This window comes from Mya arenaria, chromosome 15 (genome assembly GCF_026914265.1).
Source record: "Mya arenaria isolate MELC-2E11 chromosome 15, ASM2691426v1".
Classification (NCBI taxonomy): domain Eukaryota; kingdom Metazoa; phylum Mollusca; class Bivalvia; order Myida; family Myidae; genus Mya; species Mya arenaria.
Window position 1 is genome coordinate 33559933 of NC_069136.1, and position 72089 is coordinate 33632021.

Sequence of the window (72089 nt, forward strand, 5' to 3'; positions counted from 1 at the left end):
TCAACCAATATTTTATACCTAAAATACAGGAGTTCAAAAAATGTCTTAAACAGTGGCAACACAGAAAATTAACTTTGATATGAAAGGTCTCTGTATTTAAAACGATTGCATTCCCAAAATTAGTGTTTCCATTTACTGTGCTACCAAATCCTCCAGGTCAACGAAGAGACGAAATAATAAAATGAGTTTGTGATAACAAACTGATTAAAAAATAGCGAGAACATTTTTATCATACCCGAGAGAAAATGGTTGATTGAACCTTCCAAATTTAAAAAAAATATTTCTACATGCCATATAAGTAAGCTGGATAAAACGATTTATCGATGAAAATACAAATGGTAAATGGAAAACATTCTTTTCTTATATATTAGATAAGAAAGGAGGGAACATTATATTTTAATGTAGTCTGGATGAAAACGATATAAAGCGTATATATGGTCATAACGTTTTTAGTCATGATATCCTTAAATCTTGGAACATACTTAAACCAAAACAAAAACAAGTAGATATTAGAAAATTCATCGTATGGAACAAGTCAGAAATTAAATGCAATAATGAGACTATATACTATAAAGAATGGCATGAGAAGGGATTATTATAACTAGAACACCTATTTGACTTCAGGGAAAAGAAATTCTACTCATTTGATAAAATGCATTTTTTTTACCAAATTACTAATGAAGATTATTTACAATATCAGCAACCAATCCACAATATAACACACTATATGAAATCAAATCTTCAGTCTTCAGATATCGCGATTCCGGCTGAATATACATCAATCCATGAAAAAATAAATTCAAAAAGAAAATATCTAAATTTCTCTATTATACACATACCAAAAAATTACTTGTTGGAACTTAAGCACAAAGAGAAGTGGGAAAGTTCTGCAAATAAGGTTTTAGTCTGGAAAGAAATTAACACAATGCAATATATTGCAACAATTTATACATGTTTACGAGCTTTTCAATTTAAGCATTTAAGCTTGTAAACATAATAATTATAACCTACAATCGAATATTTACTCAAATGCAAATTATCTAACACTAGCTTATGTGATGTGTTCTAGCAATATAGAAACTATAAATCACTAATTCTGGGAGTGCCATATCATATAAGACCTATGGAATTACCTTAAAGGGGCTGTACGTACGATAAAATAGCGAGAAAAAAAGAAAATTGTCGAAATCTGACATAAACATGGCATCGATGTGTACAATGCATTGAAACTTACTAACTTAAGTACCACATAGTTTACAATTTGTATAAGTTTAGCAGTTATTTCGTATTTTTCCATTAAAAAAGATTACTGGGTATGTCTACCAGGAGAATTCATTCCTTATGCGTGATTGGCTAGTCGGTGTTATCACGTGATATTACCGAGGTAGGTGTATAGCTTAATTATGTCAGCCATTTAGATTAAGCCGTCGTAGCTCAGTTGATACGACGCTAGACTGCAATTTTGGCGACACGGGTTCGAAACCGGTCTCCGACACATTTATTTTTTACATTTTGGTACTTTTTTTACAATTATGATATCAAAGCGTAACAGTTTCTATTAGATAATTGTCCTGAGATTCGTTACAGAAAAAAAAAATTTTTTTTGGTGCCAATCTGGTGTACAGTCCTTTAAGATCTATCTCTAAACAAGAGGAATATCATTGAACTAGGAAATAGCTATTATGAAAAATAAACTTCATGTCCATATACAAAAAATGGGCATTTTTTACTGTAAAACATCTAACTTAGAATACCAGTTTGTCTCTCAAAAACCTTCATTTTCAGTCTTTTTTTTTTCGCAAACCCTAATTTTTTAACAAAAAATGCATTGGAATACAATATTGAACATAACTTTGTTTTTCATATTATAAACTCTACAACATGTTTTTAAACTATCTAGTATATGTTTACTATAGCACTGTACTGTATTGATATTGTTTTGTTGATAAGTGAATAAAAAAGACTGATATTCTCACTTGGGCCAACACCCATGGCTTTACATGTGCCGTTGAATGAATCACGTCGATTTGACTTTGTTGAAATTGGTTTCATCTGCATTCCATTATGAACAAACACCAACCAGCAAATGACAGATACTCATTTAAATTTTGTAAACCTTATTAGAATACAAACTACGCCAATTCAATAGCAGAACGGCAACCATTAAGTAGTAGGCTTAATTATTTAGAATGTCAACTAAGTATACGCTCGTGTTTAAAAGTCCGCCTTTTCTGCCAATCATCCGAAACACGCTCCCTGCGTCAGATTAGGCGTTGACAATGTATCAGCCAATGGGGTTGTATTCAAAGTCGGTTAGATGATATGAAGATGACGTGAAGTGAATTCTTAATAATCAAGGATTCGTTCGCTACGCCCACTCCGCCCATTCTTGATAATTAAGAATTCACTTCATGAAGTCTAACTATTACATAAAAACCCTTTTTTTCAAATAGCATTATTACTTACATTTCTTAGCCAAATGACACATTTTCTGTCGCTTGTCTAAATATCTATTAACCCACAAGCTTTAATTTTAATTTTGGATAATGTTTAATAATCGAAACAAGCATTCTGCTCACATTTCACACCTTAATTGTATGCCATATCCTATAAAACGTTAACACATTTATTTGATGAGTGTTTGTTTGGGTATATAAACATTTTGTAAAGACAATCACTACCTTTAAGATGAGAATAGAAATAGAATTTTCTATGTGCCGACTGATGAGCACTGAATATCGACCGTCTTTCTCAGATAACTTAGATTGCTTTGCAACTCTTTGTCCGAGCTGAAAAGTGTGAATATGCTTTCAAGTTAACTTTCTTGGAAATGTCTTACTTGTACTTCATACATATTTTGTAAAATTATAAAATATAATGAATAGTTTAATATTGAATATTTAAACAAGAAGAAAACAAAATGTCGTGCTACCCAACTCACTGAAGGGTCCGTAGGGAACATACGGTCTAGATCGTTAAAGCTGCTTTCAAATTTCGTCACCAAATTCTTGATTGCTTTATTATTGAAGGACTTAGAGTTCTGCTCGCTGATTTCAAAAGCATTTTCCTTGAACTTTTGATCTACTTTTCCAGAAAATGCGCGAAGACTACTCACTGAAATATCAAAGTCGACCATATTCTGTAAAAAGCAATCGTAAAACACGTATATTTTAAGTTCAATTTGTCTATGCAACATTTTAAATTACCAGTCATTTTAGCAATTTTATTACCTAATTTTCTAACATTGGCTTAAAGCGGTCCTTTTTAGCAATCGTACGTTACACGTCAAATATACTGATGTTATTTAATTGTTAACACAATAATTTCTCGATACAATACTTAGCATTAGAAGAGAAAGAGGTAGTATAATTTCCAAATTTGCATGTGTCACTTGTAGTTTTTTCAATTAGTTAAAATACTTGGTATAAAATTTAAAAGCAATATTAAACTTTTACACAATTTTAGCGTATTATGAAACATACATACATTGAGAAATATTTAAACTGTACTTACAAAGGATTTTCCACAACCTGACTGTTCGTTATCCACAATTGAATATTTAATAACTGCCGTACCACGTGAAAAGGGACGTTCCAAATTTAGTACGATTTATGGTATTGACCATTCGTCTAATATAGACTGATACACATGACGTTATTTATTTCTACGCATTTTATGTCTCAACGGTTACCTAAACCCTACAAGGAGGCAGCCGTCGCTTATCTTTCATAAGCATTCGCTCTCACAATCGCCGATCAAAATAGAAGTTCAACTATTATTGAAATATTAAATTCAAATTTTGCAACGACCCTCTTTCATTGTTTTGTTTTAAAATGATATCAACAATTAGATCATAGTTTTAATTGGGGAGTAACCTTCATTGTTGGCACGGAAAAATGGGAAACGAATAATACATACATCGCTTAAAACAAAATGTTTCTGAATAATTAACTCATTTTGTTGTTATATGAGCGCGCTGATATCTGGTAAAACCAAAACATAAATTAATAGTATTACTTAAAATAAAAAAAGTAGTGACTAACAAGAAATGTTTATAAATTGAAATGTGAGAATAAGTTAACTAAAGTCAGAAATTTAATTGTGTTCAGTGCAGCGACTCATCTGGCAAACATGGTGTAGCCTTGTGTATCTAATCCCAACGTTTGCTTGATTCTAAGACAACTGGGCTTGTCCGTGTAGCATCCTTGTAGTATGACAGAAAACATTCACTTAATTTGTTTATTATCATCATTCAAAACCACAAGCATCCGATAACTTTGGTTTAATTGTTGTTTCAGTGACATACATGCATATAATCCACAACATAGCATTGACAATAAATTGCGTTCAAAGTCAAATGCTTGAGTATTGACATATTCACGTCGAATATATAAATATCTATATTAAACTTTAGAAAATTCAACGTAAATTTAATTGATTTTCAATCAAGCCAATAGCAAAGATACCTATGTTCAATTTACAATTTAACATCGACTTAATATGATTCAACCTATTGTCAAATGAAAATGAGTACGACTGAAAGATTTGTTATTCAATCGACATTTCCTCCTACAAGACTTATTTTTCATTACAATGAAGTGTTGATAATTCAGGTAAATAATATCGACTCATTCACATGAATTGTTTTGATATTTCATTCGAAAGCATTGAATAACAGAAACTTTATCTCAATGATATGATATGTAAGCAATTGCGACATCGGCGCACATCAACAACTACTACAGAACATTGATAATGACATTGATAATTACATACTAGATGTAGTACAAAAATATGAGTTACATATTTTGTACTCGAGAACGGCTCAAGTGCCCGAGCTGAGCACTCATCATGTTTCAACTCATTTAATCACCCTTGGGAATCATGCTTGTCTGATGATTGAGGTCAACATGTTTGCGATAGCGTATCATATCGAATGAGATGACTCTGGTTACATGCAATTATCTTACGACAATTTCTGTAGTTTCTTCTTTCAAAGATCTGAAAACTACCTCTAACAAAACTGATTCTGAATATTTGTGTTCAAACATTTTAATTCATATCTTCAGTGTACACTTTTTTCATTATACAAGAATGCACATACGATACAGCATCTATTTTAACACCATACGTGCTCGATGAAGATTTCCTTTAAAAATACAAATTAATTATAAACATTCATCAATCTATATTCGATTGAATCATTAAAATCCAAAAGGAGACTTGTCTTAAACGAGTATAAAACAATGCATACAGCTCAATGCATTTCAATGTAAACGTTCAATCATTTGTATTAAAAATAAATGCAATCAAACAAACTGCTTGAAATAAAAAAAACTACGACTGTCTGCAACTATTCTTAAGCATGTCCTATTAATTAAGATATAATAGAATTACATTTTGCTATTCGAGTTAACGTATTACCGTATGACGTCATGGAAATGACACACCGCACCAAACTTTTACGTAACGTCCATACAACTTGCTAAACCCAATCGGAGCACATTGGCAAGTGTCCGTCAAGAATCGCTCTCGGAAATAATACGGGTAAATAGAAAATAGGCCATCATGGCCGATGAAGGAGATGTTCAAACAACCAAGCGATTTATCAGACCAAAAACAGAATGAGGGGCGAACTTTTACCACTTATTTGTGCTTAAGTGTTTTTTCATACTTGATACATATTACTAACTTGGTTTAAAAGGGCCCATTTGAGGAACTAAATGGAAATGTCATTTATTTTTAGTGGGTGAGGTAAGTCTGCTTCTATTTGACGGATGCTGGAATAGTAAAAATAATTTGGGAGCTCCAGAGATCAGTGGCAAGTATTAAGAACACAAATACTTTATTTGATTTCTTTGCAATACGAATAAGTCTGAATTTGACTTTACTTAGATTGATAATATGTTCCTTAACTCAGTGTATTTAAAAACAGTTTTATAATTAGAAGTTGGATGTCTTTAACCAGGGACGTATGGTTTATATGTCCGTGCTAAAACATACCTCTTTTCCAAATATAATCTTTGACTGTCAGTGACATAGTTAAAATATTTATTCATCAATATTATAGAGTGAGTGTAACAAACAGCTTAATGTTATGGCACAATTGGATGCTTGTTCACTAATATATATCTCTAAAGAATCGATCATCATGCTAGTGGTCTAAAAATATATTGAACACGTAACCCAGCACACATTTCTTTCAAGGTAAAATCTATAATATCAACTGGTGGTGGACAAATGCTGACATTTTTGCTGTGCCCATGAATTGCTGACCACTAAATTTTGATCGTATTGATATTTTCAGAGGGCAGTATGATACCAGTATGGTGCGACCGGCTCTGAATTCCTGGCCTGTTCTAATGAGAAATGGCAGATGAGGTAATTGTTGCGCAATTTTCTGCGGACAATAATGCAGCAAGCAAGTACCATACTGATTTTAGCCAAAAAGTACCCACCTGTTCCTACCAGCTATCAATAAAGAAGGAAACTATTAACATATCAACATTGTAGTGGAAATTCAGCATGATAACAATTTCATTTTACATCAATTCTTAAAATTGGTTCAGGTGGAGATTTAAAACTTGAAAAATAATTGTCTTTCAGAATTTTAAAAAAAAGCATTGAAACTGCTCTCTGATTGATTAACAGTTCTTCTTGGTCATTTCTCAAAAACCTTTCAATTGATATCAAAGCAGTAAGGGAGGTGATTCTTTAAATTAAATCTATACAAAAAAATGTCTTAAAGCGATACTGAAGAATTATTTTTTATGCAGTTTTAAAAACAATTGAGATCAGTTCTATTATGCGTAACCTTATATGACTACATTTAAGGATTCTGAGACATTATTATTTAAAAATTGTTACACTTTGAGTGTCAGTAAAATATATTTTTTCTTAAACGGTAGTATCACTTTCTAGCAAATATCTAACTCGAATATGAAATCAGTGTTCTGATCTTTTGTCAGCAGTTTAATATCACTGGTTTTTAGAAATATGTACATGATTGGCTCATTAAAAGACAAAAAAGTGTAAGAACAAAAAACCTTTGAGGATGAAGCTTTAAATTGGTGTGGCACTAAAGATTTTGTGAAAACTTTTCAATGTTACTGTACGGGTTTAAGAAATGATTGATCTAAAAAATCTCATTCCTGTTATTTATGTTGTATTTTATGTTTTCTGTTTCAGGCACATGAATGGGATAAAAAATGTCATTGTATTGAGGATTGACGTGCATTACATGGAAACGTGTAACACAACTGCAATGCCAACCTGGAAGGGAAAATAAGTGCAAGATGGCAATAAAGGAGAAATAATTTTGTACAGTCCAATTTTAAAGACTACAGAAAATGCTTTAATAGGGCACATCCTTGAAAATGCAATAATGTGAATTGGGCTCTTTAAAATGTGAAAAGGTGAAACTGTCATAGAGAATAAGCCTAGGTGTCCTCCGCAAATCCAAGGTTGTGGGTTCAAGCCCTACCAAGATACTTTCTCATTGTCTCGAAAAAAGGACATCCATACTAGTTTCTACCAAGTAAACAGACTTGAGAGTGATTTTGTAAACTTTCAGCTTGCGTCGCAATCTAGCCGAAACGATTAGGCATAAAATAGGATGTTAGCTGACCTGCAGTTTTACCATTTGTGTTGATTTGTTTTTCAGTCTGTCAGAATGTTATTAGAAGTGTTGAGCATTGCTAAATGCAACCAATATTTATTTTCTACGTTGAATTTAACAAACATATAACATGACATGTAATTTTACAGATACTTTTTAGTTCAAGACTCTAAAATATATATTAAAAGTTATTCTGAATTTCCTTGTTTTTGTTTAAAGAAAATGTGTTGAGGTTAAGACATAGCATTGGTGTATCATCATCATTGTTGTGTGCAAAAAACATTCAACAATTTAATAAAATCCATAAGGTCAGGCCAAGTACTCAACGAAGCTTAAGGTTATTACCATAGACATTGAACTAGAGGCTAAAAAGCAAAACAACAAACAAAACCGGTAGCAAAAAACCCATAAATATTAAGTTTTTGGTTAACCATCTTGAAATGGTTGGCCTTAACATATCACTTGGTATTTAAACTACTAGTAGTTGATAAGCATACATCCTCTAAGTTTATTATTAGCTTCAAAACAAAAATACAAGTTTCTCCTATTACGAATTTAAGGTTTAGACTAGGACATTCAGTTTTTTATAATGAAGATTTAATTTTGTATTGGCAGTTCAAAGCCATAAATGGGGGTTAAACATCAGAAAGATTGTGAAGTTTCCCAAGCGACTCAATCCACTTAGAAGGGCTTGGCACGGAAATGAAATATAAAAATGGAAGCAAAACTTAAATTATACTCCATATTACATTGGATTGCATACAGATAGCTCCGTTATTGCTTGACTTATATTTAAGATAAATGAAGGAACATGTTTATCAAAACTGAATGTTACTGGAATTATACATGTTTGCATTTTATGGAGTTGAACATTAAAAAGAGTCAGTAAGTGTGAACAGTGATCAAACGACTTATTTTTTAAAATAGGTATCTTGTTAAGTATTATTGAAAAATGTCTGGTAGACAATGCTAAAAGCTTAGTTACCTGGCTTAATATTTTGTTTTTGGCTTTTACTTACAAATATAAATGTTCAATTGAGTATCTTATCAGTGACTGTTTTGTTTTGTTTTAATAAAATGACGATTTACTCAAAAATATTAATACTAAAAGTTATTGATTAAGACAAATTTATTGTGTATTGAAATTTTTAATGAGTGGTTTATCCACAGCCTACGTGGAAAAGTGAGCTCTTTGTGAATCATGATCGGCCGTGAACAAATACTATTTGAAAACAAGTGGAGTTCTTAACGTTTTAGCCGCAATCCCATGCACGTTACCTGTACTCTAACCATTGACCTAAAATGGTGTCTAGACGCCACCTTATCCCAACCCGACAGAACTCTTTACACAAACAAATCAGTTTACAACTGATAGAGCTGACTGGGTGCCATGCTCACACCTACCCTTCTACAACCCAAAAAGTTCTCAATACATTCAATGTTTTTTTACATCATAGTAATGTTGTTTTATGGCAAGGAAAGCTGAACAAACAACAACAAGCAAACTATGATTTAGAACTTTCATTTCATAGGGTAATCCTACGCTGGTTGAGCAAATGCTGACATAATCTCCAATCAAGCATTTAATCCGATGTAATGTTTCATGCATGCATACATCATTTTGTTTACTGTAAAGTAAATTTTTCAGTGTGCTCACGAGTTTTCAAGAGGAAACAGAGTGCTTCAGGTATAAGAAAACATCTAAATGTTCAAATGCGATCATTCTTTGATGTTTTAATAAAATCTTCTCTTAAACAATCAAATTTAATTTAACACAACCCACTTCATTGTTGTTTCAATGGGCCTTCTTTGCGAGGATTGAAAAAATGTTAATCGCCAGAGCCCTGTTCGCACATTCGTATATACTTACTTCTATTAACGAGGTTTATCTCGAAGTTTGCCGGAAATGGCCGAGTTGTTACAATTGTATTTAACCTTGACAATCCATGAATATGCATCGTACGTAAAACGAACTTTTCATTGATTGAATTAGTTGCAGGCCAACCTTCGCTCATAAAGCTATTCAAATATCACAAATAAAGCTGTCCTACTTATTTTAACTTAAATAGAGCTTCCATGCATTTGAGATAAATTGCAAAAACGAAATTGAAGAATATGTAACAAACAGAAAATCAAAGAAAACATATCACATAATAATAATAATAATAATAATAATAATAATATTATTAATAATAATAATAATAATAATAATAATAATAATAATAATAATAATAATAATGATAATTGCAAAGAAGATTATTACAATCAGGAGTAATTGTATTGTAAATTTATTGGGCGACTTAATTCAGATATGATGAATATGATGATAAATCTTGGACACACATTTACATTACTCCCCACCCCCCCCACCCCCCCAATAATAATAGCAAAATGTTTTATATGAAAACAAGTTGTTGTTTAGATTTTAAAGGCAATTACAATACCGCTTATATTAAGACAAAATTCAACAGAATAATTTTAACAAAGATTTCTAAAAACTTTTAAATACCTTTAAGTGTTTTAAATGATAAATGAATTTGTCAAACGACAAAAAAGTTAAATAAATTAAAATAAACTAAATTTCAATTCAGTTTTATTTTAAAAGACATGATTTCTTTACAAATTAATATCATCCACAGTGACCCCCATTTTACATCCAATAAATAAGTTTAATTTTGTCGTCACATTAACAATTCTTTCAACTACTGATGATCAAATATAACATTTTTAGCAGCTTATTATCCCGACCTAACATAATAAATTGATACTAAACGGTTTTAACTAACAGTATCAAACATCAAAATTTAATGCTCAATATACTGAGTTATACAGTGTATTGTAAAAGGAAAGTTTGTGAATATAAAGTTAAAATACCAATCTTTGCACTGCGTCAGAGCGTGTGGGAAAACGGATGACGGAGGCTTCGTACAACTATTATATCTTACTACTCTTGATAATTCTTTCCAGCCGACTCATCGTCAAATGTTATGAGTGGTCTTGGAACATTATGGTAGTTATTACTGGTATGAAGTCTGCGTAAATCGGGGTATCCCGTACCTTTCTATAAGAATCTTGGTTGGAATGCAAAGATCGATAAAGCATGAAGTGTCTTGTGAAAAGCATTCGAATATGTCTTATTCAGTAAAAAAAATTAAAATTATGAATCTCAGTTAAATTCACCTTTACCAAAATTAAAACAGACGTTTTTGCTATGCTTCCAAACTGGAAGCATGATTTATTATTGGTCAAAGTATCCCGTAACTTTTGTTCTACATAATCCAACTGTACTGACAGTATCGTAATGTCAAATAAAAACAGCTTTAATACTAGGTTTATTGTAAATTTATATTGCAAAACATAAACAAAGTAAGAGTTGTTTTCTTGGTCTCAATTAATTACATATCTTCTAAATAAAATGCAGAAAAAAGTATTAGTTGAAGAACATGATAAAATAATCAAATTATTAACAAGTAGTGTATACACGTTCCTATTGTTCATCCATTGAAAATGTAATTACCCTTTAACAGTTTTAGCAAATTAGATAATAGTGAGTTCCAAAGTGTATGTCAACACTGTTGCTGCCTTAATCGAGTATATTTTCCGGATACATTCCTCTGGTCAGTGACCATAGCTAGTCCAACACAAAATACTTTTTACAGCACACCGCCAATGTCGAAATACCAATTAATCAATATTTTAAATTTACTCGTAAATAGCTTAAATACATCTTGCAAGAAACTTAAACTTAAAACAACAAAGCGTGTCTTGCTCTTTAAGGAAAAATCCATATATGGTGCATATAACTCAAATTAACTCTGTCAAATGCAATCATAATGTGCTCAATACTGTTGAAAATAAAATGTGAACCTTCAATCTCTCTACAATTATAGTCTGTTTACATCATCACAACAATTCATTTTATCATGAACAGGATCTGCCCCAATAAATTAAGGAGAAATAACACAAAGAATATTAAAATGAATTAATACAGCAACTAAAGTTGATAAGGAAAATAAAACTCACCAAGCATCTGAAAATGTGGAACTCCTTGAAAGTTCTAAGACACTGCAATGAAACTCAGGGTCAAAGCACAAACATTTCAAATAAAGTATACAGGCTTCCCTCTTATAGTCACAAGAAAGTTCCTGGTTACCATGGAATGAAATTGGAATGATCCGCTGGTGAAGACTGCATGGTTGGTGTTCAGAACCACTGCTCGTTAACATCCGCGATATTCTTTTTCGGCGTTTCCAAGTTTATCTCAGAATAAACAGGACAAATTGATTAATATCATGGAAAGTCATGACGAATAACCATATTTACCATAAGCCTACATTCTCTATAGTCCTTCTTTGCAGGTCTAAGTTTAGCTCAGCCCAAGCAAAACAAATAAATAAGATAATGAAACTTTATATAATGATAATTACCATAATAACTTAAGCGTAGAATAAATATTATAGCATTTGAAATTGATAAACTTTTCAAATAATCTGTCTGGTATGTTAATTTTCATTTGTAAACTGTATCATTTATGTTGATGTATAAATTATTTACACTGTTTATTTCGAAATGTACATGTATTATAATATTGTGGATATCTTGATATGTACTCGTACTCATATTTATAATCATGGAAAATCAATATGTGTATATGTCTGTAAATTTACTTAAACAACATTAAACAACCTATTTATAATTGTTATTATATTTGCGTTACAATGTCATGCATTAGTGTCCGTTCTTTAATGTAAAAAGCTTTTGTTTTTGTTTTAACAATTCCTCTTCACCATATCTATATAATTGCATTAAATTGAATGTTGTTTTATATTGTTGAATGTATATTGTATGTATATCCAGACAAACAATTTGAGCATATTATACTAGTATTAAAATACAAACACCTTAGTTGTACAATAAAAATCTCTTAAGTATTGGTAAATGTATTATAATTATATTCCTGGCATCTAAATACGTAATTAACAGATATATAATAATTAATTATTGATAAGACTTGGTTGATTCACATAGTCAATTCTAATAACTTTTATTTGACAGTTCTAACATTATTTATTTATTTTTGAACCATGTTTATTATCAACTATTATTTGCTTGCATGTAATATTTGTGTAAAGCTGTATCTTAGAAGTTTGAATATTAACATTGTCATAACCCTTTTCCACTCATTGTGTACATATATGTATCTGTATAATATGTTGTCTTGGGCCGGAGGCCTTTATCAATTAAATAAATTGAATTGAATTGAATTGAATTGAATTGAATTGATATAAACTCATTCGCAATCATAATTCAATTTGTATTAAATTGTTAACATATCTAGAAGGTCAGCAAAAAAAAACAAATGTCACAAATATGTATTTTCAGAACCCGATACTGTCACTTAAACTGAAACGGTAAAAAAAGGCTTTTGAATGGCGTAAAATAACAGTCTCGTTCACACAGGTAGGGGAAAAGTAAACTTCTTGATCTGTTTTCTTTCTAACAGCTCTGTAATATCTTATTTTCCGAGATCATATTCTTCCCAATTTTCGAAAAATAGGATCTTATTCTTCACAGCAGGGAAAAATAAGATCTCATTTGTCACACATTTCGAACATATATGTCACCGCTCCTGGGAAATTTGCGAGATCGAAGCCGGTTTTTTTATGACCAATGAAGTCACACTGTTCACAGGTAAATAATTGCATAGTAATTTTTACAATTGAGTCACATTTGTCACGGATTGCTTATTCCATTAGTGCAGACATATTTGGTTGATATTCATGCATGCGTATATATTCCAGTCATAAATAATCGTTGATTATGTTGTTGGTCTTTTATGTTGTTGTTGTTGCTGTTAGTTTGCTGCAGTTGTAGACGCAGTGGCGGTTGTTAAAAAGAGATAGTTGTTTTATTATTATTATTTTTATGTTGTTGCTGTACGGGTATCAGTGGTATAAGTATGAAAAGTATTCAATTTGGTTCTTATTGGCACCGTAATATTTGGTGTATGCATAGATGGAATTGTGTTTGTTGTCGTGAGTTGTGTTGGCATAAACATATGTACTGGAAAAAGTATTTCCAACGCTCTTTGGTTTAAAGATAGTTAAAGATAGACTGTTCCGAGCTAGCCTGATATGGCCGAGCATTTACGATAGTGTAACAATTCACCCTCGGGGACAAAATCCGATCAATATAAATGTAGAGAAATTTTATTTTTTAGAATATGTGTTGATGTTGTTTTTGTTGTTCTTGTTGTTGTTCTTGTTCTCCTTCTTCTCCTTCTCCTTATGATGATGATTATTTTTATTATTATTATTATTAGTAGTAGTAGTAGTAGTAGTATTTATAATATTATTATTAGGATAAGAATAGGATCTGGGAATAATAAGGTCCTCCACTGTGTTCCATGTATAGTTCACCAAGTGTAATGTCTCTAAAAGATAAAAAAAAAACTAAATTTATGTTATATGCATTGATATTTTACATATAAATATGTACTTGCAACCAATAAGGGCTTTTCATGGAAAATTTATGCTTTGCAGTAATGTTAAGAACATGATGGAAGAACACAATTGAGCGAAGTCATTATAATTGTGTTACATGCACCTGATTTAACTCATAACGATTTATTTCCAAATTAAACCACGACATTTTTATTCATATTACATGTTTTGGTCAAAAGCGTTTATCGTCATTTATTATTTATTTGTTATATGTGCCTATATCTTTTTTTGATCATACACTCATTCTTTATCAGTGCCTTTAAGCTAGATGTGAGTAGATCTGTTTAAAATCTTGCACCAGTTTCAAAAAATGACTATTTAACTAAGTGGCCGATGACTGTTTGTTTAGTTCATTATTTGTCTTAAGTTTTTGTTTGTAAAACCAGCACCTGTGCATCAGAGAAAAATCCAGGCGAATAATATAATTTGATGTTTCAGGAACATGCTCGCTTACGACAGGTAATTTAAAGCCACAAGGATACAAAATTAAACATTGTCCTTATTAGTCACACCGGAGCTGGAAAGTCGACACTTATCAACACAATCTTTTCAATATCAAAAGGACACATTGTGAGAAAAGCAGGCGCAAAGGCAGACCACATAGAAGGTGTCGGAACTTACCATGTGAGTTTTTATTCTCATATTAATCTTTAACTACAAGAGATTTACTTCGTTGCATATACACTAAGGTTTAAATCCAATATATTTGCGACAAAAACTTTTGCGTAATTCTTAGTGTTTGATGTTTCATTTCAAGTCATGTTTCATCAATATTGTATACAAATATAATTTTATTTTATAACCTTTTTAAGCTTTTTAATTATCTAGCTGTCGAAGTTTGGATCGCAAACGGGTGGCATGTTTTCAAATGTCAGTTTCTTTGACACGATGGGGTTTACTGGCACTTTCGGTGTGGATGAAACAGGGATCAGTGATGAAGATTTAAAAGCTGTCTGTAGATGAAACAGGGATCAGTGATGAAGATTTAAAAGCTGTCTGTATGGGAAGAATAAGAAAAGGACATAAGGTGAATAGATGCTCGTTCAATGTATTTTATCAAAAATGGAAACAATTTAAGATCTATATAAAATTAACGTTACTTTTACTTATATTTATGTTGATATATATATATATCTTGTAAGATAATCGCCTTTGTACTTCATTTTCAAATAGTTTACCGAAACGGCTACCAAAGATAGTGAAGATCCGTCTTCAAGTTCTAATCGAAAGTATCTAAGCGAAAAGTCGAGTAAAAAGAACCGGCCACACACTATCATATTTGTGGTCAGCGCAGAGGCTATTGCAGAAATAAACGGAGAGAAATCAAGTATTATTCAACTGAAGATAAAGAAAATGAGACTGTTTGTCCCACAAGGTAATATTTATTTCAATATCCTATACAGTGATCTCCCTTGACGAGCAAAGAAAAACCTTTGTCGCAGCAAACAAAATATTTCAGATATTTCAGTTTTCTAAAAGATCATATTATTATATCCTGTACTTGTACTGTTTCGTATATCTTTAAATTCAAACATTAAAAAAATATTTTCTGTCGTTAAAAATTATTTGAAAAAAAACACAATTCTTTTCAAAATTTAAAACAAGGTTACATCCTTTTGATCACTGTCATTGGATATGCGTAGCGGCAGGAATAGCTATCATGACAAGTGAAATTGCATTTAACATAAAATTATACGTTCACGTTGTAATGATTTAATATTAATTCACCTTAGATCATATCTTTTATTTATAATAGATACAATATCAACATGAGAATGCCACGACAAATGTGTAAATGCCAAACATTCTTTCCTATCAGGAGGATATAACATATTTTTGTATAAACAATGTACATGTATTGTTACTAATTTTATATGTTAAAATTTACTGATGTTGCAGTGGTAGCAGTCATCGCAAAATGCGACAGAATTTGCGATACCGTATACAAAGATATTGAAAACATCTACAAAAGCGTAAATGTTCTAAACTGTGTACGAAAGGCGGAGAATATTTTTGGCCTTCAGTGAAATGAAATTTTTCCAGTTGTCAACTTTGTTGAAGAAATGGTGGTCGATGCAGAGAAAAGCGTTCCCGTCATGTTCGCCTTGCAATTTGCCTTAAATATTTCGCTTGAAATAGCCGAAAACAGGGAGATTGAGAGTGAGGAAAGTGACTAAAATCGATTACAAGGAGGCAAAAAGGAAATTGACTCGTTCTCAGCTTGCACTTATTTGTCGTCAGACATTGTTTCGATTTTTATGTTTTAAAAGAATGACCTTTACGAACGATTGCACCGAAACATTTTGTGTATGTATCTGCAGTCATTGTGAGTGTTATTTACTGCATCTTATTGTTCAATTTTGAAATATTTTTGTTTTTAAGCAAAGAAGCAAAAGATTAAAATTGTGTAAGTATGTAAAACATCTGTTTCGGTTGGGGTGTTATTCTTTTTATTTTTATAATGATTTTAGAATTGACCATACTAATTGGAGGTTCGAAAAAATGGTAAATGCCATTAAATCATTTTTGTCAAATAAAAGACACATGAATCAATGATATATTTTCGTGTCAGAAATGTAAATAATATTCCAGTTGAGAAAATATTATAAAAGGACTGACTGATTCTGCCAAAATGAACACCAACTTTAATGTTCATCGATTTCAATTTAATAAAAAATGTTGATATTAAAAGGATACTCAAAATAGAGGAACAATCTGGTTCGCATATAATACCAATAACTCACCAAAAACTCAGTTAGACTTAGAACATACGTTATAATTAAACATCTATCAATACAGATCAATACTAAGAAACAATTAACGAAATTGATTTTTCATAATAAAGACGGGCAAGTTATGATATATAATTTCTGCCTTTTTGCCCTCATATAAGAGACACACACACACACACACACACACACACACACACACACACACACATATTATATGCTTATTAGATACGATTGGATAGTAGCAAAATAAAAATGATGTTTTATTTTTTTATTTTTGTAATTATTAGTATTGAATATTATTGTTCTGCGTTCATTGATGTATGAAGTGTCTGAAAATTTTAGGTGTTTATGCAAATGAGATGTTATTTTTCCAACACTTCATACATCAATGAAACGCAGAACAATAATTTTCAGTTCTTTAATAATCATTATATTAAAAAAAAAACTAATTTTTATTCAAATATATTTTTGACGCAATGTGTTTGTATCAATTCCCGATGTAGTGATCTCCCTTTACGAGAAAATAAATATGTATGACACCACGTATTTCAGCAATTTATAAGAACAATGTTACAATGTGTTCGTATCAATTTACCATGTAGTGATCTCCCTTTACGAGAAAATAAATATATATGTCACCACACATTTTTGCAATTTATGTTATTTTGTGCCGGACTGTTATTTGAAATCTTGCTTATCGAACATTTATATAAACTATTAGATTTCAACTTGTGATGACATCATTTATGTTTGTCAAATATAACGCCTTAGTACATCATATATATTTGTTTCCGGATGAAATTTAAATACCGCAAAAAGATATACAAGGATCACAGAAAAAGGGGATGTCCGTCATGTTCGCTAAGCAACTCGCTTAAGATTCTGCGCATGATCTACCCAACGAAAGAAATGTATCAACACCACTTTGAGCAACCTTGTTTTATTTCTGAATGTTGAATCATTGTACCTGATCCATTTCCGTTTCTTCAAAAGCTCACTTATTCTAAAACGTTGTGTGAATTAATTGGTGACTCTCTGGACTCCATTGCCAAGAAGATACAAACAAAATGTCTTAAATTAATCAGTTAGGCTAGCAACTTTATGCGAGATAACGCGTTCCAGGTTCGCTCGAAGTATGAAACGTTTGAATTCGCTTCTTATAAAACACTGATGAATTCGGAATCTTCCATGAAACAAATAATTTTCAAAAAAGGCCGTATCGCAACTGCCTCGCTTTTTTCGTGTACACTTAAAGACAAGCTGTACTCTTTGGAGAAGGAAAGCATTCATTTATTTCCACCTCCTAAAAGTTTACTTTATCATTCATACAAGTTTGTTACTTTATTCTAACAATTCATTTTTGTTATCCTTAAATGCCGCTGTTGTAATCTTGACTATCTGTTTTCCCAAATTACAAGCTAACTTTTGAATTCTACCTGGATGGAACTTGATATTTTGCTGTTTTACAGATATTTCTTTGAAGTAAGGTTGTGTTTGTACCACACGGATTGTTCATAAGCTATATAGGCGCGTTTCTATATCCTATTGAATTTTGTATCGTATCAAAATAGCATAAATCAAAGTTTGTACGTTGAACTAGTAGCTGTTTGTGTCACTAACATCCTTAAAGTATTTGCAGACACTTCAAAAATGGTGGCCACATCTGGTTCTGTCTAAGTTGTTACTGGCTAAGCTGGAATTGATATTTTTTAAAGTTCGCTCATTTAGAGCGCAACTCATTTGCAAATAGTTTGGTACGAAAGAAAAGCTCTAAATCCGCACTGTTCGTCACCATTGTATTTTATCAAATTATTGTCAAGATTTTACATTGAACATAGTTTCCTCGGACTATCGCTTGGCATTATTATTCAAGATCCAGGTTTTCTTTGTTTATATTGAAACGCACGCGATGCAATCCTGTATCGATTTATTCTGAATGGCATGTGATCGTTCTGAATATCTTGAGCAGCAAGTATGTTGGAATTTAGCTATAGTCAATTGCCATTTGTCTTTTATTTTTTTAAAAACGTACGACTTAATAAACGTTTTTATAAATTCTGCTGACTAATCTTATGTACTACGATAAACGTTCACATCAATAAATTGACTTTAAAATGTAGTACATTCTGCAAGACAATACATCACACGTATTACAGCAGTAGCCTCATTTTGAATAATTTTTTTGACAAGAGTGTGAAGAGCCTCACTATCATTTCCCCTGAAAGCTGCAAAAGTGGTTTTGTTTATTCAAGAACCTTAAAGATATATAAAATTAACACGAAAATCCTTATCAATTTAAAGCTTAGCAACAGTGGATTCCTCAGATCTATCAATCATGTTTTCCTTCTCTTCGACACTGATGATTATCTCAATGTTATTTGCAGATGAGTTTCTAGGCACTTCGCAAAAGTGGGCAGTCACAGCGGCGCATATTGTGTTACTGGATACGCTACTCGTTGACCGGAGTCGGTCTCTGAATTTACAAATGAAATTAGTATAAGCAAAAACGTATTAGATATGTATATAAAAAGTGCTATTAACTACCAATAGGATTGTTAGAAGTGCAACATTATTTAATGTATACAAGTAAAAGATGTTTAATTTTAACAAAACACAACAATCTGACGTAAGTCTGCTTCTTGTCATTCGAAACCAAGTATCAAATTGTTACCACCCCAAAAGCGGAAAAATAATAACCTAATACACCTAAGTTTGTAGAGTTGACCAAATAAGTATATACTTAGGTGTTTTGGATGACTGACTGTCTCTTTCATGTGACCATAGACGCCAGATTATGTTCAAAGAAGATGACTGTTGTTTAAATTACTAGACGGACACGAAAAATATATTAATAAGATAAAAACTTACAGAAGAAATTCCAGACCAAACAACAACGCAGTTGCCTCTCCAGGAATGCTCAAAGAATCAAGGAGCATTACTATGGTTACAATGGAAGCGCTCGGCACAGAAGGAATGGCTAAAGACGAAACTGTCACAAGTAATCTGAAAATAGCGTATTTCAAGTATAATTAAATAGGAAAACAACGTATACTTAAATAATGTTATTATAAATTATATAATTATATTATAATTTGTTATTTCAAATAAACCAATGCTACCTTTATTTTTTAACCATATGCTGGTATTTCAATCCTAGCCCTTGTTAAATGATCTACATCCCAAAATGAGGAACATTTATACATAAGGAAGAAGATAGTTCATATGTTTGAGATTTAATGCTTTTTGCAAGTTCAATGTATTTACATACATGTGCGTTTTACTTTTGATAAGACCAATTTCCACGAGGGTGGTGTTTTCGTGGACGTTGTGGTCTGGTATGTCAGGTAGTACATTTACTTTTATTTCATACATTGAACAGTTATAATGTAAAATTATGTGTGATATTCTGCATGTTATATGTGAATACACAGAGGTTTTCGAACTCAAGTCATACCGATAAATACATATCCTTTACACGCATTTTTGAACGTTCGAGAAGATCAATTTTTCACAAAGACATATTTTCTAATTTGGTTTAAAATACATCAGCATCCGTACAAAGACCTGCATCTAGAGATGTTCAGAAAGTCATACCCATACCCAAATGTAATCACGTCACCGGCGGTAGGTTCTTCGCCCGTCAGGTTCCAGATAAAGAGACAGGAGCAAGCTATGAACAAGGCTGACCCGTTCGCGCTCAAGGTCAAACAAAATGAGATAACAAAACGGGTGATGCGACTGTCGATCTTCAACAGGTGCTCACAGGAGTAAATCATCTCAGGGGTTGATATTGCGCTTAAAGTAAAGGTAATGAAAATGTGTTAATTCACTCTCAATCGTTTGCTTATCTTAAGGTAATCGGAGAGTATTTTATCGCATTTGTATAATTTTCAAAAGACAATTAATCAGTCATTAAGCGTGTACATGTTATTGTTCTTATGTATTACATTTATTCATCCTCAAGCTGTACATCTCTGTGTGTTTTACAAATAATTTGCACACTGTTGCATATGCCTTGTTCTTCTATGGACGTGGTCTGAATAATAAACATTGTTCATGAATCTACGTAAACTTAGGATCTAACACGAAACATTAGTGTATTTATGTATCTAGTTGGCAACTCCAAACGGCATTTACAGAGTAACCTGAACCGTTTATTTTTATTATAACTAAGTAAATCACACTATTTTTCCTCATTTCTTATCAAAATCACTTTACTCAGGTTCTTTCCTAACTAATCCAGTGGTAAATTTCTTTCTGATTACAAGTTTTTCTATTGGTAAGGACAATACCCAAAAAGTGAGTATTTCGTTGCACGTTGCAAAAACATATTTTATATAAATATCCATATCTATCGATTGGCAAAGACAAGTCAAAAGAAACATTTAACAGAGGAGGTTTCATATTTTCTCTATTTTTGTATTTATTTTGTTTAATTTGTACTTTAAAATGCATGGTCTAGAAGAAGCAGATAACAAACAGTCCTAATGCTTTGATTATTCAAACTCATATCAAAATTTCCATACGTAATACAATGTCAGTTATGGAAACGTTTTATGCTTTCCTTTTTAAAATATACAAAAAAAATGCTATAAAGAAATAATTAACAAGACATTTATTATAGAATGTTTGTCACTTTTGATTATGATGATAAATATGGGAAATATCATGGACGCTGCAAATGGCAATAACAACAAACCTAAAGTGTAATACTAAAATCACGTTAAAGTATGAAAAAAGGAATAGTGTACATAATTACGAAAGAGAAAAAAGAAACCATTGGATGAAGTTCTTTTTTTACCTTCGTGCAACATAGCTGCTCAAATTACTGTAAATATGGCGTAAACATGAAATAATCACGATTTACAAATGCATATTTAACAGATAATAAGATGTTTTTTCAAATTAATCTGATTTTGGAAGTTTTAAGTTTTAAGAAAGATGAAGACAACAGAACATATTTAACATTTGAAAGAAACGGATGTGGTATAGACAGTTAATTTTAATTTACATTTTACGACAGGCTAATCACAATACATGACGTCCAAGTTCTGCATGGAAACAACATCCATTTTATTTAGATGATGTTTGTTTATTTCTCCAATGCTTTCAGGTAGACTGGCCGTTATACTTAAATCAACTGTGTTCTTTAGTTTAATATGTTTTGAGCAACGTAATAGTTATCAAAGTTTCATGGCCATATAAATATAGTTATGAAATGTAAGCATACATAATACAAATTCAGACGTACGAGCTAGCTGTTGAAAAGGCAATAATCCATGGGCGACCAATTTTTTGGAGATGGACAAGGGGGTTGTTCCTCGTGGTCAAAAAGAGGATTAGTGGTAAAACAACCCCTTGCTGAACCACAAGTGCCACAACTACGGCTCCTAGTGAGATAATTGCAATAATTAGACATACATATACTCTTACAAAACAAATGCAAAGGTAAGTATGTTTTATGAAATGGCATTATCTAATCAACATTTATACAAATACACCATTATTAAAAAAGTATGTGCGTCAGATTACTTAGTATCTCTACAGAAGGGCAAAATTAAGACAGTCCTTATCCCATGTATTACACACTTGTAATCAACAAAATATCAAAATAAGTGAAAGAAAGAACTTCGAAGAGCAGAGGTTAATCTATTGGTAAATGTTCAACGTACGTGGTTCATCATAAAACCTTCATAATATTCATGCTAATCGTTTTGAAAGTTTACTTTGGTCACTAAAAAACTGATGAAAACTAATAAAAATGCCATATAAAATTTACATTGAATCTCCGCTGGTTCTGTGAATATTCAAGAACAGCACAGTCCATCCTCATCCTCAGTGCTTCGATTTATTCAAAAACCATAAGATAACATATATTATGTGATGCTTTATGTGAACTGTATAAATCATTTCAAGTATGAAAGCTCACCAATAAAGAGACTGAGTTCCCTGAAAACAGCACCGACGTCATCAAGACTAGCAACTGTTGCTAGGATCAGACTTAACACTCCAATCGGCGTCAACCTGAATACAGAGGGTTCAAACAATCGCCGGATATAAAGAACATGTCCAATGTCGATGCTGATAAACATATATTGGTCTTGAAGTTCAGATGGATTGGTTCATTTAAAAAATATTTACATGTCCTGTTTTTTGTCATTGGAATTCAATTTCATAAGAAAAAAGAAATACTGAACAGTTTATTTGCGTATATGTTTTAAATAGTACCAATGACTGCATGGAATTTATAAAACACAGTTTGGATAACCCATTAAATGTCTGTATTTTAAAATATATATAATTGTACATAATTTAAACAGACCAAATATTAACGTCATCAAAAACAAATGGTATTTATAGGCTAAGAGCGGTCTTATGGTACGGTATTTTCCCCCCTTCCAAGAAAGACGTGAGCTATAGCTCCACCGAGTGCCTGCTCTTTTCCCAAAAAACAGACTTTAATAATAGCTTAAACTGGTCTTCAGAATCGAGCTTAAGTGTAACCTTAAGTGGTTTACCACATGAACCAACGAATAACCTTGGTTACAATGGCGGAAGCAGAATCAAAGAAGAGAATAAACGGTTTCCCCTTTTCCTTCAAGGCGGAGGCTGCAATGCCGACCACGATGCAAACAAATATAAGCCCTGCAAATACATTCAAAGGACATTTTACGAGCAAATATAAAATGCTAGACATGGGTATCACTATTGTCACTAGAAGCCATTTCAAGTGGTTGTGACATACAAATGACGTTTGCTGTCAATGAATGATCTTAATCTATCCAGAGGAACAGTGTTTTTGTATTTCGGATTTAGATGCTCAAACGGTTTCAAAAGTGAAAGTGGAATGTGTTTCTACATTATTTTGTATTTGAATTTGGAAACAATATATTTACGAATAAACATATTATATAAGCCAATAGTAAACGCGTTAGGTTGAATAAAATCACGTGATATTGGACACCGGTATACCAAGAAGGTTTGCGCCACCAGTTTTCCCAAGTTGATTTGTGATGGTGACAACAGTCGTGTTTGAATCGGGAGACACGGTATTCATCTCCTTCTGGTAGTTAGTCTGATCTTGCTGAAAGGTCGCCTCAAACAGGTTACTCGGGAAGATATTTCTAAAAAACGATGTTAATAATAAATACACTGAAAGACAAAACTAGTGATAAAACCTTCCAAACTCATCGTGCACGTGAAGCTTCACGATGATATACTAACGTGCACGAATAGATAGATACATGCATGTAACATCGCGTAAGTATGGCTACTCGTACATGCGACATAATGCACGTCTAGTTGCAGCATAATGCACGTCTAGTTGCAGCATAATACACGTCTAGTTGCAACATAATACGCGTCTAGTAACAACATAATACACGTCTAGTTGCAACATAATGCACATATTGCACGTCTAGTTGCAGCATAATACACGTCTAGTTGCAGCATAATGCACGTCTTGTTGCAACATAATGCACGCAGCATAATGCACGTCTTGTTGCAGCATAATGCACGTCTTGTTCCAGCATAATGCACGTCTTGTTGCAACATAATGCACGCCTTGTTGCAGCATAATGCACGTCTTGTTGCAGCATAATGCACGTCTTGTTGCAGCATAATGCACGTCTTGTTGCAGCATAATGCACGTCTTGTTGCAACGTAATGCACGCAGCATAATGCACGTCTTGTTGCAGCATAATGCACGTCTTGTTGCAACGTAATGCACGCAGCATAATGCACGTCTTGTTGCAGCATAATGCACGTCTTGTTGCAACATAATGCACGTCTTGTTGCAGCATAATGCACGTCTTGTTGCAGCATAATGCACGTTTTGTGGCAAAATCGGGCTACGCCTACATACAAGTGGTGAAGTTTTAAAAATCGTGTGAAATTTCTCTTTTGGCTATACTTTTAAGTTTATTGATATCACACATATGATTCTCTTCTTGTTTTTGTTAATGCTATTTTAAACAGGTACATTGTACATAAACATTGATGGTGTGGCACAAAACAGTAGTTCAAGTATACATCTTGATTGAGCAAACATGTGTTACTTTAGATTCATTATAAATTTAGAGATTTAAAGCTGGGGTATGCAACGCTTTACTTGATGTGATGTCCCGTACCTTATAAAACAAGTCTCATATCACAGTCACAGAAACTCTTGAATACCAGAATCAGTACTTGTATTTGCATCATAGGTATGCATAACAATAAAAAAAAATGACTTCCTTGATGGGAACAGTGTATCTTGTCAACTCGAGAATACACCGTCGAGCGAACGTTTTATCAGCCGCCGGCAGTGTTTGGGTTTGACGAGATGAACGGTCTCCCTAAGGTCAATATTTTTTTGTTATACCAAACAGATTTGAAAGATGTCTACTATTTATTTGATAAAAGCATATTTCTTCTGGTATAAAAGTCAAAACTTAAACCATTCACGCAATGATTATGTATTTTTTATAACATCTTGAATGAAAAGAATACTGAAAATGCGCTTACATACAGCTGGAAAACAGGTATAGATAAAGTTAACTAAAAGTTATGTTAGCTATAGGATTAGAGTGCTCCGTACAAAAGGCAGATTTATATAGATTGTAATCAAGGTTCTATGGACCTCTGTTAAGAATAGTAAGTTCATACCTTATAAGGTCAGCAAAGATATCATGTGTCTCTATCTTATTCTCTTCAACCTTTTTATTCGAAGTAAGGCCAACGCCTCCTTTCCCTGTAGTGGTAAAAAGGTAGGAACTCATTTACATGTATGCAAAATCCATTCCTGAATTATGTTTATTGTTCACAGACGCCATATCATTTTATTCGGATGTGGTAATTGTAAATACCGTGTATATTAACTTCTTTTGCAGTTGTCTGCAGAATGTTTTGCGGTACGTAATAATCTAAGACACGGTTGAAATGATGTCATTTTATGGTATATCTGAAGTGACGTCAAGTCAAAATATATCCTATACATAATCAGTTCACGCTAGTAAATACATGGAAACGCTATTTTAAATGTACTGCTTATTTAATTGTCCATTTATTGCCAGCGTTATTTTAAAATAAAATGCCATAAATAGATGCAGTGTTATTTTATTACGTTATGCGTACGTTTTTGGTAATGTCGCGCAATACGACTCTGCTCCAGAGGTCCGCTTTGATAAAGAATCATATTAAGGTCACAATCTTTTCTTATTTGTGTCTTATTCTGCAACATTCTTATGCCAAATTGAAACTTAAATCGTATGTTTCGGAGAGCGATTTATTGTTCTTCGATATAAGGTATTGCTATTAACTTGACAGCTATAGTTGCTGATATTGAGCGCCGTCAGCGTTTTTAAGGTTTCCCATTGCAAACATGTAACAAGAATCACTCGCATAACGCGTTCTAACCTTAGTTATTAAGGTTGCAATGTTACAAAGCGGAACAAGATTTCCTGGCCAATACATTACAAAACTGTTGGCCTGGTAACATTATGTTACGATAGAGAACCTGTTTATTTAAAGAATAGACATGTACACTGCGAACAATATTTACATGAAAACCTGTATTAGATAAAAGGCAATAAATTTATCAAATATAAACATGAAAATAAATATTACCAGGCTGAAAGACTAGCCAGCCAAGAATTCCGAGGATGGTGGCGATCATGTTGGTGACAAAAATGTAGATAAACGATACAATTGTTATCTTGCCGTTTTGTTTGGCATCGAGTGACGCCGTACCTAAAAGGTAAAATACAACTGATAAAGCTTTAATTTAAAAATAAATTGTGTCAAGCAGAAGTAGAAGTTATACTGAATTAGACGTAAGCTGGAAAACGCCATAGTTTATGGCACTAGATAGAATGACGTCAACACCGGTGTGAAACCTTTTTTATGGCCCATGATTAATTCGAGGTCATTGTTTCATAGAATACGTATTCGATATGATGCAATTAACTGACGTGGATGAACGAGGCATTGCGATTGCATTACAGCCAACATTTTACATTGAAAAGAACTGTATCTGCTTATCACAGCACTTACTAAGATTAGTGGAGACTGCTTTAAGCTCCGAGAAACCCCGACTATGTTGCCTTGGTTGAAACTCGTACCTATGTTCTTTTAAACAGGCAATGAAAATATGATCATCGAACCAACAACCCAAGACCTCTCGGATACGTGTCAGACATCCTTCTACTAGATCTCTCTCACACACTCAAGTTATTGCATAGTAAGGTATCGCTTTGGTCATGTTAATTTCGAAGCCATAAGGTCATTGTGCTTGACAGACATTAGACATTATAAATCCGAATTATCGTTAAATTGATTTTCATATCTTGGTCCCGACGAATTCGAAGTAACGGTGTGTAAGTGTATAATTTTAGTTTCGGGAATTGTTTCGTAAAGGGAAACTGCACTGAAATTGGTTTTCCAAGAAATTCAATATGTCGTGTTCATGCCTAAAGGGGCTGGACACCGGATGGTCCAAAATGGGCTTATACAGTATTTCCTCAAAACAAGCTTAGATTTGTCAATGCCAGCTCGTAGGAGACCGATTACACATACCTTAACAGGGTAAAAATAATAAACGTAATAATCCTGTTGCTGTCTCATCTGTGTTTCCAAGTATAAAATAGCGCATAATGGGTGCCCAGTTGAAATCACATTCGTTTATAAGTACAGATGAATATGCTGACGCTAATTTTAAACTTTCTGTAATTTAGGTGGTATACAGCCCTCGTAAATGTCGAATTGGGAAAATGCACAAGAATTTCGTTAAAGGCATGTGTCATACGCGATGTAATAGACTAGTAAGTAAGATTCAATGCGTTGTACACAACGATATCAGTTTAATGTTAGTGTTTGACCATTTTCTTTTTTTCTTGCAAAGGTATCATGTGGTGTCTAGGTCCTTTAATGGAAACATGCAGCACGTTCATGATTATGTTCTAAATTCGTTAAACAAGCTGAATCTTCCTTTAAGGATAAATCACCTTGGGCTTATATCTTGTGTAAACAGTGTATACATAATTTACTGTTATATGCATATGATTCATGATATTAATTGTGGCACACGTCGTAAGGCGCTAATAAATTGAAACTATACATTAACTTGTTTCATTATCACAGGCAATTAATTGTTTTATTTGATAAACAAAGGGATACTTGAATGATAAAGAGTCTCCAACATTTTGAAGTGTTGTATGAAATTAAGCTCAACCATGAATACTTCCTCATTTCTTGTAGCAGAAGGGGTGTTTGCCATTAAAATTTGAAATAAATTTTTGACTATCTTACAGCTTTAAGAGTATTTTGATCGGATCCAGTTAGCGTACATCAACAAAAACTTAAATAAATGACATAAAGAAACTCTAAAGATACATGGTTAAGTGTATTTTGCTGGTTTAAGTGTCCATCTCTCGCCCAAGAGGACGTCCGTTTAAGGCCATATTTGACATACAAACAAAAGACTTACCTACAATAACGCTGCAAATGATCAAAGGCACAATCATGAGACGCAAGGCTCGCAGGTACAACTGACCGGGTAAACCTAGCGGAGAAAGCAAGACACCACATAACAATAAACATAAATAAAATTAACGTGTACTCGTACTACAAAGTAATCTACAGCAACGAGCTATCAGCCAATGTTTCGGCTATGCATTTGTGACTCATCTCAAACCAAGAAAAAACGAGTACTTTCTATCTTAAGCTACATGTATATAATTGAAACGTCTTATGAAATGGTCGTTTTGTGTGGCACAGAATTTCTTAGCATGCGACGCATATAACCGTAACGTTAAAACATACATAGTACATACATTTGTTTCATCTTTGTAAAAATAACGCTTGATAGTTTTCTGAGATAATTTGCATACATCTTATACAATGGTAAATATATTTTCACATTACTTTCCATTAAAAAGAAAACACACAATGATCAGATTGTTTTCAGTGCTTTAGAACGTTAAAAAGTATACGAGACCCATCCACATAAGAGCGGTGTCCGAGGGACCAACAGTCCTGACTGCGAAGCCAATGCCAAAACCGAGTCCCACTGCGACTAAGGTTATGAGCAGAAGGGCCTCTCTTTTGAGGCATCGCCCAAACGTTCCCGAACAGCAAATGTTTGTTCCCTTCATCTCTATCATTTACAATAGAATACTTGTATTTGATTTTTTGGAGTTGGTGCTCAGGCGTTGTTGCCCAATTATCGGACGTCAGCAGTTCATTACTACGAACGCACTGAAAACAACAACAATGATAATAATAATAATAATAATAATAATAATAATAATAATAATAATAATAATATTAAAAAAAATAAAATAATATTAATAATAATAATAATAATAAAAATAATTATAAAAATATTAATAATAACAATAATATCAAAAATAATAATAATAATAATAATAATAATAACAATAATAATAATAATAATAATAATAATAATAATAATAATAATAAATAATAATAATAATAATAATAATAATAATGATAATAATGATGATGATAATAAAAAGGAATAATAAAAAAAAATAAAAAAAAATAATTATAATAATAATAATAATAATAATAATAATAATGATAATAATAATAACAATAAATAGTATATTCACTGAACCAAGGATTTCATTTAAAAGGACACGGCCAGGGCCTAATATATACACAGAACCAAGGATTTCATTTAAAGGCACACGGCCAGGGCCTAACATATACACAGAACCAAGGATTTCATTTAAAAGCACACGGCCAGGGCCTAACATATACACAGAACCAAGGATTTCATTTAAAGGCACACGGCCAGGGCCTAACATATACACTGAACCAAGGATTTCATTTAAAAGCACACGGCCAGGGCCTAATATATACACTGAACCAAGGATTTCATTTAAAAGCACACGGCCAGGGCCTAATATATACACTGAACCAAGGATTTCATTTAAAAGCACACGGCCAGGGCCTAATATATACACTGAACCAAGGATTTCATTTAAAAGCACACGGCCAGGGCCTAATATATACACTGAACCAAGGATTTCATTTAAAAGCACACGGCCAGGGCCTAATATATACACTGAACCAAGGATTTCATTAAAAAGCACAAGGTCAGGGCCTAATATATACACTGAACCAAGGATTTCATTAAAAAGCACAAGGTCAGTGCCTAATATATACACTGAACCAAGGATTTCATTAAAAAGCACAAGGTCAGGGCCTAATATATACACTGAACCAAGGATTTCATTTAAAAGCACAAGGTCAGTGCCTAATATATACACTGAACCAAGGATTTCATTAAAAAGCACATAGTCAGTGCCTAATATATACACTGAACCAAGGATTTCATTAAAAAGCACAAGGTCAGTGCCTAATATATACACTGAACCAAGGATTTCATTAAAAAGCACAAGGTCAGTGCCTAATATATACACTGAACCAAGGATTTCATTAAAAAGCACAAGGTCAGTGCCTAATATATACACTGAACCAAGGATTTCATTAAAAAGCACAAGGTCAGTGCCTAATATATACACTGAACCAAGGATTTCATTAAAAAGCACAAGGTCAGTGCCTAATATATACACTGAACCAATGATTTCATTAAAAAGCACAAGGTCAGTGCCTAATATATACACTGAACCAATGATTTCATTAAAAAGCACAAGGTCAGTGCCTAATATATACACTGAACCAAGGATTTCATTAAAAAGCACAAGGTCAGTGCCTAATATATACACTGAACCAAGGATTTCATTAAAAAGCACAAGGTCAGTGCCTAATATATACACTGAACCAAGGATTTCATTAAAAAGCACAAGGTCAGTGCCTAATATATACACTGAACCAAGGATTTCATTAAAAAGCACAAGGTCAGTGCCTAATATATACACTGAACGAGAGACACATAACGTACAAACAACACTGACAGGCCACACATGCATATAAAAGGGTTATGCGTAATAAATGTGTGGGTAATCGCCTTTGACATATAAGAGAGTCCGGAGTTTACTAGAGTGATCAAACTTGTTAATTGAAAGGGTTTGGTCTATTTGGTCTGTTGTCTAAACAATTATACATAGTTGCAAAATAAGAAATGTGCGCCAAATCAGAGTCGTAACTCTGGTTTCACATCCGATAAGGTGTTCTAAGATATATTATATGTTGAAAATTAACATTGGCAGTTTTTGGAGTGTGATTAATTCCTGTTGGGACTTCTTTCTATACAAATATCTTATGGGAATTTCATGGACTATATTTTAGGTAGTTCACTAGACGGCTTAAACGCATTTATGGATGTTGTTCCAACAATTATAAATAAACGCAAAACAAGAAATGTTTTAAAAATCGGAGCATTAACTCTGGGGTTTTTTTATCCAATTTGGTGTTCAAAGATAGATCTTGTGTTGAAAATTCAGTTTGTCAGTTATGCAGTTTTTGACTAATTCATTTTTTGGGCTAGTTTAGGACGATTATCTTACAGCTCGAGCAATTATGGGGACAATATTATTTCATTGACACTAACGACTTTATATATTACATTCTGAAAATAAAACTGATATTTCAATTCTGGTTTATAACTCCAAGACGGAAACATATTGAAAACAAACTTCGCAAAACATTTATAGTTCCTCCACAATATTTGTTTTTGTAGTGTCATACTATTTTAAGAACACCAACATTGTTACGTTGATGGTTTAGTTTTTGTGCGGGCCAATGACAATCGAGGATTTTCCAATTTTCTGTTCATTAATTTTACGCATGCTTTCAAACTACAAATACGTTTGAGTCCAATTTTAAAGAACATACATCGCAAATATACTAGGTATATATGAAACGGTTCATCCAACCCGAATAACTACGATTGTTGATCAATATTTATGTACATCGGTTATTATTAATTTTAATAGTTTTTGTAAGATGAGAATTTATAATGTATATTTTATTTATTTACAGGTTTTCGTCATTGAAGTTATTCCTTCATTGATTATTTTCGTTATATAATGTATATATTCACAATGTTCTTACATTACTTTGGAAGCTTTAAAGCATAATAAAATGAAGTATCGAAAATCCTAGGCCGTACCTTTCCATTTAATAACTTGACCAATAACACTTTGGTTTCTTACACGAAAGTATGAAAATACAATACTGCTATTTAAAAATATAAGCATTGCACATAAGTTAATAAATACGTTATACAACAAATATCAAACTAAGATTAAACTGTGTTAATATACCCAGAAGCAGACAATGAGTAATCATGCAGTCGACAAACTGAGTATTAGTATTTACCTGTATTATTATCGAATATATTTTCTGTTATTAAAGATTAAAGGTTGCATATTTCTTAATTTTAGATGATTTAAATCCAAAGGTGAACCCATAGCAAATGTTCATAAATATTTTTCACGCACATATAAATCAAAGTATCGTCTTCAAGCGAATAAGAAAGATCTTTGACAATGAGTCATATCCAAGTATCATAAAACATACTCTAAAACTTCGAAAACTGTTTTAAAACCAAAGTTTATTCACTTTAGTTTCGATTTCGCGTTCGACCTTTTCATTTGTCATTCAGTAAATGGCAACCGATGCTGATTTTGTCACATGCTTTATGCACTTTTCAAATATTCTTTCGTTCATTTACTTTTTAATATTTGAAATTTACATGCACTAATTAAAGTTTATTGATAAATAATCACAAAAAGTTTACACTAATTCACCAAAAAATGATAAACAACAAAAAAAATCGTTAAGAACTATTTCTCCACGAGCCGGAAATAGAAATGACAGCTTCGTCATCAGCTGTCAAAACTGTGCGTAAGGGGCATCCTTTGGGTAGAGGCATTGCAAACAAATTATTTTAATAAATGAGGTATGTATAAGCAAAAACTAGTGATCATATTACAGAAGAACTATATTTTCACAGGTGGCTTCGATCTTACACTGACAGTAACACACATTATCTACATATATACAGAAATACAGATGATCCCAAACTTGTGTTTTATAATCCAGTATTTAGATTTTAGTTTACTTTATACATCAACGTAGTTGAACTTGTTTCAGCTGTTAAATGGGTCAAAGATAATATGAACACTCACTACGAAAAATATGTTCGGAAAATATCCAAAAATCAAGAAGCATACTCAATAAGATAAAACTATTCGAAAAAAGTAATTTAAGTTCGGGACTCTCCCTCAACTTGTCACACACATACAAGTGCTTGAGTTGCCCATCCCAAGGAACACGATCACCTCTCTGTAACGTGCAACAATGGAAATATACAGTATAATGTCAATGATTCACCAATCTATGGCTTTACAATGTGCATGTAAGCAGAGTTTTTATTTTATGTGTCACTCATGGGCGTGTTCTTGTAGTTTGCATTTTACCATTGACAGGCAAGTGCATCACTGCAAAAAGTTCGGTAACTACATGTATATTTTACATGAAAGTATTTTAAGGGTCGGCAGCGATGCTAAAGTCGATTGAGGGACCAAAGTTTTAAATGTTTTAAAAAATCAATTTTTATTTAGTTTTGAGGTTCAGTATTTAACAAGCATGACTCATACATCCGATGAAACATGAAAAGCTATGATTAGGAGTTGAGTATTTTTATGAAAGAATATTTTATCAGATTTCCAATCAAAAAACATTTACGTTTTTCGGAAATGTCTTAATACAAAAAGAACATGTTTGTGCGTCATATTTATCGGAACTTCCCAATCAACAATGTCTTGTGGCTTTGTGTTGATTGCAGCTATTTTAAAAGATATATATGCATTTGTGTATCCCGGAAATGAATTTCATCCACGAAATTTCATTATTTTTCTGAATAACTTTCTTATTTGACAAGATATCATCAAGATCTCTGAACACATTATTAAATAGGTAGTCTGGGGCATTTTGACATCAATACAAAGTACTAATGTCGACAGACCTTTATGTAATAATGTGAATGGTTTTTTTATCCAAAATCTGTTAAATTCTTTTTTTGTAAACTCCTAACTAACCCAAAACCTGTCGCCAAGAATAAATGTTTCACCCCCAAAAAAGATCGTTCCTCAAAGCTAAACCAAAGATGTATTTTTTAAACGTTTTAGTTGTCGACCTTTTTCTACCAATTTATGCACCGCTACCGGCCCTTAAGGTTATTATTTTCAAAATACAACATAATATGCCCAGATCAACAGCATATTGAATGAACATGCCAAACTATGTCATTCTAAAGAAGATTTTACAACAGAGGAGCGGAATTACATGCGCTGTCCTTCACCATGGCGAAATAAATACATATGAATAACTTCATTAATACCGTTAGGTACATGCATGGTTCTAAAAGCATTTTTCTTAATAACACTTTTACCATACTTACTGAACGTATTTGTAAAATTTACTGAACTAATCAATAGCCTAATATGATCTAAGCACTACCTTATACATAAATAATACTTAACCACATAAATGAATTATTATCCGAATCACTATTTTTTACCCGAACACTTATGTTCTAAATTTCACACTTCGGGACTTTAATAACATAAAATGTCCTTCTACTGTTAATGAGTGGCATACATTTAAGATAACAAGAATGGATCACTGGCCGTTTACGTAACACATTCCTAATATACGTTTTGCTTGAGTTGATCCGGTTTGAATAATGCTATTCAAGAATAAACATATTTATTATTAGAAAATGGAAACGTATCTTGCGAACTAAAGCCACCAACTATTATAAATCATGCAACTGGTGACGCCTCATCGTAAACACCAGGTCGCTTATGAAAGCCGTATTATGCCGACATTGTGGTGAACACAATAATGACATCGTAAAACATCATTTTTTGCATGACAGGAGACATTTGCTAGACATGCTACAAAACCACGATGCTGATGACATTAAAACTGTTGCTATCTCATGATAAAATAGATCAGTCAATCTAAACATTCTAAACTGTTGGGTTGAAGCATCTTTCGACTTTACTGATATTTATATAGTATAAAATTAAATAGATAGAAAAAATCTTAAGTGGCACATGTATTTCAAATCAATACATACAAATATATTTGGAATAATAAAACTTCAATTACCAACTAAATATTGCATTTTTGGAAAAATATTTGTTTTTTATAACAATATTGTAACCGTGTATTTAATAGTGAAAACGCACATATATTACATGATGGGTGAGTGCTAAAAGATTTACAATGATCAACTATTATCTCATTAGGTAGAAATACCATATTTTTTGCACCGTTCGTTCAGATTAAACACGACTTTTGAAATAACATATTTTTCCCATATTCATTTTATTGTTGTACTTACGAAAGTCTGTTTATGGTCAAGACGGACTCCATTAAAGCTGCACTCTCACAGATTAAACGTTTTGACAACTATTTTATTTTTTGTCTTGGAACGAGCCAATTTTTGCGATAATCCATGGAACCAGTTATATAAGACTGATGACAAAAAATTAGATCGCAGATTTTTATAATTAAGTTCAAAAATTAATGTTTTATGGATTTTTCTTAAACCGTTAGTAACGGTTTAAGCTATAAAGCATCAATTTTCGAATGGAAATATGAAAATCTACGATCTGATTTTTTGTCAACAATATTACATCATTGGGTTGCAGATATTTACGCAAAAATTTGCTCTTTCCAAGACAAAAAATAAAAAAAAGTTGTAAAAATGGTAAATCCGTGAGAGTGCAGCTTTAAAGAAGCACCTTTAATTTCTTACGTTTCGTTTTTACGTCAAGTATTTTCTGAAAGGTGTGTGCCTGTATATCCAAGCATCTTGAATTTAAATTATTTTTTTTAGATCGGATAAGATATTTTTTAAGTATTGTTGGGAAATAAAGGGCCCTAACTCCTAAATGATTAAAGCGATTTCCATGGCTATCGAACTTGGTCAAGGTATTATGGTCACAAACATGTGTTAAAAGTTTGGTGAGGATTGGACAAACAGTTTTCAAGAATTAGATCGGAAACAATCTTCGGGACGTATTTTTCAAGTCTTTTTTTGCAAATAAAGGGCCGTAACTCCTAAATGACAAAAGCGATTTCCATGGCTATCGAACTTGATCAAGATATTATGGTCACAATCATGTATGTAAAGTTTGGTGAGGATTGGACACATACTTTTCAAGAATTAGATTGGAAACATATATTTTTGAAGTATTTTTGGCAAAAAAGGGCCGTAACTCCTAAATGACTAAAGCGATTTCCATGACTATCGAACTTGATCAAGATATTATGGTCACAAACATGTGTTTAAAGTTTGGTGAGGATTGGACAAACGGTTTTCAAGAATTAGATCGGAAACAATCTTCGGGACGTACGTACGTACAGACAGACAGACGTACTTACGGACAAGGGCAACCCTATATGCCGCCACTTTGTGGGGGCATAAAGATGTGTGTTGTTACTGGGGCGGTATTCAATATGCAACTTAAGTTAATATTATGGTCATACATGACTGACTTCATTCACTCTATTGGTCAGTTATTAATAACAAGTAATCCGATTAGCTACATCGTTCATATATCCAATTAAGATCAATATTGAATACCAGCCCAGATTTCAGTGTTTAACTTAAGAAAGAACGTTAACTACAATGTTTAAATTCTCCCATTTCTTGACCCTAAAATGTTTAGCAATTATCTATACAATTATCATGAATCAAAAGAGCACCTCGAACAACGTATGTTTGCTCGGCACTTTCTCAAAATAATTGCGACTATTTATTAAAAAAAAATTTCGAATCATCGTTTAATTTTTATTGCTACATGCATATCGATTATTTCAATAAATATATCGATTATTTCCATGAACATATTGCTTATTTCCATAAACATATCGATAATTTCTATAAACGATCAATAATTCATATATTTATTGAATACAAGTGTTTGTTGTTTTTGTGTGTGTTTTTTAGAATGAAATATAAACAATTAAGTGAAACAATAAGGATTAGAAATATAAAGTTTTTTACAATGTTCATTAGAACTACTTTGAATATTAAAAGATAATAATCCGGATAATCAGTCGTGTGTGACCATCGATTATAAGCGTATATGATAGTGCAGTATGTGTCTAGTTCATAAATTGTTTAGAGGATATGGTTGTGAGAATAAATACATTGACAAGCACAGTTCAGAAACAGATTTCGCGCAAGTTTAAAAAAAAAAACACAACACTTCCATGTAATCGTTACTACGTATACACGGTGAGTTTGGCAGCCTATATCACCAGTAGTGCCTTTCAAACGCAGGAATGTCTAACCGAGAAACCTGTATGAGACGATCTTTCAGCAGTACCAGACAATCTACAATAACAAAATAAAAACTGTGTCTCCCGATTCACAAACGACTGGAGTAATCATCACAAAGTCACTCACGAGAACTTTTGGCGCCAACTGCCTGGTATGCCAGTGTTGTTGTTTTTTATCTATTTTTGCATTCTATATCCGAACGCCGAGTATCCCAACACTGTGAATTCAAAAGTAGTGAACTGGCCCTCTGTTCGGGAGTGAAGCAGCTTGATTAGAAATGTGAAAAGTTAGTCTCGTCGGATTGACCTTGATCGTTCACTGACAGCAATTATCAATAGTAAAGCTAAATCACTGTCGAAGGCTTCCAGCAAACAATAAATGACTTAAAACAGCATCCGGTAAAAGTTTGCAAATCCGGTTTATTTGCAAACTTATTTTTTTATTATCTTAGATATCAATTTCAAAAGCGACACATAGGAAGTTTGCGCATTAAATAAGAAATATTTTAAATAAAATTAAAAAAAAAGTTTTAAGAAGTATAAACAATTTAATTCCAAAATTGATTTCACCCGTTGGCCACCAATTGGATTTTAGGTTCCCTGCGGGTTTTTTGGCAAACTCCAATTGGAGATTTTTCCATATGAGCCGAAACGGGAGAAATCAGCAATTGGAAAAAATCAAATATTTTAATTTGGAACAGAAAATTACATTTTTATTTATGTCTTTAATACTAGATTAATAAACATTATTAAAATCTAAAATAGAATCCAAAATTTTGATTTTGTAAAAACGGCTCCAACAGTCAATTTCGTTTGATAAAATCCACCAATTGGCGATTACAGAAGTTGGGGAACACAAAAGTTGGAGAAAACAGCAATTGGAGATTTCCACAGTATAACAGCTGCTGGCGAGAAATAAAGTTGGGATACATACATGTCTTCATATTATGCTTATTAATTTCATATTGTAGATTATTCAAGAACATAACAATGCAAGATGTTATCTCAATTCGCGTATACCATCGGCATTTTCAACTTGTGTGCAATCCAAAGCAGTTTTATTATAAACAACTGCGTCAGATGTGTGTTTTCATTATTTATTTTCAGAAAACTGTTTTAACCAAATGCATATTTCACTTATGATTCTCAACAATTAAACTGTTTGCTTAATTTTTTCATTGTTTAACATCATTTCTCGGTGTGCTTGGTTATTATGCTGAATTTTAATCGACTAAGGCTAGAGAACACTGAATGTAATTCTTTAGACCACTCGGTCAAGGATAACCCGCGAGAGTGCAAGCACTTACTTCAAACATCAAGAGGCCTTTGTTTTGCAAAGCACCGTTGCACGGGAACAACTTTCCTGGTTTAAATCAATACTGAGTACATCACATTTCCTATATACGTTGGTTTTTACGTTAGTTTTAACTAAAAAAAACTCGATTTTGACAAAAGTGAATAGCTGATAAGATCACTCTGAGTCCTTTTCCTGGACAGAAACTGTTACTGTGTCATTTTTGAGAGGCTATCCATGAGACTGTACCCCTGGTGAGGATCGAGCCCACATCACCTTGGGTTACAAGCGGATACCTACACGGCCACTAAGCTACACTCACCCTAAAAGTACCCAGCGCCAGGCAAGGGATCGAACTACATATACCAACTGTTTTCGTATTTCGGTATGACGCGGCCATGGATTGAGCCCACGACTACGAATTCCGTAGGCGAACGCCTTAACCAATAGGCTACGGAGACGGTATTAATGCATGTACTCAATAGCAGATTCGGGGAGAGGGTAGTACCAAGCGCGCGCGCCGTCCCCCACCCCTTTGAATCGTCCGTTTATACGTTCTTTGTAAATATCGGAAACAAATACAATAAAATAAGATAAAAATGCACTATTTCGGACTATGAATTAGGGGAATATCCCCCCCGGGACAATATTTTAAGCAATTCAAAATTCAATTTCTGTTTTGAGGGAGGGGCGGGTGTGGAAAGATTGAACCCCTAAGTTTCAAGTTACCCTTCTAAAGTCCATTCCTGGATCTACCACTGGTATGTGTAATAAGATTGTTGTTTCATAATGTTATAGTTCCTTTAAACAGTTTAAACGTTTCATGACATTAAAATTTACAGATGCAAGTGAAGTTTAAAAACTTCATCGTGACTCTTTATACAACATTCTCGTACTCCAGAATGATGATGCTATGCATTGGATTTATTATCCGACCCATGGTGAATAAGAATGACAACGTTTAAAAGCTATTATTTATAGAATTATGATCAACTGACTGACTGAGTATCCGCCGAACTTTTCCGTTTAAAGAGCCTCTCTAATGTTTGGGCACCAAAAATAATTTTCCACGTAATGCATCTGAAGACATTTATTATACACTTTGGTATTGAAATTGCGGAAAAAGATAGTAACCAGGTTGATTTTCTTTTAAAGTTAAATTGCATTTTTAAAATACAATTAAAGTATTAATATAATTTCGTTACAGTTGGGGAGCAAGCCTATGCCGGTGCAGATAACACATAAAATAAAAAAAGGAAAAAAGGATCGCTTATCCACTCGCCCACAGGGACTCATACTAAAGTGATGGATATTTTAACCTTAATAGAAGTTATTGGTTAATCACGTGATAATGTCAATCAACTGATTGTGCAACAGCCTTTTGTTGCATCGCGTTAGTAACGCATTTCAAAATTTCGAAAGCTAAAACTGACCCTATGTCCGCATGTATTTATTTATTTCACACAATTGGTTGTGTGTTTGCAGGGCCATTCCCAGCAATTGATTTCAGAGCCCCCCCTCCCATAACTTAGGGTCAGAACATGCGCCCCTCTTTTGAATCCTAAATTGATATCGCATTACCGTGATGTTGCCATGTAATTTTCAAGGTTTTGAGCCTAAAGTACATGTTGCGTATTCACGTATTTTGTCTTCGATGTGTTGACTAAATTATGATTTATACGAAATTATAATAAAATATATAGAAAAATATACAGTTGTTTTTCTTTTGCATCGATAATCAAACTAAAGGTAAAAACGGACCTACTAATTCTAATTAGGGTTGGGTGTCCAAAATAAATATAATTGGACTTTTTTTGTTGCATTCCCATGGGAGATCACTGCGTAGGATATACATACTACTGTTGTTTAGCCACAGTGTGGTTTGGAGTATGTCAGGGGCGTAGCTAGCCCTCTATTCATGTGGATTCATAAATGTGCTAGGGGGGCATGCCCCCTCAGAAAACTTTGAAAACCATGGTGTAATCTGGTGCATTCTTGGCGTTCTGAGATGCTTTAATTAGTACTGGAAAATGGCCAGTTTTAGGATCATGTAGACAACTTTGGCTGATTTTTTTTTTGTCAGAATCATGTGGTTTCAGCCGCGTACTCACGTATAGGAGGCTACGCGCCTGTATGTTGTGCATATTTATGTTATTTTGGTTTAAATGATACATCCTTAATGTAACACCTACCTGCTGCTACACCAATAGAAACTTCATGGGATGTTAATAGTAAAAGAACTAGCACTCAAAATCCCATTTTTGTCTGGGTCATTCAAATAATAGAAAACAAATTACAAGAAAAACAATTTCATTTTGACTTCCTTTATCAATTATATAAAAACATTGTACAAACATATCATGGCACTTTAAAACAATAACTATTTTTGTCCGTTTGCTAGCTTGAGGCAAACCATTGCATTTTACAGATGTCTTAAAAGGTGTTTTTAAAGCTGCACTCTCACAGATTGATCGTTTTACTGTTTTACTGTTTGTCTTTAAATAAGCCATCTTTTGCATAAATGTCTAGACCCAAGTGATAAAAGACTGCTGACAAAAGATCAGATTGCAGTTTATCATACTTTTTGTTAAACAAATGATTTTATATTGCTAAAAGCATTACTAACAATTTAATGTAAATGAACTTTTTGGAAGTTTTACCAAACATTTTGATTGGTTCTGTTATGAATTATCTAATATGACTGAATTGAAAGGAGTGATGACTAAATCTGAGACATTTTTAAAGTGTTTAAATTGACAATCTGTGAGGGCGCAGCTTTAATTGATGATCTCAAGCTTCTTATACACATTGTTTTATTGTCAATAACTGTTAAAGAGGTCTCATGTACAAAATAAGATATTATTTTTCATACAATATCTAAAATTGTAAAAGAAGTACTATGATACCTATTTCCTAATAGGGCCGTTTCTCATCTGACAATACCATTCAAGTCCATCATTGCAACTATGAAGTTATTTTTATCTTTCAACTTTTTTATAGCATATATGCAACAAAAATACAAGTCATGTACAATATGATAGATTAACTTGCGTTAACCATGACCTTTTAATATGACCATTTTCCTGTTTTGTCTATTTGTCAAAACTAAGTTGTGCCCTGAGCAATCAGATATTTAAGGAATGATTTGCGGGTTGATATAATTATTGGGTATAAACGCAAGTGGGCTGGTTTGTGGAGTCCGAAACTCCACACGTACTTTGACAAGCCCAACCAGAAAACATTTCACTAATCCTTTTTACCCATTCTGTAAATAGAACGAGTCGACTGTAACCGGAAACTTTTTTTAAAATAACGTCACAATAACGCGGGAAAAGATCAACCATTTGAAATCACTTTTATTCGTAAAATTGAAACAGTGATGGCAACAGTAAATTAAATATAATAAATGAACACTTTCTAAAATGTTGATTTATATTTTACGGGACATGCTGACAAAATACAAACATTAACGAGATCAATAGTGTTTTATGTATATTGTTATGCGATGAATAGCGATTCGAACAGACATCGAAGTAAACAGGCATGGCTTTTTAACTATTCAGAGGGCTATTTAATTGCCGCTAAGGAAATACAAGTACTTCAACATCATCAAAGATCAGCTAAGCATCGGAGTGGTTTCCGGTGTGACGTATATGGGGCTGTATTTACTAGAAAAGCTCACTCTGACCGTCACCTCAGTAAACATGCACTCAGAACAACATACATTGTTCCAAATGCGGTCGTGCTTTCAAACTGCAACGTCACATGATAATTTACACAGCAAATTGGTGGTGGCGTCAAAAAGGGGTCAGGGTCGCTTAAACGTTTAGAAAGGATGACACCTCGACATTTTTATTCAATGGCGAAGATGAAGAAACAGAAAATGGAAGGGTTAAGAACCACTTCCTCTATATTCCGAGTCCAGTTCACATACATCGAACTGGGTTGTATCACGGATATATTAAATACATTGACACGTATGTTTGCTGTCATATCAGCTGGCATAACGTCACATGCCAAGACAGGAGATTTAATACGTATAACGGTACGAAGTCTTACGTTGGACTTATCTATAAAATACTCCGAGTCCAGAACTCTTTCTACGTGTTCTTGAAGTTACGTCGACAGTTTTTTTCTGGGGTGGAACGAGTACTTCAATCAAACGAGGTCTTTTTTGCCGACGATACAAGTTTAAACATCGTGGTTGATCATCCTGACACAGCTAGCACTATACTTAACAGATATCTTCAAATGGTCTACTCCTGGTCTCGAACATGGCTTGTTTCCTTCAATCAAGACAAGTCTGAGTCTATGATATTTTCTAAAAAAAACACAATAAGCATGTACATCGCATACTTCACATGAACCAGATTCCAATCGAACACGCCGAGTCACAAAAACAACTTGGTATAACCCTCTCAAACGATGCCAAATGGACACAGCACATCACTTTAATGTTGGGCAAAGCTTAGCAACGCATCGGTCTGCTAAGGTCCTAAAAATATCACCTTTATCGTTCCTCTTTAGGAAAAATGTACATGACTTTCATTCGACCGGTTTTAGAGTATGGTGATACCTTATGGGACAACTGCACAAATCAGCAGAAACTGATATAGAGGCTGTGCAACATGAGGTTGTTCGTATACTTCCAGGTGCAACTTAATACTGCAATATCAACTCAATGCTCACTGAACTAAAATGGGAGTCACTAGTAGATAGACGTAGAAAACACAAACACATTACCTTTTACAAAATAAACCACTCACTTTCTCCTAAATATCTAACAGATCATATAACCACACAAGAACAAACACGATACAACTTTCGAACTACCAACAACATCCCTACTATAGTAGCAAGAACACATCTTAACCAAAACTCTTTCCTTTCAGCAACTAAACGTGAATGGAATGAACTTAAAATCAACATCAGAAATCTACCCTTTTTGATTTCATTCAAGCAATCTCTTAATTTAAACTTGTCCAAACCTTTACCAATATTCGGATAACGCAATGCACAATTACTACACACCATTCTAAGGCTTGGCTGTAGTACATTTAACTTTGACCTCCATCGAAGATAGTCGATTCCCCTTTGTGTCGTTGTGGATCCGTCGAACACTTCTTTCTTCACTGTCTACTGCTTGTAGACATTCGTCAAGACTTGAGCAACATGCCATGTGTACCTCTTTATCAAAACCTTCTGTACGGAAATGGTACTCTCTCATTTGAGCTAAACAAAATAATGGTGGCACTTGTGCAAGCGTACATAATTGCCTCAAGGCAGTTCGGTTAGCAATGAGCAGCAACAAATGACGACCAACCCTCCCTGGCTTATCGGGCTGAACACGCCTACCCCCTCATCTGTGTGTGACCAACATATTATCATCATTTTCAGATGTGGTTAGTTTTTTAAAAGGAAAAACAATGAAGGTTACGAATGCAAAACACTGTTGAGTTATGCTGCATTAGAGCCATTTTTGCAGCGGAAGTGAGACTGGACAAACATGAAAATGGATTAAAATAAGTAACGTACGTGATATAATACAAGACTGTTAAGCACTACAGCTACAAATTGTCAAAGTGTCACGAGGGCCCTGTGGCATTGAGGAAGTCAAGAAGTGCCATAAAGTGTTAACCAAGTAATAACTGTACGTAATTTCAATGAATCAGTTCAACGGTATTTATTACAAAGTTCTGGACTCGGACAATAAGATATTATTTTATTACCTTGACCACCACTATGGTGTTATCACGAGTATAAACGCTTGGGTAGGAAGGAGTTATTTATGTTCAAAATGTCAGAGTAGATAGGACCAAGTTGTGAAACTCAAATGTAACAACGTAAAAGATACAAAAATAAATGCCTGCTTTACACTCCATCCAGTCAGTAAATAGACTTTGGATGTCCTCTATTAAGAGGCATTCGGCAAAAGGAACACCTGGAGAACAATGGCTACATATACCAATCCATATTAGCATCCATATTGAAACAGCACATAAAACAAACAGGAAATGGCTACCTTTGTACAAAGTCTTGAACATGTGACTCAGTTAAAACTCAGCTATGCTTTCTTCGATGTCCGAACCGAGTCCTTCAACTTGTTTTAAGAAACCCGAGGAGATGAAGCACTCAAATACTATGGTCTCACGTGCCCATTGATGAACGGGGAAAATATCATTAGGCCTTCGTACTATCATCACTGAAGATTGCGTTAGTATCGAAACACAAGAAGGTTTCTTTAAATGTAAGGTGGTACCACGCTCTACGCACTTGCACCATGTAAAATGAATGATTATTTGTTTTTTGCTTTATGTAGGACATATACCGATTGGAAAGAACAAAAGAACCCTGGAATACGAGCTCAGGCTAAACTCATGTTAGGTTTGTTTTTGAGGTAATTTAGTCAAAACTCAACATGTTTTAGGTCGACAGACGTAAAATTTGTTTCTGAGAACATTGTAGAATTGAGATGGACATATAAAGAAGAGTTCATTGAAACCTCAAAAAGAAAAAAAAAAACGTCGTCAAAGCTGCATATTCCACGGGTCAGGCACGTTTAAAACTATATTTATACTTGAAATGAAAGGGTACCTTACCTTGGCGACTATTTATGTGACGTGACCGACGAGATACCTGGGAATACAAAAACGGTATTCGTAACAGGTTGATTTTAAAAATGCCTATCAATTAGCTAACCCTGACAAGGACGGATATACATAAAGGTACGATGTTACGTAGAATGGTTACAAACACGACGAAGTTACAATCACTGGACAGTTCCTGATCGAGATACTGCCCGTCTGTTGACTACATCCAAGAAAAAATATAGATTAGTGTTCCGTAAAAGTGTAGACGGCTTAATATATCATACCCCCACATAATTATATTTAATCGTTTTGGCTTTGTTGTGTTCTAAACTATATAACACACTTTTATGAAATACTATTTTAACGGATATGTCCAACTTGAACTTGTATTTATTAAAATAATAAAATATTTAAGAGCGAAACTGCTGTTTGTTTATTTTACTATATAACTCTGCGATAAGTAGTACTTTATTGAAAATGTAGCGCTGTTTGGAACCACGCCTTAGAGGCTCATATCGGTAAAGGCGATGTAATAATGACCTGGCAACGTCTAACAACAGGTTAATATTATATATAATCCTGCAACTGGCGTCTGTGGTTAGCCAATCAAACAGACAAAACAATTAATTAAAAATACCGCATCATCTTTGGAAATTTGTATTATGTAAGAGTATCTATATTTTTCATAGCCCTATTCTGAAGAATAAGTTTCCGGATATTCCAAATATTCATAACAAAATAATATAATATACTAATAACTTGCAGAAATGAGTCTTGGAATTTACTACTCACAAAAAAATATTGACTTCTCAAAAACAAGATGACAGATTCCTTTTAAAGATATAGCAGAAATAAGACTCCTCAAAAACAAGTTGTCATATTAAATTTATGATAAACATAGTGGTGTTGGGTGCCCCACTGTACTAAAGTTCAAAAGACACCAGTAGAGGCAATATCGTTAAGGTTTTTAAGATATTTACTACTATTGAAGATAATGATGACAAGGGGAAGTTTCAGAAAGAAGTTAATTTGTTGTTACCCTGGATATAAGCTTTACTTTAATGTACTAATTGTTCCTTGAAGATGATACGGGGAGTATTGTACAAATCAGTTAATATCAAAGGAATCACATAGTGTTACATAGCTGAACCATAGGGTCAGGCACTTGATTGGCCAGTTTAGAGAATGAAGAAAAACTATTAAATTACTACATGAAATAGTTTAAATCAAACTTGTTAATTTTCGTTTCAAACAAGTGATAGTGTTCCTCGTCTAGGAAAAAAACTATTGATAAATCATCACCAATTTCATATTGTGTAAGTGTAAGAAAAAAACCCGTGGTTCCTTCAGTAAAATTTTACTTATAAATACAATAAAGTCAATCAACTTGTACGATATATCCCCCACCACTGCTGCTCCCACTCCGTTATTATTCTTGTAATCATACTAAATTAATTAGGTCTTATTTAACAAATATATTATTATAAGTGTAATATATACCTTTTTTGCATAAAAAGATCAATTTAGGTTACAACTGATGGTGCTCAGGACTCAAGAGGATGGTACGCAGACAGGTACTCCAAAATTTTGCCGGTCCTACCCCCCCCACCCCCCCCCCCCAAAAAAAAGAACAAGAAAATAATAATCGTATGATAAAATGATAATAGGTATTGTAACTCTTGACAAAACTAGTTGCAAATAATCGGTTAAATCACAAGATATAATCAATCCTAGATAAACAAAACAAGCGCTTGAAGTAAATTATTAAAATTGCAGACAAGGATTTTATTGTTTGAGTGTTTTAATTGGATCGCTAAAGTGTTAATAACGTCCAAATTCCAACTAACCAGTGTATTGTATTACTGCTATCATGGATATGGATTAGTCGATTGCTTGTTTTTTATAATCAATATTTACTTTGCTCCCATTTTCAAACGCACTAACATGAAGTATTTGAATAAAATGCTTTAAACTGATCTTATCAACTCAGTTTTTGAGTGTTCGCTGCACATGCACCGTTCTCGAGTATGAGTATGAATCTTATCTATGTCTGAATAACCTAAAAATTCAGATTTTCAATGTCATTTGCAGTGATTCAATTGTACATGCAAACATCAGAGCATGCGTCTGAACTAATCCTTATTTGCTCCGGCTTGATTTATCCTTGCAGTCGATATTTGTATCCGGTCGTTGAGTACTTGAAATTTCTTTATCAGTTCATATGGCGTGCTTTAGTGCAAAACGATTGAAACTGACATTTTTTATATTTTGAAAGATTTTTTTGAAAGCCTCCATAAAACTCAAAACCATTACCTCTGAAATATATTGGTAAATGTGTAAAAATTCATATTTGTTAAAATGGCCATTTATTTTGAGGCAAAACGGTTGTAGCTGCAATAACAACCGTTTTGCGCAGAGATATTTGTGTCAAAAGAACGTTGAGATGGGATGTTGCTATATTTAATGAAATAATTGATGCCATTATGATTAGCATTGTTATTTTGCTGTTACTGTATTTACAAATCATACTTTGTATCTGAAAGAAGGCAGAAATTTGTGAACTTATTTGCATTATTAAATGCCGACCTTTTGATTATCCAAACATTATATAAGAATAAAGGAATTCATTGTCCGTTTCTCAATAGGTTTATAATGAAATTTAAAAGCAACTAAGAATATTTTGTTAAAAAAAACACACATGTTTTAAGATGAAATAGTTGTATATCACGATTTTCTTGTTCATAATTGTCATGTTTATGATTGTATATGTTTTTTATGAATAAAAGGATCACCTCTTAGTGATTCCAAAAAGAAGAAAAAAACATTGTTATTTTGCAAAGAGACATTAAGGTTAGTGAACTATGGATTAAATGTAAAATAATGAAACCTCCAGAGAAATTGATAATGCATGTCAGAACCTTATCATTACGAACAGCGTATTGCGTTATATCCTATTTATTCATTTATATTAGGGATGCAAACGAATATTCGAATATTCGATCGAACGTTTGGTATTCGAATGTCAAAATAGGTATTTGAATATTCGATGTTTTTGTTGAATTAATAAATTAAAAAACTTTTTGCCTACAACTGTCATCTTCGTTTGTCTTGTTTTTACAACGATGGACCCCTAATGCCATAGGTGTGAACTTGATGACACTATACACGCGACATATCGGATATATCACCAGAACTATAAACAGTCCCCGTAATTTTGCATTTACTGGCTGTTAGACAAGTGAAATAAAACACATTCCAATTATTTGGGGTACATTTAAATGACCATGCCAATTAAGGGTTTAAAAGATCGGCCTTTATATCAATGTTTTGTCTGCTAATCAAGCTTGGCTCGCCTTTATGATATGAAGGACATGTGCTAGTTATGTGCTTTAAACTGTTTCCATGTTTTCAATATAACGCTATTGCGTACAAAAATTAACTGTATGGTTTAACGTTTAAGGATATATGTCCTGTATTGTTGTACAATACCTAAGGCAAAAGCGACGTTTAGTCATGGTGTCGTTTTCTATAAATATATTTCGTAAGCATCAATCCCAGAACGAGGCTGCAAGTCCCACGTTGGCGCATATCGTCATTTAACCGGGAAAAACGCAATTCCCTGATCTTATTTTGCATTATTTACAAAAATGAACGCAGAGGAAATGGTACAAATTGGTTTTTTTTGTTAAAGATAAATCACTTTTTCTTGGGATATATTTTGAAAATGGGGAAATTCAGAGGCTATTTGTGGAACTATAAGGGTCCGTCGCGTGTACCGAATACGACCAGGAAGGGTAACAGGGCCCCCGCTATTACGTTAGTGAATAATGATAGTTTACTACAATTCTTAAAGGTTCATTTTGGTGTTCGAATATTCGAATATTCGATCGAAAGAATTACCGAATATTCGAATATCACTTTTGCCATTCGTTTGCATCCCTAATTTATATTAATATCTCATATCATCTATTGTTCATATACTTGCTATCCAATAATGAAAGTAATATACATGTACTGAAGAAAGAGAAGTGTAAAAATTGAAAAGTTGTTAAGGCTTTTGCTTTAAAAGAAATATGATTTGGAAAGTGACTTTAAGGGCATGTAAGGAATTTAAACATGTTATATGTCATACATTTTAATGTGAAAATGAATTTGCCTGTTAAATTTCATATTTCATTTATTTCAATATTGACGTGTTTTGAACACCGTTTTCAGAACTTAATAAGCTAATGAAAAATAAAGGTAATTGATCTGTTGATTATGGTACATTATGTACAGTGAAAACACAAATTAATTTCTCTACCATTTTAAAAAAAATGTAATATGATTTAAAGGAATATATTTTATATCACGTTACCTGCATATTTTAAACATCATGGGTTAAAGATGTCTAAATCTCCTTTAATAATGACATTTTTATCAGTTATGTTGTATCATCCTTTCGAATTTCCACTGTATTGTTTAAGCAATATGCACTCATATTACATCGAAACGGGTAAACCGTTTAAGAGCAAGCTGTTTCAAACAACGACGTATGTATTCATGCATTAAGAATTTGCAACAAACTTTAAGAAAAATGCAAACACTTACTGCTTTGCTCTGCTCCAATTTTCCTTTACAAGAATGCAGTTTTCTACCCGATCAATAATGTGCACTGATTTTATGAAACATTTTAGAACCATGGTTATGCATTATCTTTTCCAAAAACCGATGAAAGAGGGCCGGTGCAAAATTTAGTACTAATACTTCTCACATCTTGTGTGGTTCACGGTTGAGACTTCAAATGGATGAAAATAAATAACTACGTCCGCTAACCTGAGTGGTTTACGAGACGGTCGCGAGTTGAAATGCGTATGGACAAATAACAAAGTCCGCTCTCCTGAGTGGTTTATTTTCGGTATTCCTTAGTTTTGTGGCTAGGAATGGAATTTGATAACAACCCCAACATCATTAGTATTTAAACAATGACTGCTGATTTTACAACACATTATATAACGTATCATTGCTAAATAATTTCAAAACAATGTAAACATATGAATAACATAAAATTTTCACTACATACAAAACAGCTGTTTAAAGACAGAACTTTGGTCATGCCCATGTGTACTGATTAGCAGTCCACTCAACTGAACTCAACACAAAACACGCCTTGTTTTTGACAATTGCGCCCTTGAATAACGGAATCGAAGCAACTCGATCTTCCCTAGGCAATTAAGAAAAAACGGTTAAGCGTGAATGTCCGAACGTGATGAAACGCACGTATCAAAAGATTCGCCCATTTTCGGAATTAAATTTTGAACTGTTTGCAAAGGAGTACGCAACATGGTTGCTGTTTGCTTTCGAATTACTGCTTAAACAACCCAATGAAAAGGTTTTTTTTTTATTTTGTGCATTAAAACACCGCGTTAGATTAACAACATTTATTTTGTCAAAAATTTCAGCCAAAACCCATTTTACTAACTTTGGTAACGCAGATAATATTGACAATAAGAACGACTTAAACGTGTGCAATGGTGTATAAAAAACATTTTATGCCCCCCCCCCCCACACACACACACACGCACACAAATCCTCACTCATTGTCCCGCCATTGGTAAGACTGTACACGGTATGGAGTATGCTTATTTTGGAGGATGCCATAAACAATAAACTGCAAAACGTTTAACACTGTATTTTAATGTAATACTTGATATTTATATTTGACTAAAGATGCTGTTCAAGGGGCTCATTCTGCATTTTTAAAACACTGAGTACAAAAATCTTTATTTTTTATAAAAGAATGGTTTAAATAGATAGGAGAATACAAGTTTTGGTAGTCATTACATTCGTTGTTATACCAGCAGCCAGACATCCATGCATAAAGGCTGACAAGCAGAGTAACAAAACAGAAATACAGACAGACAGACAAACATGCAGATATATAGACAGTTTATTTAGGCTTCTGTGACTAAACATCTTTACATATACTGTATATATCTGTACCTCAAGGTCAAAATGATATATGTATCAGCCAGTATTTAACGAATTATCCTTAAAATAAATCGCATGTCATTTAGAACGTCCCTTTTGCAAAATACGGCAGTTGTATAATTTACAATTTACAACAATTTACAACACCTAACTGTTTGCGTCGGAATATTTTATTATTATAGTAAGTACAGTTTGAATAGTTCGTTTTGTCTGTATGTTTGATTATGCGATAAAGTTGTATATATAACTTTAATATCGTTTCATATTTATGTTTAAATAAATTAAACAATCAATTGAAATTATTTGCAAGAAACACATGCTATTATGAATTTCTTCTTCCACTTCCGACTTATAAATATTATTTCAAGTAATTGGATTAACGGGTTAAAACATAACATATTTTACCCGATGAAAACCTAACAAACTAGAAAACTAGAAAACTAGCAAGTCGGCTATAAGAGTAAGTAAACATGTTCAGACGGATAGACATGTGAAAAGACATCATAATTTACGATTTTATTTTACAGATGGGTAACCTTTTGTCTCAAATGCCTCAGCAATACTTAAATAGCGTTGTGGATAGTCTTCACTGTATGTATGTAAAACAAGAACAAATTATTGGCGACTTCGAAAAGTTACATGATTCCGGCAGTCAGGACAAGGATAAAATCAAAAAGTTGAAAACCGAACTTCAACAGCAGGGCTTCAGGATCCGTGATACACTTGCTTCGGTGAGCTGATTTGCACTATATTTTATTGAATACGTATGTCTTACTTTTTAATATTCCGCTATTGATCGATCTTTACTTTGCTATAATGTTATAAAATATGATAGGATATAGATCAGATATTTACTTAATAGTAAAAGAGTGTGTTTTTCCTCTTTCAGCTAGGCCAGCTAGGTGTAAAGAAACCCAAGTTATCTGAGGAAGACGGTCGATATGTAATGTTAACCAATCGGCACATTAAGAATACAATTTCCATGTACAGCTCTAAGTTAGTAATTGTCGACATGAATGCTGTTTTTAATACTCAACTAAACACTCATTTAAATGACTCGTTCCCGTTTTATAAGATAATACATAGTTTTAAGGAACGGTTTTTGGGGGGTTGTAAAACATATATTCTTGTTGACATGATTTGGGGTAGTAAGGAGTTCTATTTCAAAGTCTCTGTCATTTGCTGTCATGAAATAAATCAAATTTCAACAAAGTTTAAAAAAAACATTTACCAACTTATATATGTGATTGAGTCTCATAAAAGATATAAGGCGTCGAGTTGTCGATTGGTTGGTGCTTATATTGGCTTTAACATGCACGTATTGGATATGTCATAATCTTTACGTCGTCATGGGGATGTACGTGTATTTCATGACGCCACGTGTCTAAAGCCGGGGGCTTCGGCTCCAGTTATAGTATTAGTCTTATACGAGTAAAATGCATAGACATAATGGAGCCCTTGTACCGTCACCCTGATCCCTTAACATGCACCAGTCACACGGCACCCCCATTTAACGTCCATCCCGCAAACAATTAGTACTTTACATGATGAGGCGGGTTTACAGTGTACACTAAAACTTATGGACAATTTGCCATATTTAGACAAGGTGATATATTCCTTTTCATATGCATGTGGCCTCATGCGTGTAAGTAATTCATGGGATTGTTCTTTTAATTACTTGGTACACATTCATGAATGATGTAAGACGTAAGAGTTCTTGGTTTAAAGATATACCCATTTGTCTAAATGACTTTCTAATGACTTTCTGTTTTGTGTCAACTCAAATTTATTTTAAAATGTTACATTTCCAGTTTTATATAAACGCAGTTGATGTAATACATTGGAGATTAGAACACTCTAAAAAGGACGAAACGACTCGAAAATGAAGTACAAACAATCATTTTTTCTTCTCGTCCTTTGGGGTCAAATCATGATCGTGTGATCAAATGAAAACAGCTACAGTACAATCATTTTACTTCAAAAGTAGGCAATGGGCCGATTTACACAGTTTGTATATGAGCAAGGGATGCCGACACGGCGGGAAATTTTCAAATAATTTTGGTGGGAACATTCAAATAACTCTATGGCAGGAATAATTTTGACAAAAAAAATATCGGCGGCAATTTTGTATGACGTCTGCTTCTGTGGTTGGCTTGCGCTAGGGATCGATAGGGGACATTGAGGGTCAGGTCATTCGAAAGCCAAACCAGAGTTTATCAAACCACGTTTTGTCTTCAACTGACCCTAAACTGCCAAGCAGTCACCAGAGGCTTGATTTAATTCTACTTTTATTTTAATTAACATTTTGTTAAATAAACCGCAATTGGCTAAATGAGAGACTATTCAGTGTCAAACAAATCCCAAATATGATTTACCTATATCAGTTTAGTTGGATACTGTTTAGAGTCAGTCAAATCCCAAATAGGTTTTACCTTTTTCAGTTTAGTGCCTAGTAAATCCTATTGTAGCTCCAATAAAACTCACCTTGTGTACCTCTGAAGGGATCTTCAACACTAAACCATGTACCATCATACAATGTTCAGCTTTGATTAAGCATACTCAGCACCAAAAATACATTTTGGTAAGCATAAAGCCATCTTAGGGCCAAAGAAAAGCATGTGCAGTTCTAACGTAGGCTACTCAGTGCCAAATATACCACATGTTGGCAACCATAAAGCCAAACTAATATATAAACAAATGCATATGCAACTCTAATTTAGATTATGCAGTGCCAAAAGGAACACATGTTGGTACCGTTAAGTCTATTGAGAGCCAAACAAACGCTCGTTTAAATCTCATTTTGACTATTCAGTGCCAAATAACGCACATATTGACAAACATAAAGCCCATTTAGAGACAGACAAACCCATATTGGACTATTCATTACCAAACCAAACCACCAGTTGCCAACCATAAGCCGTTTAAGAGCAAAACAAATCCATATGCAACTCTTATTCAGACCATTCATTGCCAATAAACAAAGATAAGCTAAAGAAAAATGTATACAGGAAATATCAAATTTTAAGGTTATTCTTGTCTTCAAACAAATATCTCAAAAGTTGAGAAAATGCCATATTTATTTAATTTGTCAATAAGTATATGTTCCTTTCGACTGAAAAGGAGAAACACTGTATCGTCAGTATTTTTATTCTTGATGAGAAAAATAAATTAGTTATCTCCCGTTTATTTTTTTATAATGCAAATTGTCCCGGTACTTACTCAAAAACGGCTTGAAGCAATGGATGGAAAATAGTACATATGTAGATAATAATGTGAAGTTTTGACTCTGGGCAGGTTATTTTCGAGTGTTCTTGCCTAGCACATTTTATATATAATAATGTAAATAATGGCACTTATCTTTCCTTTTTCTTTTCTTTTTTGATAATTCAAATTTCATCAAAATACTTCTTCAAAAACTCCCTGAAGGAATTCGAATTTATTGAAACTTGGAACATAAATAGGTAGTGATATGAAGTCGTGCACTTTGCAAGATTTATAACTGTGGGGCACATAATTTCGAAGTTATCTCCTCTTGTTCATTTTTATAATGCAAAAGGTGTCCAGGCACTTATTAAAAAACAGCTTGTAGAATTTAATTGCAAGTTAGAACAGATAAATAGCAAAGTGAAGTTTTGCACGTTGCAATTATTGTAACTTTGATACACTAAGGACCATCTGGTTACAATATAAATACATATCAGCCTACTGCAACTGCAGCCAATTGTATAAACGTTGGCTAGTTGAACCGCTGCTTAAAGTTGTCCAGCGGTTAACTTTAACTAAGTTGGCCCGTTAAACCGATTGTATAAACGCAAAATTTGCAACGGCCAAGTTAACTTACTGCATGTACATGCAACCATCATTGATATTATCTTCAGCCATTTACCTTAAAATGTTAAAAAATAATATATGCTTCCATGTAATAATATATGCTAACCCGAAAGACAAAGTATATAAAGCTAAGCGTTTGAATGTAAACAAATAACAATAATGGTTCATTATATTAAATAATTATATAAAGGAATGGCCCAAAATGAAACTGACTATACATTCCTTATATGGCATTTTCAGAAAAAGAGTTGAATGGACGATGCCATAATGTTTCAATAAAACTAATACCATTGATCAGATTTTTTAGCTATATCTCTTTCTGGAATATTCAAATTTACATAATAGTCAGTAATACTAACACTGTAATATTCAAGAAATTATTAAATACCACATATCATAATGAAACAATGTTTAGTTCGATTTGTTTTTGATGTACCCCCCAAAACGATTTTATATTTAAACTTCATCATTATTAGTTTTCTTTGTAAACTATTCAGTTGGCAGTTAATGAGTTGATTGGAATATTAACAATCACTTTTGACATGTTTTTAATATCAAAATATCTTTGTGTATTGTCATGTTTGGAGGTTGAATTATAAAGAAGCGAAACATTATACATAATTTGCTTTTATTCAAATGAGTATACTTCTATATGGTTTGGAATATGTTTTCAATTTCACAAAATAATTCACTTAACAAAATTATCTAAGTATTCTATGTATTCTCGCACTGCTCATTATGTATTAAATCTGGTTCTGGTTTCATTCCCTAGCAGACTTGTGAAGAACTTCACAACACTGGCTCTTCTTACTTTTGCTGCTTAACACCTACACTTAAACATAAATCATAAACATTTTTACAATTGTAAAATGTTTGAGTGCAATTATACATGCACATCATTGTTGCTCACAGGTAAAACAAAAAGTGTGATTTTCTTTCATCAGTCATATTATTTTTTTATTATCATAAAACATTATGAGAAAAATCATGTACATGTATTTATCTATGACATGTTATTCGAATGATACAGATTTGTCTCAAATTGCAGTTATGCTTACTCCTGAATGTTTACACACATCTGTGTTCAATTTAATTGCAGACTACAATAGCAATTACCCTCCTGTGTGCCTCTACCAGGGATAATTAATAGAAAACTTTAGACTTCTTTAGAATGGGGGTGATTTCTTAAAAATGCCGTCATTGCCATCAACTTTTCTCAATGTTTTACAGGCGGTTTATTTGGATTGTAAAAATGTGCAAATGTAACAAAATATGTCCAGTGTGAGTGTATATTTAAACACAGTTTACAGGGCGAGACCTTCAAGCAATTGCTTGTCTCGACCCAGTGACTTGCCTTACAATTCGTGATAAACACTCCTAGTTGCATGTATATATTATATACATACTGTGTTGTTTGTGGAGTTTTGTGTTGTTGTTCCATGTTTCAGCTGTGTGATTGTTTGTTTTCGTGTTCTATTATTTTGGCGTTGACTCTGTGCCATTAAGGGGAGTTTATGTTTAAACTTTCGACTACTGTGCTTGTGTCTGTAGTTTTCACATATAAAGTGTGTAAGATGTATTAATACTTTGCGCGCAATGCAAGGTTATTATCGTAAAATTAGATCCCAAAATAAAAATTGACTTTTTCTTTCCATGGAAATCGATGTTATTTTTTTATTTAGTCAGTGTATATCTGTCCGTGAAATCGTCAAAATTAGTTGGAAATCGAACTTTGTTTATGTGTAATCCGCCATCTTTTAAAAAAAAAAAAAAAACAGTTAACAATTCTAAATTCTAAAATCTGCCCAAACTTTACCCTAATCACGCGCTGGTTAGGATAACTTTTTTATGCAGTTGGTTTTCGGATAACTAGGTCAAACCAGGGAGATAACCAAAAGAAAACGGCTGATTAGGACTTATCCACGACTATACAATTGGCTGCTGGGCAAGTAATATACAGAACATGAACAGAACAAACCGTTTATTAGACACACAGAACAGAACTTCTTAATACTAAATATAATACTGTCTAACTATATATATGTAAAAATATATTCATGTCAGTATCTAAACCTATCAAGTATAATTATATTTTCTAAAACGGTTAATATTAAGTAAAGGCAAGACTTGAAACACAGTAAGGAAAATATGCGTAACAGAAGGAATTTCTAATCATAAATTTACAAGTATTTGAATCCCGTTCTTTTTTGACAAAGAGAGTAATTAATGGATCTTATATTTAAACAGATTGAATAACAAAGTAATAGCTTTTAAAATTGATTTTTCTTAGTTGAATATAACATCAACACATACAAACGAAGTTATACCAGAACTAAATGACTAATATTTCAATTCCATTCTTGATTAAATGTGTCTATTGTTCTGCACTTAAATTCACTAACAAATGCATGAAAGGTACACTATGGAGGTCATGAAATGCATATGCAAACCAAAATCATTTAACTTATTTTTTTTTACTTAAGTTAACCCATGAAAAAACACTAATTAAGTACATAATGATATGATCTTATACGTAGTGTATCTTAGGTTCTCAAGACAGTAGTACACAGTTGTTGTTGATCCAGGGAATCAATCCTTATCTACCGGCCGTCAACCATACCTGTCCAAGGCTACTGCATCATCTATTGAACATTAATATAATATAACATTATATAAACATAATTGCCAATACAAATTGTATGATCTATGAAAACGCATTATATGAACTTTCAGCATGCACTTATACTGATACTTGTCGAAATTGATGAACTTATAGATGTTCTATAAATTGATTAAAATATAATAAAAATTACAATAAATAATTAATTGGAAGCTTAAGAATTTCAAGTCTGTACAAGCATAATTATAAAACTGTTGATATCAGTGTTTGGGTCCAATTTACAGTCTGGTCCGTATTCGTTCAAACCCATACGATGATATCAATTTGTTCAAAGAGCAGTTATGTTAAGGTTTGGAAAAAAATAGTGAGATCTCCCAATAATCAGCTGGTGATCGCTTTAGGCCACCCGCAATATTTTGTGGAGCTATCAAATCTTTATCAATATTATAACAATTTGATTCCAAATTTGTCTTTGGTCAATCGTTGTATGGAGGTGTCATTTTTAATTTAGTTAGTTACAAAAGGGTTTATATAATTTAGTGATTTGTTACAATGCCAAATGTCATGCCAAAAAAGCGATTAATGGTCTTGAGCATGTTATATCATATGTAATGACTGGTAAAAATAACCTATCCGGTGATAACATCGATGGTTGTTTTCTGTAGTGGTTTTTATATCACATATTATCCTTTGTAAGCTCGTTTACACACAGGCACATTTGTTTCAGAACCTACGATTCGTGAATGCAACTAATAATACAGATTTGCAAAGCTGTTTCCTGACAGAATTTCCAACGTTGAGCGTAACACCTTTTACATTGCGTGAACCTCTCGCGAAATTTGATAATGTCCTCGTATTTGGCAAGTACCAGTCCAGGATTGAAACTGATTCAAATGAGGCATTGCGGCATATTCCTGATGGAAGAAGGCTGTACGTGACCGAACGAATTTCACCTGAGGTCCCCATTTCTCTTTAACATGCTGTTAAACAAACAGCTGTGAGGTTACTCTAATGATGTGTTATGTAGTTTTCTTTTCATTATCACATTTTGACGCCAAAGTAAAGCCGTGTACGGAGTTTAATGCTATGTTTATTTTATGAAAACGTCGATATAGCCCAGATAATGAAGATAATTGCAAAACGATTCATATGTGAACATACCTTTGGTCCCCGTTATATATGTCTCCTAAAACAACTATAAGCATTTTTTTGAGCAAATAGTAAAACATTTATTTATAAAATCCAATGTTTTTAGTTTTTGCACCTTCCTTCAGGTGATTGGACCGACCAACAATTCTGCAAAGCAGTTTCTTTAGCTTGAAGTGAACGCGGAAGCTTAGCCATAAATCAAAGGGATATCGCATCTTTGTTTCACCTTACCTACAATGTGGTCATCTACATTAGGCCAACAATTTACAGGCTATATAGACTTGAACAATAATATCATTCGAATTACTGTGAATGGTTTTCTGAACGAATAGTAATGTATGATAAGTATGATAAGTATTGTTTACGCGCAAAGAAAGGATCATTTAAACCTATAGTATGTACTGGAACATTGATTTAAATCAGGAGCTAGATTGGCCTTGTTTGTCAATGTAGGTAACATGTTTCATGTGTTTTTCAGAGGCTCACTCAAAGGTTGTCTTGATTATGTTCCACCAGACTCGAGGAAGCAAGACCAAGGACGATGTCTTCGAAATAACATACAAACAAGAAAATGTTCAAGGCCAGCTGCATATTCCGTTTCAGGAGAACCCGGTTCAATCTCATTAAAGATCGTACATAAAGTTACACTTTGTTTCTAAGTTATGTCAGTTGGAAATCTATTTTATATTCAAAACAAATAATAAGGAAACAATATTGTAACTGTTCTTCAAGCTCATAGTTGCTGTTATTACTATGTAACATTCGTGGAGGAGATCTAAGCAGATAATTTACCTGCGTTAGTGCTTATGTTTAGTCTCAACATTGTGCTTCTTAACAAAGCCTTCTTTTATGCCTGGATGCCTGTGTGGATGACTATTTGTATGATGAACTTATTTAAACACTATGTAATACCTGTTTGTGGTATCCTACCCATTGACACGTGCATTTGAAGACCTTACATTATTATGGTATCATTTGAAGTATTTTTAACAGCAAACGAAAATGTCAGGCAACTAACTTAAAATAGTTTTTTTGGCCTTTGTTAATTGCAAAATGAATCATGTTTCCCAGAGCGAATTACAAACAATATGTATAATAAACTCCTTAACTACATGATGTCCTTACAGTTAACTATTGTTAGGGGTTCGGGGCATCTAGGGTGCTGTTCCCGGCTGGCTTGAATTAAGGACAGGGACACCAATTTTACAAATACTTTTCAGTAAATACACCAAGTGTTGCGGTAAATCTGTTGCCGTATATTATAAGTCGCTGCGTATAATATATAATTCAAAAGAATTCAATTTTAGTTAGCCTTCACTTTTTCATTCAACAATATCATTAATAAAAATTATGTTAATTCGAGTTAATGTCTCTTTTCAATAAAGTTACTATAAAATCGTATAGCATGTGTAAAACAGTGTCTAGCTGTTTAAAGTTATTCAAATACTGCCGCTATAAGGTAATTTCATTGGCGTTAGACTTTAAATTCAATATTATCAAAAAATCGCCTGCAATCACTAATGCCAAAAATGTCTGAGACCTGAGCTGAAAAATCGCAGCTAAGTGGATCGGAAATTGTCAATCAATTTGATAGAACAAAAATGCTATCAAAATTGATCGACCGTTTTCGGCACTGTCTACGATGTGAGTTCTAACATAGAAACATCAATGGCTTTTAGCTGGTGGATACAAGACTGAAATTAAGCCACTAATAGCTACACATAACTTACCGTGAAAGTATGCATGAAGGTATTGGGTGACTTTGAGCGAACAAGGAGTTCATCGATGTTAACAACAAGATGGCTAATGCAGTGTAAAAGTTCAACATAATAATGGAGTTTACATGCAATAAAAGAATAATCGAGGGTATAACGAAAAGGGGTGTAAGTATAGTCAATGTATTGCATCGTTTTCTTTAGTACCCGCCGAATGGAAAAAACCCCGATGCTTTAAGATGTTTTAATTGACTTGAGCGAAAACTTGTGAAATTTATGTATTATATTGTTGGCTTCGGATCATCCCCCATGAAAATGTTAGCTATTATGGTACTGGTGCATTTCCGAGTCTGATGTTATTATTTTCTTAGATGCTAAAATAAAAATTATCCCACCCCCCTCTCGTGCTGAAAGTAAAGTTTGTTTTTAAGATCTTTCGATCATGGCATACAATTCAGAGGCATTGAAAATGTCAGTTAGTGCCGTCAAGCGGAAGGAGTTGAGCTTGCGGAAAGCTTCCGCTGAATATGGAGTGCCCGCTACAACCATACATGACAATGCAAAAGGGACTGAGCGTGCAACCAGAGGTCGGAGACTATATATGAAGCCAGAAGTACAATACTGCCTCAATATGGCCGATCAGGGTGTGCGAGCCTCAAGAATCATCTTAACGGAAAACGATAGTAGAATAATTATAACATACGGTATGATTAACAAAATTAATGTAAAATATTATCTCATAAATTTGAGTATATATTCCGACATAGATTATTAATCTACTAAAAACTATTGTGACTTTAAAACAATTAATCATACTATCATTTATTTATCAGATCATGCTACCCGCCACAATACAGAGAATGGACCCACAAACAACAATATCCGGGGCGTCTTTGGGCGTTTCGTTCCTCTTGTTCTTCTGTGTTCGATCCTAGATAGAATCGCCCTAACGACACGAACAAGGTCCAAGAACATTGTTCTCGGGTCAAAATTCCACACTACCTATAAACCGGGAGGACCGAGAACTACACGAGAACAAAATGGCGGAAAGTAAAGTTAAGAACGATGCGTGCATGATTTACAGCGAACAACTCTACTACAGGTTCCTGGTGTTAGGGCGTTTTACGCGAGTTACACGGTCCGAATCGACTCGATTCTATCCTGGAAACAAGCGCCCAAAGACGCCCCCGGAGTTTCTTGACCCGTCATCCTATCCTCTCGGAGCTGCAATGTGCTGAATTGTTTAAATAAAAACTACAAAGACGGACGCAAAGACATTCCCTACCGGTGGCAGTTTATCAACAAATCCTCTCGTATCCATGGGTATAATTCCTAAAAGACTCGCCAGCATATTGGCGCCATCCCCTGTAAACTATATTGTATATTATCTTGCTGCAAAGTAAGCCCCGTCGTGAAATTGTGTCGAATAGGGACAGGTTATTAGCAATAATGAAGTGCTGCAAGAGCTAAAAGTAATTTACATGTCAATAAATGACGGTCGAAAAATAAATCAATCAATGAAAACAATGAAAAAAACACTTGTGCGTTATTAATTATACTTATTAAATATATCATTTCAATTTCGCTACATAATAAGTAACAATCATTTATTGTATCATTTATTGTATAAATTAATGAGAACAAAAACGAGCTGCCATTGGCAGGAGAAAAAAAGGAGTCCGAGGAAAAAAGCTGGCCCGAACGCAAGAGGCAGACGAAAAACGTCACAAAAGGGAGGAGGGTAAGGCTGTATGGGTATGGAAGAGAAAGAGAGAGGAAATAGAGAAGGCAACCAGAAAGAGGGTGAGGTAGGAGATGGGGGCCACCACTGCAAAGAGTGCCGCAATTGATATAAAAATGAAAAGGACACATGATTATGTGTGTGCGGAGTTTGATGGGCATGGGAGTGTGAGTGATGAGGAGAATGATGAGTTATTGTATCGGTGTGATGTGTGCGATAGTTGGTTTCATAATTATTGTTTGAAGTGTGGATTAATTGTCTGGAGCGAATGAGCAGTGTGATTGGATGTGTGATATGTGTGGACCCGAAACTTATGTTCAAAATAAGATACTGTTCTATGAGTTTTAGTATTGTTTTAAAATATGTGTGTATGTATATATCCGATGCAATAGATAAATTAGAATCATAAAAATGCAACAAATATAGTAGCAATGTATTTTACTTATGAAGGCGTATTTCAAAATACGACACCGTGTATTGCCATCAGTTTAATATTCTTTAAAAAGTTCTAGAAATTGCAGTTTAAAAATCGGCAGTTCCATTTTCCTGATTTTCCCTAGAAATGTGGCCATAAACTGTTCTTGAAATAAAACTAAAACTGTTCTTGAAATAAAACTAGGAAGTGATGAACAGTCTTTGAATATTAATGTACATGTATTTTACCGAATCAAGGTAATTTGAATTGACAAACATTTAAAACAGTCAATACAAACATCAAAGTTGTACAATGGCCACAAGGTTAAGCCTCATATAGATGGTTTTGATTTTTAAAGAGATAATAATAATGAGTCACTACTATAGTTGTTTTCAGGTTCAGGGAAAATTCAAGTCCTTGAATAAAAAAAACAGTGAAGATATTTCGGACAAGTTTTAAAAGTTCCAGAAAAGATCTAAAACTGATTGTTAGTTCTTGAACTTTTCTTGCAGTTTGTATATAGATAATGTAGATACATGTGTTCCAGTATATCCAAACCCATTTTATAGCCAAAGGATTCATGATAACATGTGATTAATCCGAATACCGTCATACTCGCTTGATTTTGAAGCATTGTACATATAGCAAGTTAAAGAAACACTTATAAGCCGGGACGTTGATCGTATCCTATGTCCTATCTTGCCAGACCGATAAGGTCATATTCTAGTTTATAACCGGCCAAGGAAGAACAGCGCGGTGTTTTGTTGCATCTCGCTGTTGCAGAAACAGCAGGAGTCATGCCGGACTGTTTTATTTAACTAAAACGACTTGTTAATTATTAAACGATGATCCTTTTGCAGGACCACAATATTTATAGAAAAAAATATATAAGACTAGATAAAAGCATACATGTAGAACAATCAATCAAGCAAAACAGGAAGCTGTGAAATAGAGCAATGAAAATTATGTTTTCATCCAAAAAACGTTATAATTATAAGTGGATCACACATATATCCTGCTGTAAAATGTCCGGTATGTCTATCAAATTTCTCGTAAATGACTTAAAACAAGTGATTTACCGTGATTCATAAACACTTACTCATGGGTATGGTACGACTCCGATAGGGTTCTCTTTAGTAAGATGGGCTGCAAACACAATATATATGATTATAGGGACATTTATTGTCTTTGAACAAGGGACAGCTCGCGCCTATCCGATGTAAATATATGAACTGCCAACAACGAATAGATACACAGAACGAATGTAAATGCGAAGAAAATACATAATACACATAGTTAGAACATACATTTCGTCAATACTTCACTAACCTTTCAACACAGTATATATGATTTTAAGGACATTTATTGTCTTTGAACAAGGGATAGCTCGCGCCTATCCGATGTAATTATATTAACTGCGCAGGCGAAACGGGTGTTAAAAACGGTCAAAGTGCAGTAAATTAAATATGAATAAATGCATGCAGATCGTTAAATGAGGGTTGATGAGATGAAATGAGAACTCACATATGAAGCTATAGAAAAAACAACATAGAAACAAGGACATGACAGACAATAAAACATTCCAGATGACTATGTTAAAATCTAACCTGTTACAGGTATATTAAGGACAGGCGGAAAAGTGAACAGGAAATTGCAGGTTTAACGTAACTTATTAAAGACCTCACGCATCAATTAATACTATGTCAGGGTCAAGGGAAGAGCCCTATAAAGTGCACTGGCCGTAACTACAATATTTTACAAAAGAAAGACATTTTATTTACTACTTCCTTACAACTTCCTGCCAACAGCTGCTCGCATTTTAAAATGAAATATGTCTTAAAATATAACTAACATCGTAGCAACGGTATAAGCACATACATGAAATTATTAACTTGCAGTGTATGTCAACTCAAACATGAGTAAAACATGAACATTAATAACATTCATATATAAAAAAAAGTGATACATGACATTGAAGAAAACGTGTCTGTTTTAAGTAAGTGGAATGCTGAGCTGGTGTGACAAACAAAATTCAGAAAAATAATATCATGGTGGCTCGGAAAAACGACATTCGACTTGAAGAAATTATCGACAAATACAGTGTGTTTTTTTTTAAAATATGAAAGACGCGCAAGCACGCCAAAGCACACTGAGTGTCAAGCCGTAGGAACATATTGTCATATTTTTCTGAATACGAATGCTTAGCTAGCTTGACAAACGACATTTGATTTGAATATTTATCTGGCTTGACACACGTTTTTCGAAATTCAGAAAAAGATGTTTTGTTATAACTCTACAAACTATAACTGACCTTCAGAAAATAGAGGTGGACATGGCTAGACAAAGTACATATGACATTGATTGGTGAGAAAGTTCAACTACGGACATATAACATCAGAACGTATTTGTCTAACTAATTTGTCAAACGACATTTAGTGTTGCGAAACTAGGAGGTCAAGCTGGTTTAACTTAACTATGACACTAAACATACAGACAATCAATGCTGAGCTCACGAACGGTATAGAATGCTGAGCAAGCTGAAAAACGACATTCATAAAATGTTCATCTTTTAAACTCTAGCCTTGTTCGAACAACGAAATCGCAATCCATATAATACTTTTATATCCAACAATTATTTATCATTGTTTCAAAATTGAAGTACGACGTCGTTTCAACGTTGTTGTGTCAGCTTGATTTTCGATTGAAAATACCGATTTTGCGGGTTACTTGTTTCGTCTCACTGACTGCTTCAATTAAGTTTACATGTTAACTTCAAGTTGAAATTCAGATTTAACAATTTGTAACAAACTTTAAGAATATTATTTTTTTCTTTGTTTAAGTCAATTGTGTTCGCGCTTTTATTAGTATTAGTACCTACCTACCCACCCCAAAAATTGTGGGTAGGAGCACCTCAAACCAAAAATATTTTTTAATGATGGCCCAAGACGTGCCGAGTTACCGGCAACGTAGCGTGCCCGAAGGTCGGATTTTTCGATTCGAACCGGAAACATATGATTGATATTTTTTCTTGCATATCTAAAATTATCCATTTGTGGAAAAAATGACGTAGAAAACGAACTTTTGTACATTTCACCAAAGAGCGCGTGCGACGTTGCTTACTGACGTCATCAAAACGCATTAATTTTAAATAACTAGAAATCGCGTTTTTACGATAATTTATTTTCAATCTTCATTAAAAGTCTTGGATAGATATATATATATAATTTGATTGCGCTTTATTGAAATAGCATTATATTATTTTCATAAACCATGCAATGAAAGAAATAAGAAGTGGTGCGTTGTTGCGCGTGACTCATCTTACATGGGGGGTGTAAGATGGGATTTTCCAGCACTGGTCACATGACCGGAAACACACGTCCAGTATGCAAGAATTATCAATCCGAATAACCCTATAGAAAGTAAGCATAGAAGGATTTATCAATCCAAATTACCCTACAGAAAGTAAGTAAAGAAGGATTTATCAATCCGAATTACCCTACAGAAAGTTAGCAAAGAAGGATTTATCAATCAGAATTACCCTACAGAAAGTAAGCATAGAAGGATTTATCAATTCGAATTACCCTACAGAAAGTAAGCAAAGAAGGAATTATCAATCCGAATAACCCTACAGAAAGTAAGCATAGAAGGATTTATCAATCCAAATTACCCTACAGAAAGTAAGTAAAGAAGGATTTATCAATCCCAATTACCCTACAGAAAGTTAGCAAAGAAGGAATTATCAATCAGAATTACCCTACAGAAAGTAAGCAAAGAAGGAATTATCAATCAGAATTACCCTACAGAAAGTAAGCAAAGAAGGATTTATCAATCAGAATTACCCTACAAAAAGTAAGCAAAGAAGGAATTATCAATCAGAATTACCCTACAGAAAGTAAGCAAAGAAGGAATTATCAATCAGAATTACCCTACAAAAAGTAAGCATAGAAGGATTTATCAATCCGAATAACCCTACAGAAAGTAAGCATAGAAGGATTTATCAATCAGAATTACCCTACAGAAAGTAAGCAAAGAAGGATTTATCAATCAGAATTACCCTACAGAAAGTAAGCATAGAAGGAATTATCAATCAGAATTACCCTACAGAAAGTAAGCAAAGAAGGAATTATCAATCAGAATTACCCTAGAGAAAGTAAGCATAGAAGGAATTATCAATCAGAATTACCCTAGAGAAAGTAAGCATAGAAGGAATTATCAATCAGAATTACCCTAGAGAAAGTAAGCATAGAAGGAATTATCAATCAGAATTACCCTACATAAAGTAAGCATAGAAGGATTTATCAATCCGAATTACCCTGCAGAAAGTAAGCATAGAGGATTTATCAATCCGAATTACCCTACATAAAGTAAGCATAGAAGGATTTATCAATCCGAATTACCCTGCAGAAAGTAAGCATAGAAGGATTTATCAATCCGAATTACCCTACATAAAGTAAGCATAGAAGGATTTATCAATCCGAATTACCCTACAGAAAGTAAGCATAGAAGGATTTATCAATCCGAATTACCCTACATAAAGTACGCATAGAAGGAATAATCAATCAGAATTACCCTACAAAAAGTACGCATAGAAGGATTTATCAATCAGAATTACCCTATAGAATGTAAGCATAGAAGGATTTATCAATCCGAATTACCCTATAGAAAGTAAGCATAGAAGGATTTATCAATCCGAATTACCCTTTATAAAAGTAAGCATAGAAGGATTTATCAATCAGAATTACCCTACAGAAAGTAAGCAAAGAAGGAATTATCAATCAGAATTACCCTAGAGAAAGTAAGCATAGAAGGAATTATCAATCAGAATTACCCTAGAGAAAGTAAGCATAGAAGGAATTATCAATCAGAATTACCCTAGAGAAAGTAAGCATAGAAGGAATTATCAATCAGAATTACCCCATACAAAAGTAGGCATAGAGGGATTTATCAGTCAGAATTTCCCTACACAAAGTAGGCATAGAGAGATTTATCAATCAGAATTACCCTATAGAAAGTAAGCATAGAAGGATTTATCAATCTGAATTACCCTACATAAAGTAAGCAAAGAAGGATTTATCAATCAGAATTACCCTACAGAAAGTAAGCATAGAAGGATTTATCAATCCGAATTACCCTACATAAAGTAAGCAAAGAAGGATTTATCAATCCGAATTACCCTGCAGAAAGTAAGCATAGAAGGATTTATCAATCCGAATTACCCTGCAGAAAGTAAGCATAGAAGGATTTATCAATCCGAATTACCCTGCAGAAAGTAAGCATAGAAGGATTTATCAATCCGAATTACCCTACAGAAAGTAAGCATAGAAGGATTTATCAATCCGAATTACCCTACAGAAAGTAAGCATAGAAGGATTTATCAATCCGAATTACCCTACAGAAAGTAAGCATAGAAGGATTTATCAATCCGAATTACCCTACAGAAAGTAAGCATAGAAGGATTTATCAATCCGAATTACCCTACAGAAAGTAAGCATAGAAGGATTTATCAATCCGAATTACCCTACAGAAAGTAAGCATAGAAGGATTTATCAATCCGAATTACCCTACAGAAAGTAAGCATAGAAGGATTTATCAATCCGAATTACCCTACAGAAAGTAAGCATAGAAGGATTTATCAATCCGAATTACCCTATAGAAAGTAAGCATAGAAGGATTTATCAATCCGAATTACCCTATAGAAAGTAAGCATAGAAGGATTTATCAATCCGAATTACCCTACAGAAAGTAAGCATAGAAGGATTTATTAATCCGAATTACCCTACAGAAAGTAGCATAGACGGATTTATCAATCAGAATTACCCTACAGAAAGTAAGCATAGAGGGATTTATCGTAGTAGTAGTATTATTAGTAGTAGTTGTTGTAGTAGCAGTAGCAGTAGCAGTAGCAGTAGAAGTATAAGCAGCAGCAGCTGTCTGAGTGCGTGTGCGTGCCTGTGCGTGAGTGAGTGCATGTGTGCGTACGTGTTTGCCTACGTGCTTGCTTATATCAACAAACACATTTTGAAAAGTTAAGATGGTTAATCTACAAGTCCGTAGACACGTTGTTGTTTATGAGAAAACGTCAAAATTTTGAAAGTAATGAAATGATCATCAACAGGTTATATTATTTATCATACTAGGGTGATCAAAGTTCATATTAATTTGTTTAAGTTACATGCAATTTAGACAACCAATGTCTGTATCATAGCTGCGGATCAATCGTCGTTTAAAATTAACAACGTCATATGTGCTAACAGTTTCTCAAAGTCAAGCCGCCCGCTGCAATACAACGCTGATGTCGATGATCCCATTACTGGAAAATGTCTCGATATGTTTTACTCACAGAATATGTTTAGCAGTTTTTTTTTCTATTATTTGTTTTAAATTAGCATTCTGCAGTCGGAAGTACCAAAATGTCGCTCGGTGCCAGTTCAGAAGAGCTTGGCAAAGTAAGTACTCGCCGGTCTCTCTCAACTATTAACCTAATGTGATCAATCATCCAATACATACACTAAATAACTGTGATGACCGCTTCGTTCTTCATCTTTTTCACTAACTCTTCCCTCTCTAAAAGACCCGTGCCTCTTGACCATCAACGCGCGACATATAGGCTTCCTTCCGGATGACTGCTCAATCATAGATTTTTTGTCTTAAGATTAACGCCAAATGTTTTGATAATTGCGTTGACGCCCAGACGTGACAATGTCCTTTCTAGAGTTGCTCTTGTTTCCATTGACATCGCTGCTTTTTTAGGCTTCCAAAGTCCATTCAATTAAAACATCAATTTAAAATGACGTAAGATAATAACGTCATGTATTAATAAATTTTGGCGTATATATACTATTGCACAAAAATACATGAAAGTGATTAATTTGTTTTCGTTCGACCAAAGTATAAATGACAAAACAAATACAACTTTTTTTCAAAACAGTACCATGAATAGGGAGATGTCCAATAATTAAGGTGTCCTTAATATAGCTGAAGATGGTTGACACTGTTATGAACAAACAATTGACTTTTACTAACATTCAAGTGACAGCTACATCAAGTTAATAGCATCACGCAGGTATTAATTCATATTATTCCTTATACGAGGTCACTCTCTAGTATTACATGTTATAGATAGCCACGTTACCGTGCATCCCATTTGTCTAACTTAACGTTTAATTGCTCAAGTCAATTCCAGATCCCAATTGTACCTAGAAATTTTAGAAAAAAAATCAAGGAGAAATCAATGCATCGTATTCAGAAAACTTTGAGGCACTGGTCAGAGAAATCCATGCATCGTATTTAGAAACCTTGAGGCACTCGTCAGAGAAATCCATGCATCGTATGTAGAAAACTGGAGGCACTCGTCAGAGAAATCCATGCATCGTATTAAGAAAACTTGAGGCACTCGCCAGAGAAATCCATTCATCGTATTTAGAAAACTTGAGGCACTCGCCAGAGAAATCCATGCATCGTATTCAGATAACTTGAGGCACTCGTCAAAGCAATCCATGCATCGTATTTAGAAAACTTGAGGCACTCGTCAAAGCAATCCATGCATCGTATTCAGATAACTTGAGGCACTCGTCAGAGCAATCCATGCATCGTATTCAGATAACTTGAGGCACTCGTCAAAGCAATCCATGCATCGTATTTAGAAAACTTGAGGCACTCGTCAAATAAATCCATGCATCGTATTTAGAAAACTTGAGGCACTCGTCAAATAAATCCATGCATCGTATTTAGAGAACTTGAGGCACTCGTCAAAGAAATCCATGCATCGTATTTAGAGAACTTGAGGCACTCGTCAGAGAAATCCATGCATCGTATTTAGAGAATTTGAGGCACTCGTCAGAGAAATCCATGCAACGTATCTAGAGAACTTGAGGCACTCGTCAGAGAAATCCATGCGTCGTATTTAGAAAGCTTGAGTCACTCGTCAGAGAAATCCATGCATCATATTAATTTTATGACCTGTCATCTAAAGCATCGTCGTAACGAGGTACAATTTTGGTCCCTTGTATTATGACTTGAATAAAATAGTAATAAGTTAATCAAAGTTGATCATTCCGATTTCCATTCAAAACGAGTCACTAATTACGCAATATAATCGCTACCAGTCTCAGAAACACATGCTTTATTGCATAATGATTTCTTTAAATAATGATCCTTTAGTGCATGAGACGATCAACAATGATTTCAAGCATGCTCCAAACATATTAATTGTCAAAAATAAGATTTAATTTCCAAACTTCGAGCCACATTTACCAGAAAAAAATCTGCTTGGCGATCAAAATGGAGGTGCGGGCGCACAAAACAAATATTATTATTTTTTACATTTTCAAAAGAATAGGAGCGGTAAATCCGCGGAACGAAATATCAATTTGGAGTGGCCTAACCTTATGATTGAAGCTCATATCACTCACCGCATTCATGGATTGTGTTATTTTCTGGGACTTCAATGTGAACAAAAAAAACACAATGCACAGACATATGAATAAAGCCAGAAGTACTGTACATTTTTTTTCATAATCGTAATTTTGATGACAAATGATTTTTAACGTGATTAAGCTCGTTTTCGTAGACGACCTGTCTCATTCAATTTGCAGGACTAAATGTAGGAAAGAATATATTAAGCTGTTTTCGTTGAACAGTAGCTTTTAGGTTTGGTTGAATTACCCAATTATTAGTCCAAAATTACTGTGAAATCATCTCGTATCAAATCCAAAATCAGTTATGAGTGGCAATTTTAATGGCAAGAAAAGTAACCTTTTCTAGTAATAAAAGGTTAAAGTCAGATACATGTACAACCATAATTTAACTGCATTTTCCAAATAACGGTCAATCAATGCTGTCGCTTTTTTATTTAACTTAATCCATAAATTAACTTTATTAATACCTTTTCTGAAGTTAACAATACAACACCAAATACACTTGCGATTTTAAGCATATAAAAAGCATCGGTGATGGCATAGTAATGCCTTCTACATTGTGAATAAAGATTAATTGATTTTAAATGGTCAGCAGAGGAGGTCAGGTGACGAACAGACGTAAGATAAACACATCGCAACAAAGTGAATTTTTAAAGCAAAAAGACGCCATGTTATCTGATCGATTTCTATGCAAGTAAAGAGATACATTTCTGTTTCAATTCATAATAAATACATGGATAAAACTTATTTTCACAAACAGCCAGATCGCACTATTCATTCCGTTTCATCACTATGGTGAGTGTATATACCAAAACCCTTTTGACTCAAACTAGGGATTAGTAAAGAAACAAGCCATGATTATTACTCGTAAATGTTGTCCAATACCAAATATAAACCAACTGCAATGTTGGCATTGATATTCATGCGTATTTTTTGCAAACAAGTTGTCCTGTGGCTACCGTTCCAATTCCTCTCTGTTTGAGCTGTATGTTCTGTTGTACGACTTCTTGAAAGACATCCACTCCATGTCCAGATCGGCATTGATGGCTGACATGTTGAAGGGCTAGAAATGCATATAGTTTTAGCATTATTGAGATTCTTCATGTAAAAGGTTAGACACTGAACTCAACGATTTAAATTGAATTATACTGAACACTACATTAATCAAGCAAAGTAACTGTTTGTGGTACCAATGCACACAAAGGCTTGGTATTATATCG

General features: G+C 33.5%; 1 protein-coding gene across 4 annotated transcripts; it reads right to left on the minus strand.

Moving 5' to 3' along the window:
• Nucleotides 1-19083: 19083 nt before the first annotated feature.
• LOC128220625 (excitatory amino acid transporter 1-like) lies at nt 19084-34611 on the minus strand. 4 transcript variants are annotated; one of them, XM_052929100.1, is made up of 12 exons: nt 34428-34611; nt 28828-29087; nt 28318-28392; nt 26460-26582; nt 25500-25584; nt 23826-23977; nt 23372-23498; nt 22783-22877; nt 22105-22243; nt 20454-20648; nt 19722-19856; nt 19084-19326 (listed from the first exon to the last, which is right to left on the minus strand). In XM_052929100.1, the coding sequence occupies exons 2-12, from the start codon at nt 28991-28993 to the stop codon at nt 19149-19151; spliced, it is 1470 nt and encodes a 489-aa protein (XP_052785060.1). In that variant the 5' UTR covers nt 28994-29087; nt 34428-34611; the 3' UTR covers nt 19084-19148. The 4 variants fall into 4 exon arrangements, with proteins under 4 accessions (XP_052785060.1, XP_052785057.1, XP_052785059.1 ...); XM_052929097.1 differs by having other exon boundaries at nt 34310-34611; XM_052929099.1 differs by lacking the exon at nt 34428-34611 and adding an exon at nt 33070-33117.
• Nucleotides 34612-72089: the final 37478 nt, after the last annotated feature.

What these genes read in the sequence shown, in the direction of transcription:
- LOC128220625 (XM_052929100.1), bottom strand. Translation starts at nt 28,993, where the DNA reads ATGATAGAGATGAAGGGAACAAACATTTGCTGTTCGGGAACGTTTGGG. An exon ending in ATCTTTGCTGACCTTATAAG is followed by an intron (nt 23,978 to 25,499) that starts GTATGAACTTAC and finishes ATCGTTTTTTAG; the next exon opens with AAATATCTTCCCGAGTAACC. An exon ending in GGTGACGTGATTACATTTGG is followed by an intron (nt 19,857 to 20,453) that starts GTATGGGTATGA and finishes CGCTATTTTCAG; the next exon opens with ATTACTTGTGACAGTTTCGT.